Source organism: Zea mays, chromosome 6 (assembly GCF_902167145.1).
Source record: "Zea mays cultivar B73 chromosome 6, Zm-B73-REFERENCE-NAM-5.0, whole genome shotgun sequence".
Classification (NCBI taxonomy): domain Eukaryota; kingdom Viridiplantae; phylum Streptophyta; class Magnoliopsida; order Poales; family Poaceae; genus Zea; species Zea mays.
The window spans coordinates 19,545,657-19,617,745 of NC_050101.1; the positions used below are offsets into that span (position 1 = coordinate 19,545,657).

At 41.9% G+C, this 72,089-nt stretch overlaps 2 protein-coding genes, 1 long non-coding RNA gene and 1 pseudogene across 3 annotated transcripts in view; 2 read left to right on the top strand and 2 right to left on the bottom strand.

Moving 5' to 3' along the window:
- The first annotated feature begins 19,454 nt into the window (after positions 1–19,454).
- LOC109940297 (uncharacterized) lies at positions 19,455–19,667 on the top strand. The gene is made up of 2 exons (XR_002262983.1): positions 19,455–19,524; positions 19,602–19,667. It is a non-coding gene; the product is annotated as an uncharacterized lncRNA (long non-coding RNA).
- An 8,491-nt stretch (positions 19,668–28,158) lies between these two features.
- Positions 28,159–46,911, bottom strand: LOC103630883 (parkeol synthase-like; annotated as a pseudogene).
- A 19,074-nt stretch (positions 46,912–65,985) lies between these two features.
- Positions 65,986–67,124, bottom strand: LOC100281021 (thioredoxin H-type). The gene is made up of 4 exons (NM_001153940.2): positions 67,068–67,124; positions 66,752–66,843; positions 66,520–66,636; positions 65,986–66,424 (listed from the first exon to the last, which is right to left on the bottom strand). The coding sequence occupies exons 1-4, from the start codon at positions 67,087–67,089 to the stop codon at positions 66,296–66,298; spliced, it is 360 nt and encodes a 119-aa protein (NP_001147412.1). The 5' UTR covers positions 67,090–67,124; the 3' UTR covers positions 65,986–66,295.
- A 1,987-nt stretch (positions 67,125–69,111) lies between these two features.
- LOC109940315 (uncharacterized) overlaps positions 69,112–72,089 on the top strand; it is a 3,516-nt gene continuing 538 nt past the window's right edge. Inside the window, exon 1 of the mRNA XM_020539785.1 lies at positions 69,112–72,089. This exon is cut by the window's right edge and continues 538 nt beyond it. Coding sequence (XP_020395374.1) covers positions 70,304–72,089 — 1,786 coding nt within the window. The 5' untranslated portion in view covers positions 69,112–70,303.

Sequence of the window (72,089 nt, forward strand, 5' to 3'; positions counted from 1 at the left end):
CATCTCAAGTGCGTGGACAGGTGGCTCAGGATCATCTCCTCTTGCCCTCTCTGCAAGCAAGAGCTCAAGTGAACTTTATGTTCATTACACACATGACATTCTCGCTTATTCTTTGGATCAAGGTGTCAGTATCCTAGACACAACAGATATTGTCAGTATTGATTCCTTCCTTCCTATTATTAACTATCCCTCTCTGTTTTCAAATCAAGTGATGGGATATACTTCTCCATTTTTCCTTTTGGCTTTTACTACCCAGTTCCAGCTAACAAGGGAAATCAAGGGAGAATTGATCTTTATATTAGCAGGTGGATGCAATCAAAACCACGATGCAAGGTAACCTAAATGGATTTTAAATTTTATTTTGGATTGTTAAATCTTTATTTCTGACTACTATTGTTTTATGTCGTGGATGCCCTCGTGAGGTTCTACGCCGACGCCTTCAGGAGGGATTCACAGAGGCCATGGTGAGGATGGCCAGCTTGAGTCGGCTCACCAGGAGCAGCACGAGATTCGCTACAACTAAATGATAGGAGGTATTTTCTAGAAATTACAACCCCACCTCTGTCAGGCCTTCTGTTGAGTGAATTTGATTTGCACACCCTCACCCTGCACGCTCTTACCGGACTGCCGCTCCTGGCACCCACTCACACGAGATTGCTGCCCCACTCGCCATGCCACCATAGATCCAGCTAGGGCGACATCATTGTGGGCAATCCTGTGCGAGAGAATGTGAAATTGCTGTAGGATTGATAATGACCAGGGGTTTCTCCGCCCACATGCATCAGGTTTCGCTGCCATTTGCAGCGACTGTGTTCCAGTTCGACCGTTTGGGGGAAAAGGTGAGTCCTCCCATTTCCTGTAGATGCATGGGTTGATAAACATTTGGGAGAAATGTCCCCTCTTTAATTCAAAAAATAGTTGTGTATTTGTTTGATTTATCTACGACGATGTACCTTTGTACGCGTACAAACATCTATAGACAAAAACAAAATGACACTTCATGGATGTAGCAAGAGCGGGCTACGAAAAACTAGCAGATCATGCCTAAAATTCAATTAGCATTAGGGTCAGATAAAATACTACATTTTCTGGATTACAATAATGTATAGCTGCATGAAAAAAAAAACTTGATTCCAATGTGTGACAAAGTGTGAAGATGAAGGTGCACTTTCATGCTGTCATAACGTGGATTTGTTTTCCTTGCTCATGGACCGTGCCTTTGTGTGTTTGTGTCTACTGTGCGGCTACAGGCAAGGAAATAGGATCTGTCACGGAAGGTATGTACACATTACGGTAAACGTTGTTCGTAGAACATGCACTTTGTGGAGTGGTCTTTGAATGAGATGCGTTTAGAATTACCTTTTCATGCAGATCTCTTGTTCAGACCTGGTTGCTTAGTCCTTTCTTGTTTTGGGTTGCTACTACAAAAAAGCGCAATGCTTTATATGAATCGCCTCTTACTAATATCCAGGGTCAAATGGTGGTCCTTCAGTGACCAGACTAATATTTGAGCATTAATCTTATTTGTTTCACAATCATTTCTTGTTTATCAATATGAATGCTATTTTTCTGTGAGTGGACTTGTTAACTAATAAGCTCATAGATATTTGAACAAAAAATAGTGTTTTGTTCTGAAACTGTCATAAAGAGTGCATACATCATAGCTATGGTTTCAACTGTGATTTGATGTCCTATAATATTGAGTGTCCTATAGTGTGTTGTTCTGAAACAGTCACAAAGAGGGCTTGAGAAGCTGATGGAATCCTCATTCACCGCCGCTAAGGAGTTTGAGCGGGATCGGAGAGGAGACGTCAGTTCTTCCTCCTCCGCTCAATGCGGCCATTCGCCCTGTCCCCCAACCCTGAACTCCACACTGCCACTCCGTGCTCATTTTTTCTAAAGGGGAAATATTCATCTCCTTGTTGTTTTGTACCATGGATACTTTAGCATCATTCTCATACTACTAGGAATGTAGGTAAGGAGTCCACACACGAGTTTGCAAACACCATTAAGCCTATTTTGCTTGATTAGTGCCCTGCAACACTGCTTTTGTCTAAGTTACACATGTGCAAGGGAGTTCACCAACGTGTTGTGCCCCTCTGCGTCTCCTCCATGTTTGGTCTCCCTCTGCCGGAAGCACGTTCTTTCATGTCTCCTCTCACCCCGTACGATGTGGGCATGATTCAGGAGGCGGGTATTGGTGTTGGGATTAGCGGCGCAGAAGGAATGAAAGTTTGTTGCTGCTGCTCGCTACCAGTTTACATGCTATCCTGTTTTTACAAAAAAAGACTTGATTACAATTTATGACATGCTAAGTTAAATCATGCTACTTCTTGTCCGGACTTAAAAGGTACTCCATGTTATTTAATAAATGTATCATGTAAAAATTATTGGGTTTTGTCACTTCATCCACTGACAGAGTATGTTCTTTAAAAATAAGGTTAATGTGAGAAGTAGAAGTTCTAATTAGAAGTTAGAACTATTGATGTCGGCCTTGAGGGGAAGGTTGATGTCGTAATATTAGAATGGATATGCTATATGTTTCTCTACGAGGCTTTTCATTGCATTTCAATATTCTCTATCTTTTTTCAGTTCTAAATTCTTCTGTTTTTCCCTATAGCGTATGCTGTCAAGCGTCCTATTTGCAAGAGATAAATGGCTTACGCCTGGGGGGCTTATTCTTCCTTATCATGGTATGATATAATTATCACACAAAAATGTTACACTGCTTTTACAGGGTGTACCTCATCTATTTGCTTGTACAATTCATCTTACTACTGCTTTGACAAACATTGGTCTGCTCTGCTTTGGTCTGTGCTTTAGGATTCTATTTCATTGGGAGAAACAAATGCCCTTTCTTACTTTTATTTATGCTTTTCTGAATAATTAAGAAGACTAGCCTCATGTTGGAATCTTCAGCGTTATATATAATACAAAAAAGAAGAGGTTTGCAATGAAAAGTTAAAAAGGGGACTTTTCTCCAATACAAGGAATCATCTTGACAGAATATAAAACTTTTCTTCTAAACATTGCATACAATGGTTTTAGCTGATTATTGTGTATTTCAGAAGATGGTGAATTGTGTGAATACTTCCCTAGCCCTTTTTGCTACATCCAGGTCTTCAGGAGGAACCTTGCTTTTGACACCAGGAATGTTGTAAGCATTACAGTATGCAATTAGTTCCTTCTTTATTACCATATATATGAACTTAGAACCATGATACAGTCTCTAATCGCACCAGGCGATAGTTCTACCTAATGACCACGGTCATTTTAGTACAAAATTTGCAAGACCATGACAAGGATGTATCAACAGATTTCAAATGATTAATCAAATGAAGAACATACATTTGTTTTATAGGTATTCCTTTTTGCCAACTCGAAATGTAAGCGCTACTTCCACAACTACCTGAAGCCTACAAAGCTTGCCTAGACAACAATGCACAAGAAGCAACACAAGAAGGTATGTGATATTACCTAGCCAACTTTCTTAACTTCTTAAGAGTGTCATTCGTTCATTTCTCTTATAAAGATTCCATGTTTTTTTATTATAGATTAGCTACAACTTTCTTGTATTAGCAAAATACAAGTCTTATTAAACTAGGACCAGGATTCCAATAAACCAAAGCTTTGGACATTTTCTCACCATTCTAGAATCTAGATTATGATTCATATGTTAACTTTGATATTTATCTGCAGCACTGATATACAACATTAACTATATAATCTTCAGGTGTTAATGTACATTTAATGTTAGCTAATATGGTTAGTTGTCTTCTCAATCTTGTCATTGTTGCATCCTTTGTAACCTTACACTTCGTCATTATCTTTGTATTGAACTATTTGACGCATGACATCTAATAAGATGTTTGCAAAACAATTATTTTTACTATGCTCATATTGGTGCTGGAAGTCTAACTCACATGTATTTACCATTTTTCTCTATAGGATATCCATGATTAAGCTGTCAAGAAGAGGCGCTGCACCACCAAGAAGCCATACTCCAGGTCAACTGTGGGTGCTTCCTTGGAAGTTATCCAGAAGAATAGAGCTGAGAAGTCAGATGTCCGCGGTACTATTAGAGAAGTTGTGGTATGTTTGTCAAATGTTTAATAAAACCATCATTTGGTATAACCAATAAAATCAACTTTGTACTCTCAAATTATTTTGTACAGAAATGCAATAAATATTGATGCTCGATACCTCTAAACTCATCTGAACGGTCATGACCTTGCAACAAGATCAAGAAGTGCGTAAGAAGCAAACAAATGGCACAGTCCAGAAGGGTTCTAAGGGTCCCAAGTTGGGTGGTGGTGGTGGGAAGCGTTATTTTCATTATAACTGTGCTATTTTTTTGATCCAATGTTGTGATTTGACTACCTCGATGCTCGAGTTGGTTCGCGTCGCCATGTAATTAGTCGAATTAGTGGAAAATGTGCATAAGTTTACCTTTTTAATGTAGAATATAGATTCGTTTTTTGAGCTTCTAATGCTGGGCAGTTGCACCTCTGCATTCCTGCAACTGCACTTTGGATTTCTCTGTCTGCTTGCATTTGGAAAGAAGAAACAAAATCCAAATGCTTTGCATTCTATCATTTTATCGATATATTGGTTTCACCTCTGAATTCCTATAACTGCACTTTGGACTTAGAGATCATTCAGTCAGTCAGACCAGTGGTGGTTAATTGTAATCTACTGCTAGATGATAGAATTTGGACTTTTAAGCATCAGATGAATTACTGGGACAATTTTATATTGTCTCTAAAATTTTATCAAATATCTACGTGTCGTAGCAACGCACGGGTATATACCTAGTATACTAATTAATTATGGAATGGGATGTTTCATGATTATTAAAGTACACTTATATATATTTTTTTAAAGAATATTGTGCTATTGGTAGGGCTGGGTATTCGGTTCTAACCGAACCGATCGGTTCGGTTCTTCAGTCTTACTAAAATTTGGGTTCTCCAGAAATCGGAACCGATCGGTTACTTCAAAAATTCAGAACTGAGCTAATTTGGTCTCGGTTAGTTTGGTTCGGTTTAATTTAACCGAACTAACCTAGCATCCTTCTCTCTTTGCTCGCAATCCTCATCCTCAACGTCGGCATCTCAGCACAGCAGCCATGCCCTCTTGCTGGCGGCTGCAGCCCGGAGTTACTGCACGCGGTTAGTGCGGATCTTGACAATCTCCATGAGCTCGGCCCCTTGCAACAGGCACACAGCAAACGTGTTATTAGATTGTCTCGCGCTGTGCTGTGAGCCGACCGTGTCCCATCCGAACGCCGCGCAGGCACAACACGTAGCAGACACGGTGATTGTCACATCCGAAGACCGTCGTCGGCCGGGGTTGTCGAAGAAGCTCCGGACTGGACTCGATGATGACCGTCTCGCGGAGCATGTGCAAGGATGAACCTACAGCCTAGTCATCGGGTACACCGGTTAATTATCTTTACTCATTCGATCCATCAAGAAGCCTGACTGCCTGATCACATGTGCTCTTGCGTTTGGTTTTGTGCTCTCCACTCCATTGATTCCGATCACATCAGCTTCATCGACCAGGTTACCAGCGGTTCATACACACGTATGAGCCATGACAGGACAGAGATTCATGTTTATAGAAAAAGACTGTTGATAATTATCACACTCAATAAAGTATACTACGAAAGTAGGCTAGCTGCATAAAGAATCCAGTGGCAACTATTTTATAATACATATATCTGTACATTTTTAGTAAACTTGAATTAACTTAAAAAGATTTGACTTAGGATAAAGTAGACTGCTAATTTTCCTGGGTGGTTGTCATTGAAATCTTGCCACTGCGTGCCATCGGCTAGATGTCGAAGCTTCCCATCGTTTTTGTGCTCATCAGAAGCATGCCGGCTCATAAGTTTGGCATCCTAAGGGTTAGCGAACAGACACCTCAATCGATCGACGATGGGAAGGTACCACATCACCAAAGCAGGAATCTTTTTTTCTGTGCATAATAGTCTACTTGTTTTTCATTGCTCGTGGGTTTTGAACATTGTTGGGTATTCTGTTGGGCATTCTTTTGCTTCTTCCCTTTAGATACGAAAGCAGCACACCCTTACTCTCGATAGTCTTTATTCGTCTTGTACCTACTTGCACCACACTTTGGACAGCTCTCTAAGTCTTTATAATTATCACCTCGATATAGGATACAGTGATTTCTGCACGCATGGATCTTCTCGACAACCATAGTGAGCGGACTGATTAGCTTCTTTGCATAGTACGTGTTAGCAGACACTTTGTTCTCCTTTGGAAGCATGTCTGCGATAATACTCAAGAACTCATCAAAGCCAGCATCATACAAAGGCTCTTCTGCTGCCTTCATCAGGGCCTCCATACCTCTCATGAAGAACATTGATGGATCTGTATGATGATGCAATATTGCCTCTAAGAATTCTGCATCTTTCCCATCTGTAACATTTGGCAGAACATGAGTTCTGACGCCTTCATTTTCTCTAGCGAAACCATGATCAGTAATATTTGGCACTACATGTTCGCTCTGGAAAAAGGTTGTTGTGTCTCGTGTACGAACTGAAATCCGTCACCAAGTATACCTAGACCATCGGTGTCGATGTTCGCAGGGTTTCCAGTTGTATAAAGCGCAGAGCTGCCCTCTCCATGCTTTGTCCAAATCATGTAATCGTTCATAAATCCTTGGCAGACCAGATGAGAAATGATTCGTTCTGTGTCATCAAATACAACCACATTTTTGCAGTCCATACATGGACAATATATGTGCTTTGCTTTTGTTCTCTAAGCATGGTTCTTAGCGGCATCAATAAACCTATGGACCTCGGATATGTATGATGGATCTAGTCTTGATAAGTTATACATCCAGGATGACCTCTCCATCATTACGTGTAAAAAAGTTAGAAAAATGAAATTTGCTCTATTAAGTGACCTCAGTCAACAACATAGCGGTGAACAAAAAAACCTTTTTCATATTTTGTAATTAATAAAAAAATCTTAATTAAGAAACCTATCTTCCTCTCTCCATACAAACATACCATTCATGAAACATAAATACATAGTGGATAATTAAAACAAATTGAGAAATAAACGGAGATATTAAAGACAACAACCTTAGTAGCATAATTAAAAAACTAACAAAAAATCTATATTTCTCCCTCTACATAAATACACAAGAACACACCATGAAACATAAATACATAGTGGATAATTAAAACAAATTGAAAAATAAATAGAGATATTAAAGACAACAACCTTAGTAGCATAATTAAAAAAACAAACAAAAAATCTATATCTCTCTCTACATAAATACACAAGAACACACCATGGAAACAACTAACTATATCTTGGATAAACTAAATTGGGAAGTAAACATGAAAAGGGAGAGAGGAGAGACATTATACAATCATCTTAAGCAACCTCATTTGAGAAAATGGAGAGAGTAACCTAGATACTCTTCTCTCTAACACACGGTTGAAAGCTCTCTTGTGAGTTTTGGTGTTTGGATGACAACTCAATTAAAGGACTAACAAGTGTGTTGAGTGTTGAACAGGTGCTTAGTGTAAAGCTAACAGGGTTCAACACAAGTGAACAAGTGTGATGGCCCAAGGACTAGATAATGGGCATCACAAGTTAGATGGACATTGCAAAAGTGATACTCGGGTGCGTAGCTCGGAGACAACTGATCAAGCAAAGGACGGAGGCAAGAAGAGCTTCGAGGTACCAAGTGCACGGGAGAAGGTCAAGGAGACTGAGGAACCCAAGGCCAAGGGTGAAGAAGAAAGCTTGCAAAGTCAAGGGTGATCGAGTTGAGAACAGCTACGGCACATCAAGGATCACTATATAAGGACGTGACTTACAATCAATGAGGTAACAACTACAGTTATGTGGTGTAAGTCATAAGGCTCAAGATCAAGCTCTAAGAAGGAGATCAAGGTCACTAGAAGAACAAGTGTCAAAACCAGAACTGGAAGCAGCCCAAAAGAGCTAAGTTCATCTTGATCTTTAGTTTGGGTTGTTCCTATGTTTGGAAATGTTCTATGTGACCTTTGCAGGATGTTGGAGCTAAGAAATGTCAACTTGATGATTTATGAGTCCAACATCAAAGCTCAAGCATGTGAAATGCTATAGATGTAATAATTAAGAGAAGGTATGTTTCTAGACTTAGTACATTGGTTTTTGTGTACTAACATATTTGTCTAAGTGTTAGAAACAGAGAAAAGAAGAAAAGAAAAGAGATGCAAAATGCTTGGCTGTGTACAGCCAAGACTCAGCTCAGTCTGGCACACCGGACTGTCCGGTGGTGCACCGGACAGTGTCCGGTGCGCCAGGCTGACTCTGGTGAAAAGGCCACTCTCGGGAATTCGTCGGCGACGTACGGCTAAAATTCACCGGACTGTCCGGTGGGCACCGGACTGTCCGGTGAGCCAACGGTCGGCTGGGCCAACGGTCGGCCGCACAATCTGGGCGTGACGCGTGGTCGAGCCAACGGTCATATGGGGGCACCGGACTGTCCGGTGTGCACCGGACATGTCCGGTGCGCCAACGGCTCCAAGACTGCCAACGGTCGGCTTCGCCATAAAAGGAAAGAAATCGGGCACCGGACAGTGTCCGGTGTGCACCGGACTGTCCGGTGCGCCACCCGACAGAAGGCAAGATTTGCCTTCCTGGTTTGCTTCCAACGGCTCCTAGGCCCCTTGTGCCTATAAAAGGGACCCCTAGACGCCTCAAGCAATACAGAAGTGCAGCCAACAAGTGTAGACATCACTCGGATCAATTCTCATTCTCCCTCTTGTGTGTAACTCTATAGTTTGTGTAGAAGGCACAGCTGTAAGCCTTTAGAGAGAGGAGAAGTGCTACTAAGAGATACAATAAGGTCTTGAGCGTATCGTTACTCTGCCGGGGTGCTGCCAAGAAGTTTGTAAGCAGCCGCGGTTTCGTTGTAACCAACTCGATATAGTGGAAGGCTCTATCTGTCTGACTGACAGATCTGAGCAAACGGAGGACGGAGTTGAAATAGACTCCAAGCTCTGGTGTGGCTAACTCCAACGAGGACTAGGCAAGCATTTCAGGCTTGGCCGAACCTCGGGATAAATTCCTGTGACCACGTGCTCTGCTCTGTGTTGTGTGCTGATTCTCTGTCTTATTCAGTTCTCTCATTTGCACTTCACTGCTTACCTGTGGTACTAGCTTTCTCTGAAGTGCAGGATATTCTTAAGACAGGAATCTCAACTCCGCTGCAACCTACTCGAAGAGTTCTTCACTCCACTGCGATCTTGTCTTCGAGTAGAGTAAGATTTAAGTTTTAAAGTGATAAGTTTTATTCGCCTATTCACCCCCCCCCTCTAGGCGACATCCAGATCCTGTTCCCGGGCCAAAGGGAACTTTCAATTGGTATCAGAGCCAGGCCTCTCTAGTGTGGGCTTAGCCGTCCGGAGATGACGATGTCGTCACAAGAGGTAATCGTTGAACTTCTTCTAGGCGATGGTTCTAATTATAAATCCTGGTCTGTCTCTATTTATAATGCTTTCATGAATGTTGATCCTGATTTGAGACAGATCTTTAGTAGAAGTATTTTTCCCTCTGATTTTAGTAAAAATCCTTCTAATGAAGAACTAAGATGTTTATCTCTCAATCACCATGCTTGCAACATCTTAGTTGACTCTCTTTCAAGAGGTGCTTATTTTTCCATCATGAGTAGTGATACTGATTTATTTGCTGATGCTCATGATTTATGGAATAGAATTAAAGTAAAATATTTTGTGGCAAATTGTGTTGCTTCTACTCCCTATATTGCCTGTGATACTAACTCATCAAAGGGAGATGAAAAGCGTTGGACACCAAACGATGAATCCACCTTATCAACAGGTTTGTCTTCCACTCGTAATAAATGTCTTATTGCTGACAATGATGGTGGAGACGAAAGCGATGATGAGGAAGAATATGAGGATGAGGAATCCACATCATCACAAGGTACATTTTCCTGTTTTGCTTCCACTGATAATAATGACAGGGAAAATGAGACCAACGATGTGGAAGAAGAGGAGATTCGCCAGTTCTATATCCATCTCAACAAAGAGGACAAAGCAATCTTGGTTAAGTTATTGAGAAGGAACAAGGAACAAGGCGAGACGATTCTCAGGCTAGAAGAGACTCTCATCAAAACAAACAACAGCCTGGAGAAGATGACCAAAGAACATGAGGAGCTAAAATGCTCGCATGATGTCCTGGTCCAACGGTATGATTCAATGTTGATTGAGCAAAGTAGTAATGATGATGCTTTATCTTGTGTTGCTCAACTTAGAATGAAAATGCCATGCTTGAGAGGCAAGTAGAATTGCTAAGTCATGATAAATTAGCTCTCACCGAAAAATATGATTCATTATCTTATTCTCATGATAATCTCTTGGATAGACATATCATGCTTAATGTTGCTCATAAGGTTATAATTGCAAACTTAAATTCATGTGAACCTCATTCTCGCACGTGTGCACATTTGAATTGTATATCACCATGTGCTAACCCCTGTTGCTTGAAAGAAAGCCAATCATTGATTGAGCAACAAGTTTTAGGGTCACAAAAGAAATTGAGTGGGAATAAGAAGCAAAGACAACTAAGGAGAAGACGCATTGCTCAACTCTCTCAAGATATCCACGGGCGCGTGGTGAAGAAGCTTGAGAAAGGAAGAACTGCAGCAAGCGTCAAACTCCATAAGAAGGATGTTCCTAAAGCTATCAATGAAGAAATCAACATGAACAAGGAAAAAGGTAAAAATTCAATTAGTCATGTTGTTTGCACTGATCATCTCTCCATGTCATTAAAGCACAAAAAGGGAAGAGGAAAAAGGAGGTGCTTCAAGTGCAAGAAGTTAGGCCACCTCATCGCGTCTTGTCCGTACAAAGACAAGAATGAAGGGACAAGGAGTTGTTTTGGATGCAACAATAAGGACCACATGATCACTTCATGTCCGGTCATGAAGAATCAAGAATGGGCATCCTCCAAGGTGACTCTCACCAAGGAAAATGACAAACAGCAAGCGTCATGTCAGGTTGAGCGACGCTTCTGCTACAAGTGTGGTGAGCAAGGTCATCTATCCAAGGTATGTAATAAAGGTGAGGCTCCTAAACAAGTAAAGTTGTCTCAATCTCATTTGCTTAGGAGACCCAATTCATATACTTGTGCTAGATATGTAGCAAGATCACCTAGAACTAGCACAAAGACTATTTGGGTGCCAAAGGCACTTTTAGTTGATCGTTATGGACCCATCCCGAGGTGGGTACCAAATTGTGCTAACTAGACCATGCAGGTGCCATGAGATGGACTGGAGACCATGGGAGAGCTTAAGACGGTTATCTAAAAACTCTATGCTTAAGCTGTTAATTGTTTTGGTGTTTATTGACCCAAGGTTGAATAATTATGAGACACTAATCCCATGTTCATCTCAAGTAAAAAGTGGAATAAGTCCTTGATCATTATTGGTGAATCAAGCAAAGGACCTCGATTGTGCATCTGTCTCTTCAAAGGACGGTACCTGTGTTTCTTAAGTGCATTATCATTATTGCTCTTAAATTTAAGTGTCGTGCTTAGAGTAGTTATGCTTTATGATTGCCTGTGTTAAATGGATCATAATAATGTTTGCCTAATCATGACTAGTGCACTATAGGATATATCTTTTGAATCATTCATGGGTAGCTCTTTCATTTGTTATATCCACAACGATTAACCCTCTTGGTGTATATGGATAAACATGTAACTTTGTGTAAGTCATGCTATGTGCAAATATGACATTTTGTTTAGTCCATGTTCACATGATTATCCTAGTTTGGTATTGTGTGAATTTCAAATCCATGTCGTGCCCTTTTGAGCTGTGAGATGCGTAAGCAAAAGGAGCTCTGAATTGGTGATAACAAGTGCTCTCATAAAGGCAAAGGTATGGAAAATGGAACTGTGAAATTGTACTGAATATCTTGAAGTTCCTTTAATTGTGATCATAGCTATGTTCTTGTTCTTTCAATCGGTAATATCTTGGTTTAGGTGATTTATGTCTTTAAAATGTTGTTTCTTTTGGTGCATCTAAGAAACCTTCTTAATTATGGCATGCTTAGACATTACGCTTTATATGCATGATTATGTTGTTCTCCAATTGGTACATGTGGTACAATGTTGTCATGCATGTAGCATGTTTAGATTGCCATGTATGTGGTACAATAATTGGCATGCATTGCTGTATTAAGTCAATCTTTCATGTGGTACTCAATTGATATCTCTTTGTGATAAAATTAAGAGTATGCCTTGACCAAGATATGGTGTAATCCCCTCTAGTTCTGAGGAAGCTAGAATGTGCAAAGTGCAAGTTATTCAAATACTTGATGCACAAGTTTTGGGGGAGCACACATAACTTGTGTCTTTTGAGACTAATTATTTCTTGAGTGATCTTGTGAAGTCTCAAGGTGGAAAAGAGAAGATGAGCAAGAAATGGAGCAATCAGGACTTGGGTACCTCCGTAAGTCAAGCGATTGGTATCTTAAGTCGTGAGTAAATGCGTACTTTTAAGATTGCTCATGCTCTACAATATTTGGTGATATTAGATGCTTATCTTTAAATATCATGGAGCTACGATAATAAATGATCTTGAAATTGGTATCCTTCAATTAGTAGCCATGGTAGTTTGCTTTAATTGACATCATGTGATAATCATTAGAATAGAAGTTTCTTCTTGTGCCCAATACTATAACTTGTTCTAAGTTTGGTGTCTTAGCAACAAGAAAAGGTAAGGATAAAGAATCTGGCACAAGTGTGGAGAAGCTCTCAAGAGATTAAATACTTTCAAGATGGGAAGCACACTACAACATGGTAAAGGTACAAAAGGAAGTAGTAATCTTTTTGCATATTTGTATCTTGCTTAAATGTTAGTAGTGCATATGCTCAATAAGTAAGGGGGAGTATTGATCATGTGTATCTCCTCCTTAACACCCTGCTGTCCCTTGACATCATCCTATGTTCTTGCTTGAATATGGTTTTGGTGGTTGATGTCAAAGGGGGAGAATTTGTGCATTAAAGCTTATCTCAACATTAGAGGAAAGCTTATCCTAAGGGGTGATGTGTTAGTTTGAGCTTTGCTAGTGTGTTATTCATATGCTTCCTGCAGTATTATATGTGTTGCATCATATGGACTAGTGCTTCCGTCGCTATGAATTGATTGGCATCTATTGTGTTCATTCTGAAATAGATAGTCATGTGGACAATAGATGCAGAGAATTTGTGCATTAAAGCTTATCTCAACATTAGAGGAAAGCTTATCCTAAGGGGTGATGTGTTAGTTTGAGCTTTGCTAGTGTGTTATTCATATGCTTCCTGCAGTATTATATGTGTTGCATCATATGGACTAGTGCTTCCGTCGCTATGAATTGATTGGCATCTATTGTGTTCATTCTGAAATAGATAGTCATGTGGACAATGATGCATGTGGTTAATAGTGCTATGAATTAATTGGCATCTATTGTGTTCATTCTGAAATAGATAGTCATGTGGACAATGATGCATGTGGTTAATGGTGCTAAGATTGCTTTAAATTAGTATCTAAATTGGTATCTTAATGGTGAAAAGTGGTAGGTTGATATTCCTGTGATATAGCCACTCAATGATGGGTGTTTAACTCTGATTCTGTGCATTTGTAGAAATGCTTCGAATTGCCTAAGTATGTGCAAATTGGCATATAAGGCCAAAATTATGATTCTGAAGTAAGCACATATTTAGGGGGAGCAATTCTATAAACTTAGTATTCAAAATTTGTGCTTCAAATCTTATTCTTATGTAAGCTTTAATTGTGTTGCCATCAATCACCAAAAAGGGGGAGATTGAAAGCTCTCTTGTGAGTTTTGGTGTTTGGATGACAACTCAATTAAAGGACTAACAAGTGTGTTGAGTGTTGAACAGGTGCTTAGTGTAAAGCTGACAGGGTTCAACACAAGTGAACAAGTGTGATGGCCCAAGGACTAGATAATGGGCATCACAAGTTAGATGGACATTGCAAAAGTGATACTCGGGTGCGTAGCTCGGAGACAACTGATCAAGCAAAGGACGGAGGCAAGAAGAGCTTCGAGGTACCAAGTGCACGGGAGAAGGTCAAGGAGACTGAGGAACCCAAGGCCAAGGGTGAAGAAGAAAGCTTGCAAAGTCAAGGGTGATCGAGTTGAGAACAGCTACGGCACATCAAGGATCACTATATAAGGACGTGACTTACAATCAATGAGGTAACAACTACAGTTATGTGGTGTAAGTCATAAGGCTCAAGATCAAGCTCTAAGAAGGAGATCAAGGTCACTAGAAGAACAAGTGTCAAAACCAGAACTAGAAGCAGCCCAAAAGAGCTAAGTTCATCTTGATCTTTAGTTTGGGTTGTTCCTATGTTTGGAAATGTTCTATGTGACCTTTGCAGGATGTTGGAGCTAAGAAATGTCAACTTGATGATTTATGAGTCCAACATCAAAGCTCAAGCATGTGAAATGCTATAGATGTAATAATTAAGAGAAGGTATGTTTCTAGACTTAGTACATTGGTTTTTGTGTACTAACATATTTGTCTAAGTGTTAGAAACAGAGAAAAGAAGAAAAGAAAAGAGATGCAAAATGCTTGGCTGTGTACAGCCAAGACTCAGCTCAGTCTGGCACACCGGACTGTCCGGTGGTGCACCGGACAGTGTCCGGTGCGCCAGGCTGACTCTGGTGAAAAGGCCACTCTCGGGAATTCGTCGGCGACGTACGGCTAAAATTCACCGGACTGTCCGGTGAGCCAACGGTCGGCTGGGCCAACGGTCGGCCGCACAATCTGGGCGTGACGCGTGGTCGAGCCAACGGTCATATGGGGGCACCGGACTGTCCGGTGTGCACCGGACATGTCCGGTGCGCCAACGGCTCCAAGACTGCCAACGGTCGGCTTCGCCATAAAAGGAAAGAAATCGGGCACCGGACAGTGTCCGGTGTGCACCGGACTGTCCGGTGCGCCACCCGACAGAAGGCAAGATTTGCCTTCCTGGTTTGCTTCCAACGGCTCCTAGGCCCCTTGTGCCTATAAAAGGGACCCCTAGACGCCTCAAGCAATACAGAAGTGCAGCCAACAAGTGTAGACATCACTCGGATCAATTCTCATTCTCCCTCTTGTGTGTAACTCTATAGTTTGTGTAGAAGGCACAGCTGTAAGCCTTTAGAGAGAGGAGAAGTGCTGCTAAGAGATACAATAAGGTCTTGAGCGTATCGTTACTCTGCCGGGGTGCTGCCAAGAAGTTTGTAAGCAGCCGCGGTTTCGTTGTAACCAACTCGATATAGTGGAAGGCTCTATCTGTCTGACTGACAGATCTGAGCAAACGGAGGACGGAGTTGAAATAGACTCCAAGCCCTGGTGTGGCTAACTCCAACGAGGACTAGGCAAGCATTTCAGGCTTGGCCGAACCTCGGGATAAATTCCTGTGACCACGTGCTCTGCTCTGTGTTGTGTGCTGATTCTCTGTCTTATTCAGTTCTCTCATTTGCACTTCACTGCTTACCTGTGGTACTAGCTTTCTCTGAAGTGCAGGATATTCTTAAGACAGGAATCTCAACTCCGCTGCAACCTACTCGAAGAGTTCTTCACTCCACTGCGATCTTGTCTTCGAGTAGAGTAAGATTTAAGTTTTAAAGTGATAAGTTTTATTCGCCTATTCACCCCCCCTCTAGGCGACATCCAGATCCTGTTCCCGGGCCAAAGGGAACTTTCAACGGTAAAACCCTAAATCCAAAAGGTGGCTAAAATTGAGCAAGAATGGATAAAAGGTGGCAAGAGAGACATAAACTAACCTTACTTAGCAACCTCCTTCCAAAAAATGAGATCAAAACCTCTCCCCTTGTATTTTGTGAAATTTGGACCTCCAAAAATGGCCTCCAATGGAAGATGGCTGGGAGAAATAGTTCTGCTCGGGGGGAAAGAAGGGAATTTATACCAGAACCATCACTGGTGGTTGGCTTAAGCAACCACCAGTGTAAATTAGATCAACAATGACGGTTTCACTTAACACAGCTGCTAGTGAAAATTGTGTCATGGCTACAGGCGGTTGTGTTAAGTGAACTGCCTGTGGAAACACATTTACACTAGCGATTTACTTAACACAACCGCCTATAGAAAATGCGCGATTTCCACTGGCGGTTGTGTCAAGTGAACCGCCAGTGCAAATGTGTTTTCGTAGGCGTTTCCTTAAGTGGGGCCGGCCACTTTACTACCACTGGCGCGTGATAACTGAAACCACATGTACAAATTACTGCCCACCGCAGGCATAGAGCTTTTTTGTACTAGTGGCCTCCAGCGTCTCAGGGCTCGTCGACGGCGGCGGCAGCGACGTCTCCGCCCTGCTCAGCTCCCATCCTCCTCCATGGTAGGGGCTGCCAGGACGTCCTCGGTCTGCGTCGCGGCATCCGTGGCACGCTCCTCGCCCTTGTACACCACATACTCCCTTGTAGAAAAAACATGCAACATTTACACCTCTAAATAAATTTATTATAAAAGTATATTCAATGATCTACCTAATAATACTAATTATGTATTATAAATACTAATATTTTTATATATTTTTTTATCGAAAGCTAAAAGTCTTTGACTTCTCGGAAAGTGAGAATTACATCTATTTTCGAACAGAGGGAGTATGTGGTGGACAAGGGCGAGGAGCGCGCCACGGATGTCGCGACGCACACCGAGGACGTCCTGGCCTCCCCTGCCGCGGAGGAGGATGGGAGCTGAGCAGGGCAGAGATGTCGCCGCCGCCGGCGTCGACGAGCCCCAAGAAGTGGTTTAGTTATTATATGCATGTGATTAGAGTAGTCATCATTAATGTAGACATTGTGTCTAGGCCAGTGTTTAGCTGAGATGGCGTCCAACCCCACGGATAGCTATGGTAGCCCCAGGTGGTGACAGCTCTGACGGCCGACGTATTCCATCACGTTCGGCTTGGTGTTCGCAGGACCGTAGTTAGAGCTTCTTGGCCCCTTTCTCATCCCTATCTGTGGCTAGTGTTTTGATGTTACGAAGTGTTATGTGTGATTGCTTTACCTACTCATGCTTAGTTATCCTCTAGTATAACTAGAATAGAATCAAAGTAATAGAGAAGAACTTACGAACCTTAAACTCTCATGTTGTCCTCTCAATTGAGCTTGACTGCTTTATCATGAAATTATCCCCTGTGTGTGATATTATTCATAACTCTTATCATATATCACTTACCCCTACTTTAGTCTTGATGGTATACTAGTTAGTAGATACATGATGGTAAACCATCAACTTATTTAACCATTGTTTCCCTATGTATAGATACGATACTCTAGAATACTCCCGGATGAAGGCTACAACGGTTTCTGTGCGCTTGTTGATTTATCTGTGTGTGTTTAAATCTCTACAAATATTAAGAGTCATGTGTAGACTGCCCCCGCTCGCCCTGCCTCCCGCGGATCCTGCGCGTGCATGGCTAACTACCCCTCCGAGGATCTAGCCGTCCGGCATACAACCGCCGCCGCGGATCCCCTACCTCCCTATCGCTACCTCCTGCGGACCGCGCCCGCCCCGCCCCCACCGAGCCGCGATTCCCCGCCAACCTCCCGCGGGTCGCGCACGTCCGGCCTCCCGCCGCGATTCCCCGCCGCGATTGCCGCTCCCTACGCGCGCGGTTGCCGCTCGCACACCGTCATGCCGCTCCCTGCGCGCGCACGGCTAACTACCCCAGCCGACGATGCAGCCGCCCGGCAAACAACCACCGCCGAGGATCCCCTACCTCCAGCGGACGGCCACCGGCTCGCAGCACAATGCTGGTGTGAGGGCGGATGTGGTCAGGCTTGGGAGCGGAGAAGGAGCCGACTATTGGTCCGTGTCCGTGCGTGAGCTCGGCATATGGTCGGTGGCGCTCGGTGGTGTTCATAGTGCGCCACCGCCATGGGTTGCGTCGCGTCCAAGAACGCCGTCTCGGTGACGCCGGCGGCCGACTCGTCCGGCGGGCTCAGGGACCAGAGCCAGCCGCGCGCCCAGGGGTCTGTTGCCCCGTTGCCGGTGTCGTGCCTTCCCTATGCAGCTCGTCGTCCGCGGCGAGGAGGCTAGAGAAGGTCAAGGACGAAGCCGAGGAGGCAGGGAAGGCCGTCGTCGCCGTGGCGGCCGCGTCCTGGAGCTTCCGGCTGCGGAGCCTGCGGAAGAGCCTCGAGGGCGAGCAGGTGGCTGCCGGGTGGCCGCTGTGGCTCAGCGCCGTCGCAGGGGAGGCCATCCAAGGGTGGATCCCACTCAAGGCCGACTCTTTCGAGAAGCTAGATAAGGTACTGTGGAGCTTTCGGCTGAGGTTTCCTAGGCCACTCATTTCAGTTGGGTTCCGTGACTGATTCAATTCAATTCAATAGCTCGCGGGTCATTTTCCATGGCAAAATTTTGCTTGCGTGTGGAATTTAGAAGGATGATGGTTGTTGAGACTGTAATTTGGTCTAACTACTTGGTATCTTTCCGGAGCAAGAAGCCTATCTTTGGTCTGTCTCAGATATGTGATCCCAACTGCTGCTGAACACGGTTGGCTAAAGGAAGAACCAATGAAAGACCATTCAAACGATTTTTTCTCACTCTTTTTATTACACAAAGTGACAGCATTGCTGATACTTGTGCTGGAGTAGCCTGAATATGTCTTTCAGGAAAGCATTTTCAGGAAAGCAGCTCAATGAAGCTTCATTACGTATCTGTTAGAAATCCGTTACAGTTGTACCCTTCGTCGTTCTTCACGTTTTGTAATATAGACGAATCGTACTGCAAAAAGCGTAGGTTTTGGAGCAGTTGAAATGATGAACACTTTTTTTGTTTTCCATGTGTATTAGCAGCTGTCGGTGTTTAATTTATTTAAATTAGATGATAGTGGATTTGAGAGCCGGCGGTTGTCGTTCCGAAAGCAGGAAACAACAGGGCTATTAGTAGTAATCAAGCCTGTGTGTACGAGTTGATCCGTCCAATTTGTTGTGCTGAGGTGATTAAGTTCGTCTTGTTCGTTGAGGTGGAGTATTTTTATGCTAATGATGATGACTACCAGGATGTGTACTTTGTCGCTTACGGACTTTTTTGTTTCAATTATTGGTTTTTACCATGCGTATGAAAAGGAGGACAGTTTTGTATTACTATTCGATGAACTTGTTCATCTGACAAGTGCTGTAATGGCTTGTAGAAAAACAAGATGCTTATCGGTTTTTACTACGTGTCTGTTTCCGATGAAATCATAATCTTGACTGGTTGATATTTAGCTTATGTTCGATTCAACTGCTGATTGTCCTCAGCACATTGAGCATGTTATTGTTTCTTCATGTAAATTGATTTCCATACACCAAACTGTTTTGAGTAGCATACATGAGCACTTGTCGCTCAAATGTAGTAGTATGGAACTAATCGTATCTGTATTATTTACTTTTTCTTGTGAACAGGCGGTAGGTCCAGACTACCTCTAGAGCTACCAGATCCCTAAGTACTCTGACAAGGGCCGTTAGACGAGGTTAGCTTGATGCTTTGGCATGTTAGTCTGTAAAAGAATCTTCACTGCGGCTACTAATACTGTCAAACCTTATGCAGGTGGAGAGAGCACTGGAATAGATGCCAATGGAAATTCCTATGATCTGAGCACAAAGTTGCTCCATTTGGCCTGGCACCCATCTGAAAATCTAATTGCTTGTGCTACAGCCAATAGCTTGTACATGTACTATGCATAAACAAGCGAAACGAACAGAGCGACAGTTTTTTTTGTTGGTTGCTCCCCACAAGTGTAAGATGAACAAGCACAAGCTCCGCAAGTTCGAGAACCAAACACTTCCATCCAAGTATGATCTGATGTGCAAGCAAAGGATCTGAGAGACATGGAACCAAGTTCATACAGCTCGGTACTCAATAAACAGAATCAACTTCTGAACCAACACGGCTTGTGAACCATATACAGGCTTTCTCCCTTCACTGATCCAGTTCTTCTCTAAGCTGGATGGTTTTGCATTAGCTTGCAGGTCATCAATGAATGCTGAAAGTATCTGATAAACAGAAGTCCGAAGAACATCTGCCATGATATAAGCTTTCTTGTGCAGGCCACTTTTTGTGTGCTTGCAATTGCAACTCCATTACCTTTTCGTCCTGTGGAGAGATTAGTCCACCTAATGTTTTTAGGTCCCAGTGAGTACACAGGCTGTGGGTTTGTTTTCTTTCCTAAACATTATAACACATTTGTAACCTTTTCCTATAATATTATAACACATTTGTACATGAGTTATAGTGATATTTTATCTTCCCGTTGCAACGCACGGGCATCCACCTAGTATACTAACAATTACCAAATTTAAAAGGTAGCTACTCAAGCAAGAGACACAGGAGCAACCGCTGAACCTAGCCACCTGCAAGAGGCATGCATTGGTGATTCAGCCCCTGTGCGCTTGTAGATTTATCTGTGTGCGTTTAAAAATACCAACAATTACCAAATTTAAAAGGTAGCTACTCAAGCAAGAGACACAGGAGCAACCGTTGCAGCTAGCCCCCCCCCCCCCCCCTGCAAGAGGCATGCATCGGTGATTCAGCCCCCCCCCCCCCCCCCCCCCCCCCAACGCAATGAACAATTCCATTTCAAATGCCCAGTGTATTGTATTTGTGTAGCAGAATTTAGTAGTGCTATAATCAATATCTTGTTCATTTCTGCTGCCTACATGTACAGCAAATTCACTGAAATCTGCGCTTCGGAAAATGTCTACGGTCCACTGCCAACGGTCGATCTTTTCCTCAGTGTCTACGGAGATATGATGCAGTGGAAGGACATCGCCGAGTCTGTGGCATCTGCAGAGCTATCAGCTACTGAGTATTGGGTCAGTGGTGGTGATCGTCCTGTCGTCCACAAGCTGAGGTTTGCCAAACGCACCGAAGACAAAGAACACGACGAAGGAGACGGCGGCTCAGGTTGCCAAGGACTTGTGCGGCGAGATGCAAAGATGGTTCCTGGCTTTTGTGGAGGACGCACTGCATGTGGATGGCAAGTGGAAGCACAGTATCAACACACCGACGCTTGTCTCACAGTTGAACAAGATCAGCGGCTGGTTGGAGGAGGTAGAGCACGAGATTGTGGAGGAGGAATGGATGAAGAAGATCGGGGTCTAGAAGCTGTTAGCTAGATGAATAAGTTTTCACTTTGCTTTAATCGTGTCGGAGTCTTTATGTTTCAGTTGTGTGCGTGTTAGGGGCAAAGAACTGTAGGCGGTCGGTGCTGTGCTTGACGCGCTGTAGTCGCCCGTGTGCGTGAACCCGCCGCGACGCTGTGCTGCGCATGCCTGTGGTCGTGATCTGAAAATCAGGGTGATCATGGAGCGCGACGTGCGGCGGGGGAAGACCAGGCTTCAAGCCTTTGTATTCGCACATATATAAAGTGACTAAACACCCGAAAAACTGCGGCGGTTGCACAGGCAAATATCATCGTCTCCATTCCAAATTCTATGAGTGTCTGCGTTCCAGGGAGGTGTCTTACCTCGCCGTGGTGACCGCGCCCAGAAATCGTCCACGACCTCGACGCCGCTGTTCGCCGGGCCTCAGATCCAACAACTGGTATCAGAGCCGGTTGATGTTCTACGGTGGGTCGATCAATCCACCGCGAGAACCATCGAAGAAGAAGCGCGTGATTCCCCGACAATCATCACTGACGCCGGAAGAGATGGTGGACATGCGGGCAAGTTCAAGTTTGGCATCTTCTGGGATCAAGGAAAGCACTCTGGTATGGCCAATGCTTACTCGATCCAATTATGCGGAGTGGGCGATGTTGATGCAAATTAACTATGAGGCAATGGAGATTTGGGAGGTGATAGATCCGGGCACAAATCCAAAACGTGCTCAAGATCGGCAGGCCATGGGTGCGCTGTTGAGATCAGTACCTAATGAGATGTGGGGTACCCTTGGTGCTAAGAAAACTGCTAAGGAAGCCTGGGAGGCAGTCATGACCATGAGAATTGGTGCTGATCGAGTGAAGGAGGTGAATGTGCAGAAGTTGCTGAAGGAGTTTGAGAACATAGAATTCAAAGAAGGTGAAACTGTTGAAGACTTTGGCATGAGAATCACCAATCTAGTGGTAAACATCAAGTCACTGGGTGAAACAGTGGAAGACACTAGAGTGGTGAAGAAGTTTCTGCGTGTGGTCCCACCTCGCTTCAACCAAGTTGCAGTTTCTATTGAGATGTTTTGTGACATGAAGACTCTCACAGTTGAAAATTTAGTGGGGCGCCTTCGTGCTGCAGAAGATCGGTTGGAAGACAAAATGGAGCAAGTCACTGATAAGACTGGTCGTTTGTTACTTGCTGAAGATGAGTGGTTTGAGAAACACAAGCATCGTTTCCAAACTGGCTCACAGAAAGAAGAAGGAAATGCAGGCAGCAGTCAGTGGAAGGCCAAGAACCAACATCGTTTAGACAGTGGGGGTTCAGGCAGTTTCAGTAAAGGAAAACTCACCTCTCAAGGGACACCAAGAAGAAAGGGCAGGTGTCAAAACTGTGGCATATATGGACACTGGGCTCAGGACTGTAAACGTCCAAAAAGGGATAAGAAGGAGCAGAAGCAACTCGAGGCAAATGTTGCTGTTGGGACTGAAAATGCAGCACTCCTGCTAGCTGAAGTTGAACAGATAAGAAATGTGTCACCACAGTTTGTTCATCTGACAGAGAACAAGGTGGTGCCTGTGATTTGTGCTGATGATGAGTGGGTACTGGATACTGGAGCTAGTAACCACATGACAGGTACTTGATCTGCTCTATCATATCTTGATGATACTGTCAGAGGGACTGTGAGATTTGAAGATGGCTCCACTGTCAAAATCTGTGGGTTAGGTTCTATGGTTGTTCAGGGAAGGCAGGACCAACACACGATACTGACAAATGTCTATTACATCCTAAAGCTAAAAAGCAACATTATCAGTCTTGGTCAGCTAGAGGAGGTGGGCTGTGACATTAGACTGTTCAATGGTCGTCTGAAGGTGTTTGACCCTGAATACAATCTACTAGTATATGCTCCCAGGGCTGGCAATAGATTGTACACAGTCAAGTTGGGCATAACTGATCCTGTTTGCCTTCTGACAAAAATGGATGATTTGGCCTGGAAGTGGCATGCAAGATTTGGGCATTTAAATTTCAGAGCACGTCGAGATCTAGGGAAGAAAAAGATGGTTGAAGGTTTGCCTACTGTAGATCGTGTGGAACAAGTATGTGATGGATGTACCCTGGGAAAGCAGCACAGGTCACCATTCCCAAAGGTCTCATCTTATAGAGCCAAAAAGGGTTTGGAACTGTTTCATGCTGATCTGTGTGGACAAGTGAGACCACAAACAGTGGGTGGAAAATCCTATTTCCTACTTGTGGTGGATGATTTCAGTCGATACATGTGGATAGAATTGATAAAATCTAAGGATGAGGCATTGCTGTCCTTGAAGAATATCAAGAAAAGAGCTGAGACAGACCATGAGGGAAAACTGAAGGCTTTGAGAACTGATCGAGGGGGTGAGTTCAACTCAGCTTCCTTCACTGTTTTTTGTAATGATCAAGGCATCAAACACTACACAACCACCCCATATTCACCTCAGCAAAATGGTGTGGTTGAGCGTCGAAACCAGTCGATGGTGGAGATGGCTAGGTGTATGCTGAAAAGCAAAGGAATGCCACAGAAGTATTGGGGAGAAGCAGTCACAACAGCAGTGTATCTGCTAAATAGATCTCCAACAAAAAGTGTCCAAGGTAAAACACCTTACGAAGCTTGGCATGGCACAAAACCCCGAGTTGATCACCTAAGAACTTTTGGCTGTATTGCTCATGTGAAGAAGGTAGGACCTAGGATCAGCAAACTGACAGACAGATCCACAAGGATGGTAATGTTGGGATATGAACCAGGAACAAAAGGTTACTGACTAGTTGATCCAGTTTCAGAACAAGTGCATATTAGTCGAGATGTAATATTTGAAGAGGATGGTGTTTGGAATTGGAGCAGTGATGACAGCAGACTACCTACTGAAACTTCGACAGAAATGTTCAGAGTCGATTTTCAGAACACTGTAGAAAATCCTGAAATGCAACAGCCAGCCATATCAGGTGAATGTAGTGAAAATTCAGGGGGTGTAGACCTGCCACCATCACCTCCATTGCCTTCAGGGGGTGCAGATCTACCACCACCATCTCCACTATCTCCTGCAACTCCTGCTACATCACAAAGTCAGACTCAAAGGTCTAGCTCAGGTCCAGCAGGTGTTGGCAGCTCACAGTCTCAGCACACAGGAAGTTTAGGGAGTGTACCTTTAAGATACAGAACTCTAACTGATCTGATGGAGTCCACAGAAGAGGTACTTGATTTTGAGTACAGTGGTGTGTGCATGCTTGCAGCAGAAGAACCTGTGAATGTGGAGAGTGCTTTATCCAATCAAGAATGGAAAGAGGCTATGGATTCAGAACTTCAGGCTATTGAGAGAAACAATACCTGGGAATGGTCTGATCTACCAAAGGGACATAAGGCAATTGGTCTCAAGTGGGTGTTCAAAGTGAAGAAAGATGCAGAGGGGAATGTTGTGAAGCACAAAGCAAGGCTAGTAGCAAAAGGGTATGCTCAGAGAGAAGGGGTGGATTTTGATGAAGTGTTTGCACCAGTAGCCAGACTAGAAACTGTGAGAGTTCTAATAGCTCTTGCAACACATGGGAATTGGGAGTTACACCATATGGATGTGAAGTCTGATTTTCTTAATGGGAGTCTCAAGGAAGAGGTATATGTTACACAACCCCCTGGCTTCCAAAGCTCTAAGATGGCATCAAAAGTTCTGAAGCTAAACAAAGCCCTGTATGGGCTGAAACAAGCTCCCAGAGCTTGGAATGCAAAGCTGGATTCAGAACTAGTTATGTTGGGATTTACAAAATGCCAAGTGGAGCATGCAGTTTACAGGAAGGGAACAGGTGAATCTCTACTGGTCATAGGAGTCTATGTTGATGACCTAATCATATGTGGGCCATTAGTTGACAGGATTGCAGAGTTTAAGAGATAGATGCAGAAGACTTTCAATATGAGTGATTTAGGATTACTCACCTACTACTTAGGGATGGAGGTCAGACAGAGGGAGAATGAGATCACTATCTGTCAGAGGGCTTATGCAACAAAGATTGTCGAGTCACTGCAGATGAAAAATTGCAATCCAACAGACACTCCTATGGTACAAAGAATCAAGCTTACTACTGCAGAAAAGGGGACTGAGAGGGATGAAACAAAGTACAGAAGCATAATTGGCAGCTTGAGGTATCTAGTGAATACCAGACCTGACTTATGTTTTGCAGTGGGTTTGGTCTGTAGATTCATGGAAGCACCAGACAAGGAACATTGGCAAGCAGTGAAGAGGATAATCAGGTATCTTGCTGGCACACTTGATTTTGGTGTTAAGCTTAGAAAAGGAGGTAGTAGTGAGCTGTCACTACTTGGGTATACGGACAGTGACTGCTCAGTGACCTTATCAAAAGGAAAAGCACCTCTGGTATTCTATTTTTTCTAGGCATGAATCTGATAACTTGGGCATCACAGAAACAGAAAGTTGTGGCTCTCGCCTCGTGTGAAGCAGAATATGTTGCTGCTGCTCTTGGAACATCTCAAGGAGTGTGGCTAAGTATTCTTATTGCAGACATCACCAATGAACCCATTCAGAAATTCAGACTATTGGTGGACAACATGTCAGCCATCGAGCTGAGTAAAAATCCAGTTTACCATGAAAGGAGCAAACATATTGACACTCGTTTTCACTACATTCGTGACTGCATTGAGAAGGGCGTGGTTGATGTAGATCACGTGGGCACTGAGGATCAGCTGGCGGACATATTAACGAAGTCGTTGGGCAGGATCAGATTCGTCGAGCTGAGGTCAAGGCTGGGCGTGATTCAAGTCCAACAAGATTAAGGGGGTGAAATGTTAGCTAGATGAATAAGTTTTCACTTTGCTGTAATCGTGTTGGAGTCTTTACATTTCAGTTGTGTGCGTGTTAGGGGCAAAGAACTGTAGGCGGTCGGTGCTGTGCCTGACGCGCTGCAGTCGCCCGTGTGCGTGAACCAGCCGCGACGCTGTGCTGCGCATGCCTGTGGTCGTGATCCGAAAATCGGGCGATCATGGAGCGCGACGTGCGGCGGGGAAAGACCAGGCTTCAAGCCTTTGTATTCGCACATATATAAAGTGACTAAACACCCGAAAAACTGCGGCGGTTGCGCAGGCAAATATCATCGTCTCCATTCTAAATTCTGTGAGTGTCTGCGTTCTAGGGAGGTGTCGCCGCTGTTCGCCGGACCTGATCGGCGGGCCTCGGATCCAACAGAAGCAAAGGGATCGGTCACTGTTTGAGACGATTAGAAGTTGGGATTGTGCAGGCGAGAACTCGGTCTCGTCGGTCTCATCAGTGAGAGACCACCATAGACTGTTTTGCAATAAATTGTACTGGAGACGATGTGACAGATTGTTTTCTTTGAAATTTCCCAAATTTATGGAAACAAAGTTATATTTTCAAAGCACTTATCTTGTGCTGATTATTGATATTTGTGTGGGCCGAGATTGGACTATAAAGTGAATACATTCGAACCATATAAATGTCAGGCGAATGTAAAATCGAAGCACTGTACTGGGAAATAGAACGTCCATACTCTTGTCAGTTAGTCAGATCCAGTAGCTACGGCTGGAAACACAGGTACACAACATGTACTGAATCACTGATTAAGTTGTACAGTACTTGCTTGGCCCGCTTGCAGTGACTTTGAAAGGATAATGGTGGCTTGTTTGAAAAACTTCCAAGTCGATCGGAGAGGAACGTTCCAGCCATAAACCATCTCTACTATAATGGACAAATCAACAAACAAAAGAATGAAATTAGAAATATACTGCCTAGTATCTAAGATCTCACCAATAATCATTTTGTTCTATACGATCGCATACTGCAATTTGGCTGATTTTTTACAAATGCCAAGCCTTCAGTTTCCTTCCATGGCACACAAACAAAAAGGAAAAAAAAACAAACTATTGCATTACGAGTCATCAAGTGCTCAGGGAAGGGAGAGGGAACAACCTGCAGGTGGCGACGAGGAGCGCAGAGATCCAGCGAGGGCGCCGCCGTGTGGCCCGGTGCGGGGTGTCGAGTGCGGCTCCGCGCAGCCTGGCGTGGGGCGCCGCCTTGCGGCATGGAGCGCGGTGGCGAGATCAGCTCCGTGCGGCATGCAACGAGCAGCCGGGTCGTCGAGCGTGGCTCCTCGCGGCCTGGAGCGGGGCGTCTAGCATGGCTCCGCAAGGCCTGGCGAGGGCCACCGTCGACTGTCGTATGACCTAGAGCGAGGCGTCAAGCATGGCTCTACGTGGCTTGGTGAGGGGCGGCTCAAATCCTGCTATCCTGGGTCCAGCGGTGGCCACCCTCGGTGAGAAGATTCGGCAGTGTGACGGTGGGGAACCTAGCAGCGGGACATGAAGAGGCGCGGGACAGGGAGGGAGGGGAGGGGAGAGGAGAGGATGATGTAGTATGATTTTTTGCGGGAAAAAAAAACAAAGCCAGAGGGAATCGAACCGTGGCCGATGGCGCTTGCGTGGGGAGCTTGAGGCGGAGGGAGGGGAGGGACGAGGGGGTTAGGTGGGTGAGAAGCCTATCATCAAACTTCTTCCATCGACCATCGGATCTGATCTAGGTATTTTATTAGCCCTTGATTCTAATAGAGACAAATTCTCGTGTGTATTTTTCCTGGTGCACACAATGGATGGAGCTCTTAGCGAAGGAAACCAAACATTTCACACTTTCGGGTATTTGGGTGATTGAGCAAATTTGAAAGGAAGTGTGATGAATGATTCTTTCTTGGTTATGCAATAAATAGCAAAGCTTAGAGTGCACAGCAAAACCCACAGCATAGTTTAAGAAGTGTATGATGTCGAGATTGATGAAACAAATATCTCACAATGAAACAAGAAAATCTAGATGATGATGTGAGAGGTACCAGATTGGACAATGCAATGAAAAATATGCCAATTGGTGATGTGAAGCCAAGGGAGGTGGAAGAAGATGATGAAGATTCAATTAGAGTGATGGGTTTTGTTTGTAATTTGAGGGCAAAGAGTGTGATATTCAAGAGCTTGTTATTATTCTTCAAAGACAGGATCCATTCACATTATCATATTCTGTTAGCTTCTGCCGAAGCAAATTAAAGTGAATGAAACCTATATATGATCAAATGTGGTATTTATTATTACAGATCTTACAACCGAATTCAAAGCTAATAAATATAGATATTACAATCCACTTGGGGTTAAATGCATATTTTTGCAAGCAGGACAAACCCCAAAACTTTTAAATCATATTCCTATTTCTTGCCTGCAAGCAACACCTGACGGCGATACTCTGTGAGAGCCCAGATAGGAAAGATATTCCTGTAAGTGGAGTAACTAGCCATGGCAGTTTGTAGGAAAACTCCAATGATCTCCTGTTGTATACATTTTTATCAGCATAATGTTGTAAATGATAATAAATCAAAATGGGATCCTTTGCATAAAGTAACTATAAAAGAGTTTTTATATAGATAATCCTGCATATGTACACGTTATCTATACAAAAACTTGGATACCATAGATTAATCATTGTTGATTTGAAACACACATTCTATAATACATCCTAGTATATATAAAAGAGTTTTTTTTTTGTATCTGACCATATTCCATAATGCATCCTAGTATATATAAAATAGTTTTTTTATCTGACCATATTCTATAATGCATACAACACAAAAGGAAAAAGTATATATAACATATTGGCATTTATCCTAGTGTGCTTACTTCAGGTTTCAACCTATTAAACCTAGTATTCTACACACTGAACTGCACAATATTGTCTAAATGACCCCCCCCCCTCCCCCGGTGATTTTGCCATAGTGGCGTGCCACGCTAGCCTGGCCCACTTGTCAGGGGGGAATGAATGCACTCTAATTGTCCCTGCCTCAGCCCTCCCCCTCTCTCCTTAACGTAGAATGACTTCTCGGCCAGCCACATGACACCCCGCAGAGCATCTCTAGCAGCTCACCAATATTTTACCCTCAATAAAATGGTTTTGGTGATCATCAATAGTGCCTTTTCATAATAGAGGATGTGGAAAGAAAAAGATGGTAGTTGTTGTGGTCCCATCATTATTGGAGGAGATGCAATTCCCCCTTTTTTTGAGGGGAGATGAGAGGTTTTTTTGGTGATCACCAATAAAAGAGAGACCTATTGGGGATATGTTGGAGCAATGAAATTGTCTCATCTCCCCCAATCTAATAGTTTTATGGGGATGAGAGATGATATTGGGGAGCTGTTGGAGATGCTCTAATAGTGTTGCTCATTGTATCCCAGCTCCACTCATCCTTTGCGCTGTCGATGGCCTCGCACGAACAACCATGGAGTAGCACCGTGCAGAAGGCGTTATAGACCTTGAAGGTGGCATGGACCCCACGGAGGGACGTGGTGTAGAGCATCGTGAAGGATTAAGGGATGCTTGCCTTAGAGTTGTCCACGATTGGGTAGAGGGGATGCGGAAGTGGTAGTCCCTACTTTTGAGCTCATAGGACATTGTGGGCTTGGCTAGAATTCTGGGTCAAGTCATCACACAGGGACACATGATGGTGTTATTAGACATTTTTCTAATACAAAATATCTGTACAAGCATAATCTCACATCACATTTACAAGAATTATATTTGCGCGTACTAAGGCCAAAACATATTAGAATTAAGGGTAATGTGAATCTGCTGTTATTCATTCTTTATTCTAGTAATGTTACTGATGGCAAACATAATGCCATAAAATCAACAAGATTCATTTGTTTACTCATAAAAATTATGATGTGATCAAGGATCTAAAGATATACAAATATAATGGAGATTGGCTCGGACCCTCTAAGGAGGAGAAGGCCGGAACTATTTTTCCATTATCTAAAACAAATATAATGGAGATGCTTCACACTCTGATGTTCATATTTTATATACGAAATAAAAATCATGCTCATCCATTCATTATTTTTACTGCAATTATCATTCCACAACCACTATATAGCATTCTCCTGCCTATACAAACTTATCTCCTGGGGCATTTGGTTGACGAATATAGATATTAGTGGTATTTGGTATTCCTAACAAGCCTATCTATGGATTTAATTTCCATGGAACTTTGATTTAACATTGTTTTTGTATAGGTTAGTTTGTTTAGTTGCCAACCCATGGATTTGAAACTGCTAGGTATATATCACTACTAGTTCATAGTATTATTATTAAACTATTGTTTTTATGCAATTTCAAAGATGTAAATATAGGTATGTGCTCTGCTTGAGTTCTCCTGAAATTAGATTAATTTTTGACGTGTGCAAACATTCTCCATAATATATTGCGAGAGTATGCCTACATCCAATATGATTTAATACATTGAACATCATGGTTATATCAAGCTTGGCACTACGGTTCTCATTATAATCAAGAATACTTCCTCACGAGCTATAAATTTTGGTTGGGTAGATTCATTTGGGCTAGTAGTCTAGAGTAGCTTCCATTTTGAGAAGCATGCAGTAGTAATCCTCCAACTTTGTGAATTTAGTTATAAAAGTATATGCGAAAGATTATTAGGAATTTTGTAAGAATTATGTCGCCACAATCAAAGGCTTAGTGATGTGTCTTTAATGAACGATTAACACCCTATAAGAATAAATTAGTATTGTTTGAAATTTAATCAGTTTTCTCCTCTAGCATTTATAGGAAGGTAGAAGAAAGCATTAGTGCTTATCCATTGACCTTATTACCATCTTAGTTTATAGTTTAGTAATATCATCTCTTGGTGTCTTCTAATGACAGTGAATCAACCCGTCAGTGGCATCTGCTTTTACTTACTTGCTGTGGGAATTCATCACCATCTTCTAACTGTAAGTTGAGCAAAACCTTTGCTGCTCGATGCAGAGGCACTGGATCTCTTTCAGCCTATAAGAGACATCAAATAGTTTATTTTGCGAATGCCCACATCATAGTGAAAATCCAAGAAACAAAATGTTAAACAAAAAAAGCAGACCTGTCCAGCCTCAATTAGTGCCAGCAAGGCCCATGCAGTGTTCGTACCATGAGGTCGGTTACCATTAAGATTTGTGTAAACCTAATTGAATGCAAGCAAGAAGATGATTGGTCAGATCTTGCAGTTTAGGGATTTTGGTACTCTCTATGAGTACATTTTTTTTTTTTTTTTACTATGCACAAACCGATAGATTGATGTAAAACTTACCTCATTATGAGCTGACAACCAGCTCTCTCCCCAGCCACCTGAAGGAAGCTCTTTTGACAAGAGAAAATCACATGCCTTTTTGATCGCAGTACAGTTCTCAAACGTCCTACCAGCACAAACTAGTCCAGTCACCCCAAACCATGCGGCATAGGTAAAACAAACTCCCCAAGAGCCGTACCTGTTAGAACATGTATATATAGGTTCGGAACAATTACAGTTAATAAGTAGAAAGCATGTCAAATACTAACCATGAACCATCTGTTCTTTGAATATTCTGAATGAAATCAGCCCCTTTGCTGACACAATTTTCCACCTCTTCCTTGCGGTGCCCAGGGTTAAGTTTTCTGAATAGGGCTAGAGCTTGAATTGCTGATGACACATTCGACATACCTGTCAACTCAATCGCATATCATTGGAGTTTATATTGTATAGGACAAAGTGGAAGTATAAGAACTAAAAAGTCAATGTGTTATAGCATCTAGTTCCGAATGGGTTTGGACTCTACTGAGGCTGGTTCAAAATGGGTTACTTGGCCCACACGTGGAGTTGTAGTTGGTGGGTATAGTACCACTGCACCTTATAAGTTTATGAGGGTCAGCTTATAATCCTTGTCGCACTAAACGTGACACCTCCATATTAACCCTTTACATGAACCGAGAATAAAAGTTTAATAGAGGTTCTATGCGTATGCGGGCCAGTTCTACCTAAGGAGATTTTGGAGGCATAGGCTTGTTCAAACTGGGTTCCGGCCGACTGGTTGGAACTAATTTAGGCACTACTGTGGATTGTGCTTTGTCATGGCTGGGAGTGGTTCTACTGGTTTGACTATGTCTGGCCACAACTAGGACTTGTGCGAACTGATTTTGACGGGTTTCGGTTAGGTCGATCTAGACAATATATATATCAACCATTTGCAGTGTTTCATTACAATTGCCTTAATTTGTTTCTCATTTAATCTAGGATATAGAGATGTTCACTAGGTGTTGTACATCTAACAATCTATGTTTTCTATAGAACATGTAATAGTTATGGTTTACTACTGCTTTGTATTTCCGTTTATATAATAAGAATGCACACAACTTGCAACATATATATATATATATATATATATATATATATATATATATATATATATATATATATCAACGTTCATGTGCATTACCCTTTCTATCTTCAATGCTCTTATTTACGGACCAAAGCAGCATGGCAAAAGTATTTTCTACATTATTGGAACACATACAAACATAATAACCCAAGAATGGAGGATCCAAAAAAAAAATATAATCAAATTCTCACCTCGAACCATGCTGAAGATCTGGTGAGTTCAAATGCTGAAAATCCACCATTATTATTCTGTGTATGTTAATCACCATAAACATTTTAGACACAATGCTCATCAAAGAGGAGCTGCTCATAAAGAAACTGTATGAAACTTAAATGTTCTATGTGTAGAGTTTTAGAAAATTTATCTATATGCATGTGGTCATATAATAAGTTGTTGGCTTCTATCGTTTAATGTTGTGGTATGAAAAAAATGAATAACGAGAGATTCTACATACAGCTACATTTCTATAGGCACTGTAACAAAAAAAATATTAAAAATTTTCCTTGAATTTAAATATATTTCAGTTTTCTGGTGTGAGCTTGAGCCAACACTATAACTGAAACCATTTTAATCTCTTAAGTCTTTCAAAATTTTATTAAATCTAGTTTGGCCATTTAACCTTTTGAAGAAAACAACTAATTATCTACTTTTGATTCAAGATGTCAGTAGGAAAATCCATCCCTTAGAACTACTTTCTATATATAGGCAATTATATATATATATGATCTCAGTTCTCTAGCTGCACTCTGGTTTCAAGTTATTATTTTCAGATATGTCTTGCTTCTTAACATGTATATATGTTAGGACAACAAGACAATGGGAAAGGGTACGTAGAAGTAGATCAAATCACAGAACAAGTGGATAGGGACAAGGCTATTTTGTTTTCCTTATGCACTCATGTTATAGGTCGCACAAGTCCCTGGCCAACGTGTGGCGGCCGCCGCAGACTACGTAGCGACCCCTGTCGTCCCTAAAGAAGTATATAATGTCGGATGATGACACGGATATTGCTACGCCGTCACCGAGGCTCGGTAGTAGGAAGATTGCATTCGAGGCCTGCCTCGTCGCCCTCCTTGCTGAGGTGCAGGATCACGAGCTTGCTCACCGATGTCATGGTCAAGATATATAGATACTTTGTGGAGTTGGAGCTAGGCGTGTAGGCTAAACTTTTGTATACTATTATTGTGCATGTGAAAGCTAAACTTTGTTTAATTGAATGCATGAGCACAAAATATACTTGATAGACGTGGTGAAAGAAGCCAAATTAGATGATAAAACTTTTTTACCGGTTACGAGGAAGAAATTAATAATTTTCACCTTTAGTCCATTTGCAGAGCAATCTGAAACTTGCCAACCATCATCAGCTGTAGTAAATGTCCATCCACCTTTGCAAATATGGCGATACCAGTAGTTCAAATCTCCGGGGCAATTTTCAAGCAACTTCATAGTAAAAGAACTCCTTGTTTATAAGTAATACCAAATGACATTGAGATTTTACTGATAAAAACTGAGGTCTAGTACCATGGATATATATACCTGCGAATTCTTAATAAAGGAATGTGCTCGTTGTAGAGTTGATCAAAGCTCTTTGACGAGGCCGGTAGCCAAAAGGGCCTCAATCATGAAACCTGCGTCGTCCCACACCTGGCTGCCATCGTATATCTGCAGTGAACAATTAATGAGAATGTTGAAACCCCATGAAGGCCTAAGAAGTCATAACACATCTCTTTTATATATCATCTTAAATGAAAACAGTTTCTTCTACTAAGTTTTAGATCTTGTTAAGCACTATAACTTTGGAATAGGGCATCGCCATCTGAGAGTGTGTTTGAAAATTTCAAAAATTTGAATATTAAAATATGAGAACTTAAAATGAACATGTGAGACTCTAAACAACTTCAAATCAAGAACTTATCAACTACAAACCTACTGTAGATCCTGTTGAACATTCATGGTCGTTTAGAAATTCTAGATTTTGTATTTCAAGAGAACTTAAAACATATATTTAGGACTCTAATCAACTTCAAATAAAAAAACATATCTACTACATTTAACTTTGGCGTAGACCATGTCAATACTCAAGGTCTTTACAAAAATTTTGAATTTGAAATTCCAAAAATCTAAGAACTGAAAACAAATATTTGGGGCTATACATAATTTCAAATGAAAACTTGCCAACTACAAAGTTGTAGATCGTATCGAGATCTATAATTTTAATATAAAGTTTGTCTTCATCTAATTTTATATGAAAAATTTATGATTGTTTTAGATAATAATTTCTAGAGGCGAGACTCGTAACTGTACGGCCTCTTAATCTATTTCTAGAGGTGGGTTCTTAGATTATCCGTCTTTTTTATAGTCATTTTCAGAGGCAGACATCTTAGAAAGTCCACCTCTATCATTTGATTAATAGAGCGGGCGCCCGCTCCTAATGATTAACAAAGATGGGCGTTTGACTGAGACCCACCGGACCATTTACCGGAATGGCTTCTAAAACTGCCCGTTACTGTTAATTAGATTGCCTGTCTTCTAAAATGCTTTTTTTTTTTGTAGTGCGGAGCTAGTTTGTGTTACATGAGACTTATTGGGAAACTACATGTGGCTGGGTAGAAGAAATTTCATACTGATAGATGGGCATCTGTCTTTAAGTAGAGTCCTTCCATGTTATCTTTTCTCCGTAGCTTTACCTTTTCTAAACATTAGTACATTCAAGTAGTTTTCCTTGGTTAAGTTGTAGAGAGGAATTGATAGCATTTCAACTACAATAATAGTATAAAAGATTAGAAACATTCAGTACTAGTTAGGTTCGATGAAAATCCTAATTTATCTTGCAAAAACCATTATCCAAAAACACCATTAAAGTGTACGTGATGATATGTTTGTTGACACAGTAGCCGCTTGAATGGAATGTGAGGGAAGTAGCAAGGAATGGGGCATAAGATCAATGTTTATACTTAATTTTAAAATGACAAATCATTAGTTACCTGCGTCTTCATGCCATCTTTGGCAATCCACAAGTAATCAGGTACTCGTGCAATATGGCATTTGAATGCTTCTGAGTCAGGATCTTCAATCCAGCAAGCAAGCATACTTAATGCCTGTGTACAGTTCACTCAGTCATTATCTATTTCAGTGATTGATGACGATTAGGAAACAAATACAGTCATTATTAAGACATATACGTTCAATAGAAGTTAGTACCTAACTACTGGCCTATGACGTAAAGAATAGAATCAACACACACACACACACGTGAAACACGCAGCGGACCCTCCCACCCGGCTCGGCTCCTACCGGCCGACGAGGCCCATCTCTAAAGTTTAGTTTTCTTGCAGTTTGAATATAACACAACATAACCATTTTGGATAGTTTGATTATAGGGACTGGTTTCAATGAAGTACCTATATAATACCTGACTGCATCATATATAGATTGCTACAATGAAGTGCCTATATAAGACCTAACTGCGTCATAGACTTGTGGTCTTTGCTCACATCCTTTAGGGCTCCTTTGGATTGAAGAATTATTTCCTGAATCCTACGTTTTTCCTGTGTTTTTGAACTAATTCCTATAAAATTTCTATATTGTTCCTGTGAAATTCCTGCGTTCCAAAGAAGCCCTTAAGTTTCTGCATGTTCTTGTTTATGTGCCTTTACTGTTCCTAAATTAGCTTAGGCTAGTTGATAAGTTTTGCTCTAGGGTGCAAAACTCTGTGGGTTTGGGTACGTAGAGAACATTAGGAAAACTAAGTACACAATTTCTAGCTAGTTTATTGTTTTTTCTAGTGTAAAGTTAAGTAGAGCCATATGTTTAAGTTGTAATGGCCCAATTCAGCCCTCGTGCTTTTGGGTCCGACGCTCACTTCCCTTTAGAAGCTAGTACCCTGGTTTTAAAGTTAATGGACCGGTAAAAAGTCAATGGACCGATAATTGATTTTTTTTTCCAAAACAAATGGATTGTTATGTCTTACTTCTGTAAACTTTTTTAACAAGGTCAATAAGTTGCTGCACAAATCTAGCATAATGAAATTTCAAAACAGGAACTATACTTCCAATAACCATTCTACTCAGTTTACCTTGGATACAGCACCAAGGTTGATGTAGTGAGTGCTCTCGTCTTCATAGTGAATGTGCCTCATGATAAAGGCCAGAGCTTTGTTCCTCAGTTTTCTCCAAGGCCAATGGAACATAATCGGTTCAAACTTGTGGAGAATGGTCCATGAGATACCCAGAACCAATGAATGCGGATTATACATATCTTCCTAAAGTATGAGCATATAAGAAATCATGTAAACATTAGAGAATCTATGTTCAAAAAACCACATCTTGGTAATAAAGCAAGATAAATATGACATCTTATATGTGCTTTCTCAGGTTTTCCAAATAACCTCTTAGATCACCCAATTGTTTTGCAATTAATTATAATGTCATGTATGAAAAGGAAAGACGTAACTGTGCCATCGTGGTTTAGGTATTTCATTAAGAGGTACATGCACTTTTTTTGCTAGGCTTATTTATCCTTAAAATACAAGAAGCCCTTACATTGATGAAGGGATTATCAAATTAGGTTTTTATGGTAGTGTATACATTTAAGGATAGTTCATTTTTATTAAATTTGTCAATTATTTTTTATGGATTATATTATTCAGAGAACTATCGTCCTTTCCACAGGATATTTCCCTGGATTGGTATTTAATTAATATTTCCAATTCCATTTTGGATATAATGGCTCTTTATTAGGACCACTTTTTCATCCATTCTGGGAATACCAATTATCTGATTTTAACAGTTTGTGGAAAAATTATATACAATTCCAGTAAATATGCATCATGCAGAAAATTTGCTATCTGGTTTATATACTAAAATTTGAATAAGACGAACGGTTAAACAAGATGTCTAATAAAAGTAAAAAAAAATAACATTTTTAATGGGACGGAGGGATTAGATGTTTACATCAACTGTTGTTTAATAGTATAGTAAATTACTTTAAAATAGTATAGTACACTAATACTAACTTGGTTCTGATCATTTTCCCATACCAACCTTAGCACATTCAGTACGAGCTTTGTTCCAGTCAATCTCATCATAGGCGTCTGTGTACAGCTCTTTCCTTAATTCCATTACTAGTGGTGTTATTGGGCCAACGAACCTCCTACCATAAATGTAAGACATGGGCAAATACACCATTCGGCAATAGCAAGACATTCGACCTGCAATAGTGGTGAATCATTATTGCATTAGAAAAGAATGGCCTAGTAAGGGCTTATTTAGTTCTCACCGTAAAATTTTTACACTCATCATGTTAGATGTTTGTACATATGCATGGAGTATTAAATATAGATGAAAAATAACTAATTATACAAATTTCGTGTAATTTGCGAGACACATCTTTTAAGTCTAATTAGTTCATGATTTGACAATGTTGTGCTACAATGAACATTTGCTAATGTCTGATTAATTAGACTTAATAAATTCTTCTCGCGGTTTACAGGTGAGCTATGTAGTTAGTTTCTTTATTACTATCCCAAAAATCCTTCCCATATCCCATGGAACATCTGACGTGACACACAAAGTTTTTATAGCCCGGATCTAAACACCCCTTAGAAAGAATTCGTAGCTTTTATCGACTTTAGTGTCTTTTTGTAAAATGACATGATTGTCCTGTGCTAAATGAATTTAGATCGTCAAATAAATTAGAACTTTATGATGGTACGATTATTGATTGGAGATGGATTTATTGGCTGGTACAATGAAGATAATATAAGGGTTAAACTCACAAAGCAACATTGTAACGGTAGAATATCACAAAAATAGAAATCTAGGCACAAATTTCATAAAACTTGTACAAGTTCAAACAGTAAAATTTTATGATGGAGTTAAAACTTGTACGATTATTGATTGGAGATGGATCTATTGGATCAATTAATGGTGTTGCGGCACGAGTCTTTTCCTCTATTTACTAGTTCTTCGTACATGGTCACATGGATATCTATATCTTTTTCTCATACACGCAGGAAAACTTTATATCATTATGTTAAGAAGTATCACTTCAAATAGATATATACTTTTATTTTTGAAAATAAAATAACTAGCAACCCTAGATGCACTTTGGTTGATCCATCTCCTAGTAACTAGCCAGTTAGAATAGTTCCCTCTTTGTCATCAACCGAAATCTCTCTATCTTTTCTCCTTATTTATCTGAGCAATGCTATATACATATAGGAGTTAAAGTTCTCGTACGGTACGTAAGACATGTCCCTACCAAAATGGTGGGTTTCTCCTAATATTTTTAATTAGTAGTAGAACAGTACCACGAGTTATAACACATGGGAATCTCACTAGGAGACATTTAACGGGAAAATTTATACTAAATTTTGAATAGAAAAGCACTAAGAGAAACCCACCTCACAGGAGAAGTCTAAAATTCTGGTTGTGGTGCTCCACATGATTCTACTATATAGATAGATGAACCCAAACAAACACTACATACAAACATACATGAATAATACAATGCAATTATAGAAACAAAATAGAACCTGGGTGAAACGGCAGGTAATATGGAAGTAGCCAAAATTCTGGTGGTACCGGGTTAACTCCGGACCAATCGTATACTCCAAGTACCTGAGATATTTTAAACAAGAGATCTTAGTTAAGGAAACTTCTACTAATAAAACCAGTTCGAATAAGGTTGACACATAAATCGCATAATTCCATAAACAAAGGAGTGATGTCCCCTACTGTGAGCCAAAACTTTTCCCCATGCTGCCGTAAATGTGGCTCCTCCATGATCCAGTATCCACTTTCGGCTTTTCTCCATGGCTCCATCTCCGCCATTTGGGCTCTCCCCAAGCAACCTCAAAGCAACATAGTTCAAGGCTGAGCTAAGCATGGTGCTGTGGCCCTCAATGTGCAATCCCCACCCTCCATCTTCATTCTACATTATATTCAGGGAGAGTAATGAAGTTTGCTCTCTCCCAGCACGCAACTTTCAAGTTTATCAATAAAATAGCCTTACCTGATGATTGTAGATGTACCGAAGTATCTCCTTCTGATGTTCCGATGATAAAACAGTGTTCAGAACTCCACTCACATATAATGTTGTAATCTGGGCACATAGGTAAGGAGTCAAAACATAATGAGTAACTTTAATTCTTACTACCACTGCTATGTAAAAGCTCTTTAGAGGCGGTTGGACCAGCCACCTATGCTCTTCCGTTTCAGGTGGTTTTCGAGCCGCCTCAAAAAATAGGATTTATAGAGACGGCTGGGAACAAGAACCGTCTCTAGAAATCGATTTGTGAAGCCGACTGCATTTTGAGCCGCCTCTACAAATCGTTGTCCAGAAATCACAAATTTAGATTGAAAAAATAGCAAAAAGAATTTTAACCCCGAAAGACTCCACCAAGCAGCCGCATGTCGTTCCCTGGCCACTCCACCTATACAACACTTGTGTCCATTTAGGATATTCGTTCTCCTCATTTTATCTTTATCTGGTTTTGAAATGAGTATTTGAGATCCTAAACGAATTCAAAGAAAATGATGTCTACTATAAAATTTTATAACTTTTTGAGATCTACAACTTTGGTTTTGGCTGTTCCTCCGTCCGAGGTCATTTGAAACTTTTGAATTTCAAACGTGAGACATTCAAACGGAGATTTTTCATGTATAGATGATTTCAAATGAAAAAGTTATCAACTACAGACTTGCATAATTTTTCAAGATCTAAAACTTTTGCTTTGGTCGTTTTTCCATTCGAGGTCATTTGAAAATTTTAAATTTATAATGTGAGAAATTCAAACGAAGATTTTCTTTGCATAGATGATTTCAAATGAAAAGTTGTCAACTACAAAGTTATATAACTTTTCAAGATTTATAACTTTTGTTTTGGTTATTTCTCATTTGAAAATTTGAATTTCAAATATGAGAAATTCAAACGTGATTTTTGCATGCATAGATGATTTCAAATCAAAACGTTGTCAACTTCAAAATTGCATAAATTTTGAGATCTATAACTTTCGTTTTGTTCGTTTCTTTATCCGAGGTCATTTGAAAAATTCAAATTTTGTTATGTAGCTCCTATTTTTAGAGGCGGGCGGAAATAGAGTCATCTCTAAAAATCAATTTCTAGGTGCAGCTAGAAATAGAGCCGCATCTAAAAATAGAGGCATTTGTAGATGTGGCCGGAACAACCGCCGCCTCTCTACAAATGCATTTCTAGAGGTAGCTCATTTTGGAGGCTGCTGTAGAGGCCGCTCCGTAAATTGACCCGCCTTAAAGAAAAAGGCTCCCGTGTTTGAAAATCGATTTTATAGTAGTGTACTACGTAGCAAGCTAGAAGCCAAAAAAAATCATATTAATGAAAGAAACAAGGTCGCATGCCTGTGTACTCTCTCTATCCCTGAATATCTGTCGTTTTCGTTTCCCTAAAAACAATTTTTACTAAATATATATTAAAAGATAGTAATATTCGTGGTACATAATTAATATTACCGGAAAGATCAGTTTTTTAATAAATTTATTTGGGATATAAATGTTGCACGTATTTTATATAAATCGAATCAAACTTATAGCACGCACATCAACAACGACAGTTAAATAAGGCATGCATACATACAAAGTAGTCACTTAGTGGCATGCAACGAAACAAGTTGGAGCAGGTACCAAGCCTAGCTGGCAAAAGGAAGAGAAGTCCCACATAATCCGCAGGCCAGTGTCCATCATGTGCCTGCAAATTACATATACACGGTTTACAGCCCGTTTCACAGAGGTCCAGACGGCTTCCTCCGTAACGTCGTCATTCTCTTGAAGCTTCACTGCCGGAAGGTCGCCCAGATGATTATGAGGGTTTTCTTTAGCGTAGTGCACAAAAGACAACACAATTAGTTAAGCAAGTTGCGGTCTACAACAATCTCATTACAGAGTAATCTGAAAGATAGAGCTCGGCCCGTTTGTACTGATTTAATGTTGAACAGATGTGTCATCTTATATATTATTTAAAACTGAGCCGATCTGGGTCGTATCTCAAAGAACCACGGTGCCCTTTCTAGCGTTTGCTTTCAAGGATTACAATGTAGTTACAGTTACATCGGGTGTTTAGATACTATATAGGAGTATTAAATATAGATTAATTATAAAATTAAAAGTCGGAGGCTATTTAAGGAGACGAATCTATTAGGCATAAATCCCTACTACTCTATATGTTGATAGCGAGGGCGTCCACCGGCTTCACCGTGGCTCCGCCCTCGCCCTCGCCCTCCCCCGCGCCAATCTCGCTCCCGGCATCCTCGCCTCCGCCTCGCTCTTCGTGAATGGAAGGCGACATTCAGGGATCCTCCGTGTCCGCCTCCGCGGCTCCACCATCCTCAAGCTCGCTACGCTCAAACTCGATGGAAAGCGCAATTCCAAGCCCTCGCCACCTCGCCGGAAATCCAGGGCTGCCATGCCCCCATCCTCGCCCCGCCCCGTCATAGGCGTCTCTTCCCCGCCCGCAAGATGCCCGTCGTAGTCCCCATCCCACTCCCTTCCTACGAGAGACAAACGGAGGAAAGGCACGCGCGGAATTCCCTACTCCCTCTCCGCTGTTTGTGGCATCGTCGTGCTCCTCAGCGTCGTCGCCTTCTCCTACTCCCTCGCCGCGGAATTCTGCAAGGTCAAGGTACGGTGCCCTCTCCTGCTCCGTGCTCCTCATCTCGCGATTCGGCGAGGAACCCGCATTCCCGGATCTGAGGGGTTCGTTCGTGTCGGTGTAGCTGTTGCAAGGTCCGCTGGACGACAGCATCTGCTCGCTCCCCAGGAGCTCCGCATAGCTGCTGCAAGGTCTAGGGGAAGCTGGACCGAGCGATAGGATCTGGGAGTAGCAAGGCACTGATTATTGAATAGAGGTTGCCGTCTAGCTTTATGCCAATTTCACTTCTGTCGTGACTGATAGTCTAACAAGCAGTTTGGTCCATTATTGATATGGATTTATCTAGCTCCTCTCAGGCACTGAATTATTTGTTAAGACAATTTTATGCCAATTTCACTTCTCACCAGCACATTTTTTTCCTTGTGTGAGATTCCAGTAATAGTGGTGGTATGGTAGATGTCCAAAAGCTCCTCATTTTTATTCTCTGTCCATGTGCAAGAAATGGAGACTAGGTGCCAGCTAATCATAACAGGTTGGTGTTCCATGTATGTTAGTGCGACAAGGTTGAGGCCACATTTGTTAGTAGAAGATCCAATGCATTTGAAGATGGTGAAAAGGGCCACATACAATAGTGCCAAATTGGGGAATGGACGGTGGGCAACCAAAGTTCGAGTATGAGACTGAAGCTTGAACTAAACCTTTTCTCCATCTAGGAAGTGAAAATCTCAGACATGTCCAAAATAGCACATAGTTTCATCTTGTTTTGTGCTCTTAACAACAAATCTGGAAATTGTTTTCGCTCCTGTAGCATTTCAGAAGTCACTTATGTGTGCCTTCAGACAAAACAGGAACATACCCTTGTGGCAGTTCAAAACCAAATAATACACTGAAAGTGAACACCCAGGGGCCATGTGAAATAAAGTGTTGTGTGCAAAAACTATGTAGGCACAAGGAATAAATGATTGATACTCTCAGTCTGGTTATTAGGCTATTGGTTTGGGAACCATAAGCAGCACTGAGTTGCAGTTTAGTGCCAATGAGGTTGAACAATAGAGTCTACAAAGAATTGGTAAAGATCTTGTCTCTGTCAGACAGGATTGTTTTACAACATTATTCAAAAAGGGTTCAACTACTTGAGGGGAGCAGAAAATGAATGTTTCAGTGGAAGAAAGTATATATATTTATAAACCCTTGCATCCCATCTCCGATTAGATGAGTTCTGGGATTTAGTGCGAGCAAATACAAAAAAAAAGAGAATTTGGGACGCTTTGAAGAATAGCAGAAGGGAAATAAGTGAGAAGACTTGGGGAGAAAGAGGATTTCGTTTTCCTTGGATAGTAACCCTGTAACACATGATATACAAATAAGATGTTCATTCAACAAGTTATAAATTTACAAAAAATTATAGTTCAGGCACATGTACCTTGAACACCTTGAAATTCAAAACACCTATAATTTGGATTTTGCCATCTTAGAAATATATACTTCTCAGTTTTTGTCATTTCATTATGCATGGCATGTGTCTGAACTAAGTGAAGACAGAAGAACAACAAAGAGAGAATCCAATCTAAATCTGATATCCTTCAACAACTCTATTGACAGGCACGGAATCACGGAGAACATCATTAACTGCTGATGGATAAAGAACAAATTCATTTTCCAGTTATGCATACAATAACAAAATGATGGGAAGAAACATATTGATTAATCTAGCTCCTGTCAGGCACTGAACTATTTGTTAAGACAGTTTTATGCCAATTTCACTTCTTCTCACCAGCACTTACCAATGCATGTAGCTATGTTATGCTAACTTTGAATTGAAATGTAGCATTGCAGTGTTCTCACCCTTGATGTACATTGTTTTGATTAATTGCAGTGTTCTCACCCTTTATGTAGTGATGTGTGATTCCTAGCACATTGCAGGTGCCCTCCACTAACGTGCCTTGCTGATATATTGTAGGTTCTGTGAATTGAAGCGTAGTTTTAGACATTGGTCCAACCTATCTAACTTCTTGTGAATTGAAGTGTGAGGTGCATCGAGCTGACGAGGGAGATAGCTATGCAGGCGCCCCTGTCGTGCCACATAAGCAGCTGTTGCACCCACCGACCAATCATCTTGTGTGAATTTTGCAGTCTACGGTGGAGTTATAGTTTTGTTCTCCCTTTGTTTCTATGCAAAATAATCAAGTGGCGAGAAGACAAATATCGAATCAACGATGAGTTATTTATGTACAACCGTAGGGGCTAAATTGACGTGAATGAAAACTATCGTATTGTAATCTGAATGTGGCAGGTCAACCATTGATCACCTTTGGCCTTGCTGGTCAGTGTTTTCTGTCTTCGGCTTGACTAGCCTTTCTCACTAATATTTAGTGCACATTGCAACCACACACCACTTGCGATGTTTTGTTTTAAGGTTTTACAAAGGTAGTTTTTAGTTCTCGGTTTAGTATTTGTTGCACTAGCTAAGTACATTTAGCAAATATATCACTCTTGGGACTCTAAAAATAGACCATTCTTGGCTTTCTGAGTTCACAGTTCGATGCAAGTATGAACTAGGAGAACTATATCAGATTTTATTTTTGATTGCTCTTGCTCCCTTTTCTTGTTGCTGTAGGTTTTGGGTGGATTTGTAGGTTGGTCATGTGAATTGCATCAAGCAGGGACGATATTGAAGTTGTGGCTGTGGATGACCCTTTTGTTGATGCTAAGTACATGGTAAGGAAGTTAATTCAATTTGGTTGGTTAAAATATTTGAAATTTCAGATTCTGGACGTTTCATTTAATAGCAATGACATGAAATACATACTAGGTTTGCGCCTATAAAGGTTTTTTCTATCAGCAATATTAACTAACTATCACTGGCATCGCATGATGTCAGTTTATTTTTCCAAAACAGTGAAACAGATACCGGGTTTGTGCTTGCTTTATTACCTACATACATGCAATAAATATAATTACCAATATATTATTTTATGGTTCACATTCTATATTGTATAGGATGGAAATTACAGAAGAAATATAAATTGAATAACAAAAGGTTACATGAGGTGGCCAAGTAAACATCATTGGTTATTTACCTGGGAGGAGTTCCTTATGACGAGTCAAGTTTTCATGGTTGAGTGTGGCTGGTTTTTGAATCTCACAGGTGAAATATGTAGTCGAAGTAGTAAGTATGTTCAACATAAAGAATTAAAATCCATTAATCTGTATTTGTATTGATTAGCATGTGATTCCTCCACGAATGGGTTTTAGCAATGGTGTAGTTCATGAAGACATTCATGGGAATGGTGACATCAAAAGATGATATCGTTGGGTTTGAGGGTGCCTCGCCCAAGTAAATGCCCCTAATTTGGGCTGAGGTTGGTGCTTGATCCTTCCTTTGCAGACCTACAATAGCAAATGCCCGTGCAAGGCTGAATTTTTTTGTCAACTTAGTTTTAGATAAATATATGGTTGTATTTGTTTTCAGTTTTCATCTCATCTAGGCAAGATAAAAACATGGATCTTAGGAGTGCATAGTTATTGGTGCATGGGTGCAAGGTTGTATTTGTTTTCAGTTTTCATCTGATATAGGCAGGATAAACATGGGACTTAGGAGCGCATATTCATTTGTGCGTGAGTACAAACTGCAAGAGCATGTCACAACATTTTTATCTTAATGTAGTAAAAATCATATAGAACTCATCCACTGAATTTTACATATTTCCATTACTTTTCTCTTTGGTTTCATTTGCCTTCAATCTATGTCAACTTGACTTCTGATGAAAGGAAGAATGACTATGCTATAGTATAAGCTTTCCATCTCAGCTTGGAAGGATAATACAATTAAAAAACTGAAAATATGGGTTCGAATAGTCGCTTACTCAATGGTGACACTCGCAGCAAAACAGGTGGTTTGAGTGTGGCACTGGCTGGAAGTGATGGACGCATATAGTTGGTAGTGCATATCTTTGCCTTGTTATATTGTAGTTAGTAGTGTGTATTTGTATGGTTTCATTGTCAGGATTCTATGCAACATTCCTTCTGGTGTCCATCTGTTTTAGCATAGTGCAAGAGTCCTCTCATCCATGGATTGGTATTGTTCCCCACATCATCGTATGCCATTTGTTCATTGTTGCATTGCAATTCTTTTTTGGGGTTCACACAAAGCATATTCGTTCATTTTCATATAATCGTTGTGCACCAATATTTTATCAAACATTTTGCGTGCCGTTGCAACGCACGGGCACCTAACTAGTAGCCTATGATTTGACAATGTGTGCTACAGTAAACATGTGCTAAATAATGGATTAATTAGACTTAATAGATTTGTCTCGCAAAGTACTCTAGCTCCGGCGATGTAATTAGTTTTATAATTACTCTATATCTAATACTCCTAGATAGTATCAAACATTCTACGTAACACGGACTACGAAGTAGTAGTCCGCAAACACTCCAGGGTAGAATATATCAGTAAGAGTTGACGAGTTTCAATAACGAAACGTACGTTTCTGTCTTCCAAAACAAGGCGATCGGTGGGAGAGGTATGTCCATGCATGGTCCCAGACATTAACTCGTCTACTACGTATACCTTTTTTATATGAGGTCATAAAAAAAACTCACCACGTACGCTACATGCATGGTGCTATCATATATATGTTCTGTTTTTCTTTTACTGAGATTACGTAATAATTAAAACACATGCATGGGACACACCTGGATCCGCATGAGGAGGTCACCAGAATGCTTGCGTTCGAAGCGGTGCTCGGCGAAGTCCCGTCGTTTCTATTTCTATTCTATTCTATTCTATTTTCTATATATTAAAGCAGGCCCCGACGATGCAAATCTAGCTACGCCACGTCGGTCATTTTTCACAGTCCGTTTGATTGCATACCTGTGCCATATCCTACCGTCCACGTGTCCCTTCTTATTCAACCAGCCTTCTCCGACGCAGACTCCTCATCTTCCCTTTTTTAATCGTACACACACGCGATTTCTCTGGAAAGTCTCCGAGCTGCACACGCCAAAACAAAAGGTGGTCGGAGGTAGGGCTGGGCAGTCGGTTAATCCAAATTTTTCGGTTCGGTTTTTTTTAAAGTTCGGTTTCTAGAAAATGACAATCGAAATTCCGTTTAGAAAAAGAAAAACTGATTATTCGGTTAACCTATAACTTCGGTTCGGTTTTTGGTTTAACCGAAAAAACCGATTTGCCCGATTCAGCGCTCAGCGGCACACATGGTCGTGAAGCCACTCCAGGCTCCGGCTCCCCTGCTCGAACCGGCACCTCCATCAATTAATTAGCAGCAGGAGGAGGAGCGCAGAGAGTGAGAGAGCGCGACGGCCGGGCCGATGCGATGCACGCAGGCGAGGGTAGAAAGTGAAACTGGAACTGAAAAGAAAGCAAGTGCGTGCATGGGCTCAAGTGAAGATGTGTTTTTTTAACAGGGACACATGACACCATGACTCAACACCGGAAACTTTGCGTGAGCCCATGAGCCTATGGTGCAACAGCCAACAGCTTTGGCGTGAGCCCATGAGCTATTGGGTTCTGAGCAGCAGCCAGCAGATTGTCGCGAGCCCATGAGCCGACAGCTTTTGTTGTATGGTGTAGCAGCTATTAGGTTTAAAGTTCGGTTTTTTCGGTTTAAACCGAAGACCGAATTAAATTTCGGTTTCTGAAGAATGGTAACCGAAGAATATTACGGTTTGATCGGTTCCGGTTTTTTTTGTTTCGGTTCCGATTTTTCCAGTTTCGGAGTTTTAATAAACACAGAGACCACGGGGGGTCCTCCTGAGATGACATTTGCCTTATCACTCTCTCTAAGGGCCACTGCCCTGTCTCACCAATCATACAATATGAAATCTAATCGCCGGGAGCTTTAACTATGTGGGCTCATAACCGCGAGCCTCGGCTATTCGAATAGATTTACTCTGCGCAGAGGCGTACACTGTACCCATACGTTCGGCCAGCCCATACCTCTGCATCAGGCGGTACTGGCCTACGAGAACCATACCCATGCACCAACATCTATTCTTAGACTACATTATCATCTAATCCTAGACAACATTCCCTAGTTTCATCCACGTCTACACTGGGGCCTAAGTAGGGGTCATTATTCACCATCCGCTACGCGGATCCATTTTCCCGGGAACGATGCATCAATAAAATATAATTTTAAAAAATATCTATATTCTCTCAGAGGTTGAAAACTTGTGCTTGAATTTTACTAAGTAACTAGGTGATTCCCCGCGCGTTGCTGCGAGATTTGAGAGAGCTTTTCGGTAGACTTTCATGTGTTGCACTGGAGCTTTTATGCTAATAATGTTAAGCCACTACGGTGACTGTTTGCATCTGCATATATTGGTGGAGATGAAAAGAAGATCAAGTGGACAGCTGATATTAATCGTTGGTTTGGTGGAAGATGATGTATGCTGATGTGGCGCATTGAATGCAGATGATGTGGCATGCTGAGCGTTTTGAGAGAAATCTGTTAGGGTTCAGTGGCAGACAAGTGAACAGAGGGAATGACAGTTGTCAACTTTATTGCAGATAGGATCTCTTATATACAATGGATGCAGTGTCTCCCAAGGGGTGTGTCCTTTGGGAGAAAACTGTCAGATAGGGGTTGATCACTTTGTACACAATATTTTGTAACACTCCCCCTTGATCAATCCAAGTCCATTTGATCATCTGCAATTTGTCTTTCATTATACCATCTCCTCAAAAACCCTGTGGGAAAAATAAGGAGTACACAATGTCTTTTGGATTATGAGTAAAACTCATATTGAACTCCAAAAGAAAATATGCTTGTAATCATCATGCATAAAAACCCCCGTGGGGAAAATTAATGATGAAGCATATAGCTTAGTTGATATTACCTCGTTAAAAACTTTGGATGAGAAAACCTCAATAAGGCAAAACTCATACAAAGAAAAGAGTGTAATATGATGGACAAAACAGGTCAAATATCACGGAGAATTTCTCCCCCTGATTCTTTGTCACACCCGGCTTTAAGGAACAAAGCCAGGTGCATCTCATACATGCGCCAAGAAGACAACATATATAATAACAGAGTGCATAGAGATAAATGTCACAATAATCAGAGTAATTTTTACATAGCGGAAGTCTTATTACAAAATAACAGATAAAGATAAAACGAACTAAGGATCGTCGGCGCCAATGTCAACTGAGAAACGCCACCTAGATTAGATCATACTCCTCGCCTTGTGGCTCCTCCTGAACCACCTGCTCTTCTCCTGTGGGGGGGTGTGAGACAGCAAGAGTGAGCTCACACATGATCATCGCTCAACAAGTTGTGGGGAATAATGTGACATGAACTCACCAAAGGTGGGAGTTCATGAAGTGTAAGGCTAATCAATGATAGGGGTTAAAGCTGAGCGTTGCTTTTAAGTAGTTGGTCAAAATTTTATTAGCAATTACTAAGTGTAAGTAAATACCAAACCATAAGTAAAGTAATAGAACAAAATTAATAATAAACCCATGCAATGCATATGACAAATTGAATTTAAGTTCCATAAATTAAACATCAGAGAGTCCTGAGCTGCTCATGACCGTGAGCTCGGCTAGTATACCAGATTTACACTCTGCAGAGGTTGTACCCTTTACCCACAAGTCATGTTACCCATCTGCCAAGGGGTCATGAATCCCATACACCTCTACCTAGGAAGCGCGGCAGGGCAACACTACGAGGCCTTTACAAAGTTCCACTAGCTTCCGAAAACCCGCTACAGTTTATAGGAAGATCCAGTACAGGGTTCCTGGCTGACCGCCATCGCAGCAAAATCAACCAGGGACCTCCCTGCACTGACCTCTCCCCTACTGCCCTTGCCCCTTTCGGGTAAGGTAGTCTTCCACTAGCTTTCCTAATTAATCAGCCAAGGGCGTCCATAAACCCTTGTGGTGGCACGTGTTTCTCAAGTTAAGCTCTATGTTCCAATTAACATTAATGATATCAACATGAATATAAACAGAATAACAACAAGAATTGGAACATAGAGGTAATAAATGATTATCCCAAAACCATATAAAGCAATAGCAAACTACCCAAGTGATTCAGGGGTAAACAAGGTAATGAGATAAACAATCTAGGGTGACCTATTGGGTCCCATCAAAATTAACCTATGCATGAGTATGTGATATTAAAGAACATTATTGGGTAAAAAGTGGTCAAGGGCACAACTTGCCTTCAATGAGCTCCTGCTCAGCTACTTCAATATGCTGCTCACCCGTATCCTCAGCAACGGGTTCTTCTACTCGCCACAATACAAACAAGCACAGTGCATATAGAGAAATTAACATTACACCAAACATATAAACAAATTACACAGAGGTATTCTACATATTAAAATAAAAACTTAGGAACTGGAATCATAATTTTCTAAGTTATAGATTTTAAGTTATGCATTTTCAAAGGTTTTATGTGCTTTAAATAGGATTAAGTGATAAATAAATTTCCTTACTGTTTTCATGATAAAACAGATACACTAAGTGCTAGAGAATAAAATTACAAAATTTTAGGAACTGGAATGGATGAATTTGGACTAAAAATGGATTTTATATGATTTATTCAAGTTCTAGGATTTATTTTTGTATTAAAAATCCAATTTCCTAATCATTTAATCAATTTAAAACTGTGCTGGACTGGGCCTCAAATCTAGAGAAACCCAGGGGGCTCGGGGCAAGTTGCCCGAGACACAGCGCACAGTGACTACTGGACGACGGGTTTATTTCTGTGAAACCGAGGGACTCTTTACTAAATTTACACGGCGAAGGGGTAACTTCTAATCTGGTCCGTTCGATCAAACGCGGATGGCTCGGATTAGATCCACTCATCACCCGAACCGGTACGCATCTACAGTCGTTCAATCGGCGATCAACGGCTCGCGCTCAACATAACCGAGACCAACGCACAACCCTCGGATCTTAAATCTACGGTCGAAGCTCGTTTGAACGAAAGGGTATCTTCGATCTAATCGGGACCGTCAAAAAGCGATCGGACGGCCCGAGGATCGCCCCCAACCCAACAGAGCCGCGCGGCGGCGCTACCCTTCCGCGGCGGCGCCATCACCGGCGAGGTGACCGACCCGCGCGTCCGGGTTCTAAACTTCGATCCTAACTGCGCAAAATAATGCTGGGACCATGGTGATTAAATGGGCAGGCGACTTACCCACGGCGATGATCGGAGGGAAGCTGCCCACGAAGGTGTGCGGATCCGCGGCGGAGCTTGTACTCCGGTGAGGAATTCAACCACAACCGGTCGATGATTCCTCCCACAAACGCCACGGACGGCCCCGCACTAGCTCGGTGTAGACCCCCGACCCCTCCAACAGCTTCAAACGGCGGTGAATGGACGGGAGAGCACGGCGGCGCCGCACGCTCCGTCACCCGGTGATATGGTGGCTCTGGAAATCAAGGCGATTGCGAACCTAGAGAAGCTATGGAACGGGGGAAGGCAAGGGCGGCTGGTGCTTTATCTCCCGGCACGGTCAATCGGATCGTGCGCGCAATTCTAGCGCCAGCGTCGCGTCGCCGTTCACGCGCTCCGCCATGCGCGGCGGGTTAGTTGAAGACGAGCTCTTACATTCCGGGCCCACGCGTCAACGAGACAGGCGAGAGCGAATGCGAGTGCAGTAAGTCTGACCGATGGCCCCGCCGTGTCAGCGCCAGGTGAAGCGCGAGCGCGCGATGAGTGGGGCACTGGCGTCGCAGACCCACTCGTCGGCGCACGGCATGAGGGGGAAAGTTGGGCCGCGCGGTGAGGGTTTCCTAGGTGGGCCGAAATGGAGTCTGCCGGCCCAGGTAAGGCTTTATCCTTTTCCCTTTTTATTTTCTGTTTTCTTTTCTTTTACTTTTGAATCTAAGTTTTGAATTTCAAATTTGTGATGAACTTGTACTCAAATTTTTTCTGAGTATATGATTTGGATAAAGCATTGTGGAACAAATTTATCCCTTTATAAGTTTTATTTCTTTGTATTACATAGCATTTTTCTTTCTTTCTTTCAAAATTTTAGCATTTCTTTTAGGATTTAATTTCTCATTTGGATATTTAATATTTTTTTCTTGTCACAAAATGCACACAAAAATAAAATATCCAGCATGATGCAACAATTTAGTAGCATATCTTTTTATTAATTGTTTTTGGACATGGTGTTCACATATGATGATGCATAAAGTTCAAACTCACATAAAGAGAGAAATTGTTTTCTCTATTGGTATTTTATCTAGCTATTACAAAGTGGGTGTTACAAATCCTACCCCCCTTAAGAATAATATCGTCCTCGAGATTTAAGAAGAACTAGGGAAAAGGTGGGGAAAATCTATACGAAGCTCTTCTTCTCTTTCCCAAGTTGCTTCATCTTCACCGTGGTGACTCCATTGGACTTTGCACATCTTTATCACCTTATTTCTTGTAACTCGAGTCAATGTATCCAAAATCTTGATCGGGTACTCCGTGTAAGTCAAATCACCTTGAACACTGAGCTCTTCCATGGGTAACTGTTCCTCGGGAGCACGGAGACACTTCTTCAGTTGAGACACGTGGAACACATTATGCACATCCGATAGAGTAGCAGGTAACTCGAGTTGGTATGCCATCTCCCCAACTCTCCTAAAGATCAAGAATGGTCCAATATAGCGAGGGGACAACTTGCCCTTGACTTTAAATCTCCTCATTCCACGAAGTGGTGACACTTTGAGGTACACATAATCTCCTTCTTCAAATTCCAGTGGTCTCCTTCTATTATCAGCATAGCTCTTTTGCCTGGTTTGAGCCACTCTCAAATTCTCTCGAATTATACGAACTTGTTCTTCTGCTTCTTGAATCAGTTCAGGACCAAAGAACTGTCTTTCTCCAGTCTGATCCCAATATAGAGGAGTCCTGCACTTCCTCCCATATAAAGCTTCAAAAGGTGACATCTTCAGACTGGCCTGGTAACTATTATTGTACGAGAACTCAGCATAAGGCAGACTTTTATCCCAACTTCCTCCATGCTGAAGGGCACATGCTCTCAACATATCTTCCAATACTTGATTAGTCCTTTCAGTCTGTCCATCCGTCTGAGGGTGATAAGCTGTACTAAAATTCAACTTTGTACTCATATTCTCATGAAAGCTTCTCCAAAATCTTGAGGTAAACTGCGAACCTCGATCAGACACGATCTTCTTTGGTACTCCATGCAAACACACAATCCGAGCCATATATAACTCTGCTAGCTGAGAACCTTTATAAGTAGTCTTCACAGGAATAAAGTGAGCTACTTTAGTCAATCTATCCACAATCACCCATATAGCATCATATCCTTTCTGGGTGCGAGGCAATCCAGTAATGAAATCCATACCAATCTCTTCCCATTTCCACTCGGGTATCTTCAGTGGATGCAATAATCCAGCTGGCCTCTGGTGTTCAGCCTTAACTCTTTGACATACATCGCACATAGCCACATGTGCAGCTACATCTCTTTTCAATCCATACCACCAATATTTCCGTTTCAAATCCTGATACATCTTGGTACTACCAGGATGGATAGAATAATCCGAGTCATGGGCCTCCTTTAAAATAGTCTCTCGAAGGCTTTTAATATCAGGAACACACATCCTGTCCTCGAACCATACAGTGCCCTGCTCATCTTCCGTGAATTCCGGAATTCGACCTTCAGTAATCAGATCCCTAATCTCTTTTATCTTAGCATCATCAATTTGTCCTTTGCGGATCTCTTGCTCCAAAGTAGGTTCCACATCAATAGTAACTCCTTCAGTATGAGCAACTATCCCCAGGTTAAGTCTCCTGAAATCCTCAACAATCTCATCGGGTAGCTGGGCAACAATGGCTGAATGAACATGCTCCTTCCGACTCAAGGCATCTGCAACCAAGTTCGCCTTGCCTGGGTGATAGTGAATCTCCAAGTCATAATCCTTAATGAGCTCCAACCAACGGCGTTGCCTAAGGTTGAGATCCTTCTGAGTGAATATATACTTCAAACTCTTATGATCCGTGTATACTTGGCACTTAATTCCCATAATGTAGTGTCTCCAAATCTTCAGTGCATGCACAACGGCTGCAAGTTCCAAGTCATGAGTAGGGTAGTTTAATTCATGTTTCCGCAACTGACGATATGCATAGGCGATCACATGTCCTTCTTGCATGAGCACACATCCAAGTCCTTGGCCACATGCATCACAATAAATGTCAAATCCCTTCTGCAGATCTGGCATAATCAATACTGGCGGCGACATCAATCTCTCCTTCAATTGATCAAAGCTTTCTTGGCACTTCTCATCCCACTTGAATTCTCTTCCTTTTTCCAAAAGCGATGTCATAGGCTTAGCAATTTTAGAGAACCCTTCAATAAATCTCCGATAATATCCTGCGAGTCCCAAGAAACTCCGAATCTCAGTAACTATAGTGGGTATGCTCCACGCCACTATCTCCTTGACTTTAGCAGGATCCACTAATATCCCTCCATTAGAAATGATATGTCCAAGGAATGGCACCTCGTCAATCCAAAACTCGCATTTACTGTACTTGGCATAGAGTTGATTATCTCGTAGCTTTTGTAGCACCAATCTCAGATGTTCCTCATGATCACTATCACTCTTGAAATAAAATATATCATCGATGAAACCACGACGAATCTGTCCAGATTATGAACACCTTGTTCTTTAAATCCATAAAATAGACTGGTGCATTAGTTAGTCCAAATGGCACAACAGTGAACTCAAATAAACCATATCGGATCGAGAATTCCGTCTTGGGCGTATCCGATGGCCTAATCTTCATTTGGTGATAACCTGATCGGAGATCAATCTTCGAGAATACTCTTGCACCTCTCATCTGATCAAATAAATCTTCAATGTGGGGTAATGGATACTAGTTCTTCGTAGTGACACCATTAAGGGACTTTTAATCCACGCACATCTGTTGCGATCCTTCTTTCTTCTGTATAAATAGAACCGGCGCTCCACAAGGTGAAGAATTCGAACGAATGTACCCAGCCTCTTGTAATTCCATTAATTGCTTCTTAATTTCCTTTAGTTCTTCTATGGACATCCTGTATGGCCGTTTGAAAGTAGGGCAGTCCTAAGTAAGGGATCAATGACAAACTCAACTTCCTATATGGTGGCATCCCTGGTGACTCCTCTGGAAAGACATCCGGAAAATCTCTAACCACACGGATGTTGACACCAACAAACTTCCCGTCTACTAATAATGCCGCTAGTCTGGTGGTGGTAGTTACTGCAATTCCAACTTCAAATCTTTCTCCTTTAGAACTGGTGAGTTCTATGGTTCCCTTAGCACAGTGCATATACTACCTTTGCCTTTCTTAACCATGACATACCAAGGATCACGTCTATAGTGTTCTCTTCTAACACTATAGAGGTAGCCTATCTGGGTTAGGAACATAGGGTAAGAAAGGAAGAATTGTAGACAAGGCGAGTAATTACGAGGAATGTTATTGCGAGGGATTTATCAGCTAAGTAGATTAGTGTGTCACCTACTAACGCTAATACATTACCCTATGGTGGTACATGCTAAGATGCCTGTCTATACTATTTCAATCAATCAAAGAAGCAAATCAGGCATTGATCATCAGAACAATCAACCAACATTTTTAATAGAGAAAATAATTTTAATTTCGTCTTAGGTTCCCTATCTCTGAAAAAGTTCATAGTTGTAGGATTCCAAGGTGTGAAATCCATCTTGTCTTAAAGTAGAAAAGATAAGAATGGTCAGAGTGGAACCATAGAAGGTGAGACAGGATCAAGATAAGTATAGAAAGAATCAGAGTATAGAATGAATCAGAATGAGATAAGTAGGTAAGGGTTGTCCATTTCTATCTAGGTTTCGTCCTACAGTCAACATTTCCTCTGATACCACTTCTGTCACACCCGGCTTTAAGGAACAAAGCCAGGTGCATCTCATACATGCGCCAAGAAGACAACATATATAATAACAGAGTGCATAGAGATAAATGTCACAATAATCAGAGTAATTTTTACATAGCGGAAGTCTTATTACAAAATAACAGATAAAGATAAAACGAACTAAGGATCGTCGGCGCCAATGTCAACTGAGAAACGCCACCTAGATTAGATCATACTCCTCGCCTTGTGGCTCCTCCTGAACCACCTGCTCTTCTCCTGTGGGGGGGTGTGAGACAGCAAGAGTGAGCTCACACATGATCATCGCTCAACAAGTTGTGGGGAATAATGTGACATGAACTCACCAAAGGTGGGAGTTCATGAAGTGTAAGGCTAATCAATGATAGGGGTTAAAGCTGAGCGTTGCTTTTAAGTAGTTGGTCAAAATTTTATTAGCAATTACTAAGTGTAAGTAAATACCAAACCATAAGTAAAGTAATAGAACAAAATTAATAATAAACCCATGCAATGCATATGACAAATTGAATTTAAGTTCCATAAATTAAACATCAGAGAGTCCTGAGCTGCTCATGACCGTGAGCTCGGCTAGTATACCAGATTTACACTCTGCAGAGGTTGTACCCTTTACCCACAAGTCATGTTACCCATCTGCCAAGGGGTCATGAATCCCATACACCTCTACCTAGGAAGCGCGGCAGGGCAACACTACGAGGCCTTTACAAAGTTCCACTAGCTTCCGAAAACCCGCTACAGTTTATAGGAAGATCCAGTACAGGGTTCCTGGCTGACCGCCATCGCAGCAAAATCAACCAGGGACCTCCCTGCACTGACCTCTCCCCTACTGCCCTTGCCCCTTTCGGGTAAGGTAGTCTTCCACTAGCTTTCCTAATTAATCAGCCAAGGGCGTCCATAAACCCTTGTGGTGGCACGTGTTTCTCAAGTTAAGCTCTATGTTCCAATTAACATTAATGATATCAACATGAATATAAACAGAATAACAACAAGAATTGGAACATAGAGGTAATAAATGATTATCCCAAAACCATATAAAGCAATAGCAAACTACCCAAGTGATTCAGGGGTAAACAAGGTAATGAGATAAACAATCTAGGGTGACCTATTGGGTCCCATCAAAATTAACCTATGCATGAGTATGTGATATTAAAGAACATTATTGGGTAAAAAGTGGTCAAGGGCACAACTTGCCTTCAATGAGCTCCTGCTCAGCTACTTCAATATGCTGCTCACCCGTATCCTCAGCAACGGGTTCTTCTACTCGCCACAATACAAACAAGCACAGTGCATATAGAGAAATTAACATTACACCAAACATATAAACAAATTACACAGAGGTATTCTACATATTAAAATAAAAACTTAGGAACTGGAATCATAATTTTCTGAGTTATAGATTTTAAGTTATGCATTTTCAAAGGTTTTATGTGCTTTAAATAGGATTAAGTGATAAATAAATTTCCTTACTGTTTTCATGATAAAACAGATACACTAAGTGCTAGAGAATAAAATTACAAAATTTTAGGAACTGGAATGGATGAATTTGGACTAAAAATGGATTTTATATGATTTATTCAAGTTCTAGGATTTATTTTTGTATTAAAAATCCAATTTCCTAATCATTTAATCAATTTAAAACTGTGCTGGACTGGGCCTCAAATCTAGAGAAACCCAGGGGGCTCGGGGCAAGTTGCCCGAGACACAGCGCACAGTGACTACTGGACGACGGGTTTATTTCTGTGAAACCGAGGGACTCTTTACTAAATTTACACGGCGAAGGGGTAACTTCTAATCTGGTCCGTTCGATCAAACGCGGATGGCTCGGATTAGATCCACTCATCACCCGAACCGGTACGCATCTACAGCCGTTCGATCGGCGATCAACGGCTCGCGCTCAACATAACCGAGACCAACGCACAACCCTCGGATCTTAAATCTACGGTCGAAGCTCGTTTGAACGAAAGGGTATCTTCGATCTAATCGGGACCGTCAAAAAGCGATCGGACGGCCCGAGGATCGCCCCCAACCCAACAGAGCCGCGCGGCGGCGCTACCCTTCCGCGGCGGCGCCATCACCGGCGAGGTGACCGACCCGCGCGTCCGGGTTCTAAACTTCGATCCTAACTGCGCAAAATAATGCTGGGACCATGGTGATTAAATGGGCAGGCGACTTACCCACGGCGATGATCGGAGGGAAGCTGCCCACGAAGGTGTGCGGATCCGCGGCGGAGCTTGTACTCCGGTGAGGAATTCAACCACAACCGGTCGATGATTCCTCCCACAAACGCCACGGACGGCCCCGCACTAGCTCGGTGTAGACCCCCGACCCCTCCAACAGCTTCAAACGACGGTGAATGGACGGGAGAGCACGGCGGCGCCGCACGCTCCGTCACCCGGTGATATGGTGGCTCTGGAAATCAAGGCGATTGCGAACCTAGAGAAGCTATGGAACGGGGGAAGGCAAGGGCGGCTGGTGCTTTATCTCCCGGCACGGTCAATCGGATCGTGCGCGCAATTCTAGCGCCAGCGTCGCGTCGCCGTTCACGCGCTCCGCCATGCGCGGCGGGTTAGTTGAAGACGAGCTCTTACATTCCGGGCCCACGCGTCAACGAGACAGGCGAGAGCGAACGCGAGTGCAGTAAGTCTGACCGATGGCCCCGCCGTGTCAGCGCCAGGTGAAGCGCGAGCGCGCGATGAGTGGGGCACTGGCGTCGCGGACCCACTCGTCGGCGCACGGCATGAGGGGGAAAGTTGGGCCGCGCGGTGAGGGTTTCCTAGGTGGGCCGAAATGGAGTCTGCCGGCCCAGGTAAGGCTTTATCCTTTTCCCTTTTTATTTTCTGTTTTCTTTTCTTTTACTTTTGAATCTAAGTTTTGAATTTCAAATTTGTGATGAACTTGTACTCAAATTTTTTCTGAGTATATGATTTGGATAAAGCATTGTGGAACAAATTTATCCCTTTATAAGTTTTATTTCTTTGTATTACATAGCATTTTTCTTTCTTTCTTTCAAAATTTTAGCATTTCTTTTAGGATTTAATTTCTCATTTGGATATTTAATATTTTTTTCTTGTCACAAAATGCACACAAAAATAAAATATCCAGCATGATGCAACAATTTAGTAGCATATCTTTTTATTAATTGTTTTTGGACATGGTGTTCACATATGATGATGCATAAAGTTCAAACTCACATAAAGAGAGAAATTGTTTTCTCTATTGGTATTTTATCTAGCTATTACAAAGTGGGTGTTACATTCTTGCAATCACTTAAGTCTTCTCATACCAACCACTTTAACATATTTCTGAAACGTGGAGCATGGTAGAGATTTTGTGAATAGATCAACAAGATTATCACAAGACTTTGTTTGCAAGATGTTAATATTTCTATTTTCCTATTTCCATCTGAACAACACAAGCTTAATTATCCTTATAGATAATTGTCGGTGATTCAATCGAATCATGGTACGTTGTTCTCCAATGGACCTCTAGTCCAAAGAACAATAATATGTCTATAGCTATCATCTCAAAAACCCCAGTGGGGAAAATAAATGATGAGACATATAACTCAGGCTAATATTTCTCCAAGATAATCTTGCCAGAAAATCTGAGAAATCAACATATCAGCTGAGTCTCCTTAAAAACCCAGTGGGAGAAATAAGGAGAGTAGTCATACTCTATTGTTGATTCATTTGAACTCTAGGGAGATAAACTCATCACCTAGTTCAAATACAACAATAACTATGCCATAATGTATCATCCTCTAAAACCTCTACGGGAAAAATAGATGATACGACATAGGCCTTGTGTTGATGTTGCCTCGTTAAAAACTTTTAATGAGAAACCCAAACAGGGAAAAACTCATGCAAAGAAAAGAGTACAACATGATGTATAAACAAGTTCTTTCGATCAAGAGGGAAACTCCCCCTGATCTTTACAAAACACTAAGTCATCCCATACATACTCACAAACACATCTAAAATGTGGAGTAAGTAGAGACTTAGTTCGTAACTTGTTTTTCATATAAACAACACGAAGTAATATTATCTCCATAGATAATAAGGCCAATGATATAAAATCATGACCACCACATACCTTCAGTATGTAGTATATCATTCTGTACAATCCCACGAAGTGTGCTACAGAATGATTAGTGTAAGTGACCACTAATCTCTGTTGATAGACATTTATCAAACAGTAGGTCCAACTTACCAAAAGTATGCCATTGATCTTGTACCTGGGGATCTTCTATAGATATCCAAGATCAGTATATCCAAACATAAGGAGAGCATGAGTACATCTGGAGATCATAACTCGATCTCATGTGCTGTTAGCTAGCAAATCTTTGCAAAGTAATATCCGGCCAGATGCTCTTGCAAGATACAATAGCACATCTCATGATCAGAAAGAATCAAATAACAATGATTCTCTCATATTGAATTTCTTCAATATATGTTGGATATAGACAACTTTGTATCTAAGATACTCAAGATAGTTTACATTGAATTGAAAACCTCTTTCAATTCATATCATCTATCTCGAACTCCGTCGATAAGTAATGTATGTTTAAAATATGCTGCACATATTTACACTGAACATACCATTCTTTGTGTATCCTTTCAGAAGGAAGGATTCACTAGGTCGAATGTACCATATTTGACCAGGATGCTCTAAGTCACAAAGACTTTCCAAGCATTGCAAATTTGTGATTGGTGATTATGTATTTGGAATCCTTCAAGACTCCACATATACCATAATCTAGTGACCACATATGCATATGTTGTCACTACATCTATCAACTGCACAGATAGATGATTTACTGCCCTTTGTATTGTATCGGAATTTTACTACTCACGGTAGTAGAGAATTTATAGCATTAAAATAATGCTTGGGTTTGCGTATAAACCCAGTTGCTACTAGCCATGCTTTCTCACCACCTCATTGTTTTCAAGTCCATGAAAACAAACATGTATCCACAGTAAGATACCTTGAAGTGGAAATAATTCAACACTTCTTTCCGGTGAGCAAGGCTATCTCTGCAACATTGTATCACTCAATAAGATCCAGTTTGAGCATACTCGTGCTCTGCTATGGCCATAGTCTTTTGGATCACTTGGAGTGCATATACAATTGCTGAGATGTATGTGTCGACACTTGTAGCTTTTAAATAACACAATTCTCCAGTTGACATAAAGTCATTTTTATGTACCCTTATGATTCCTCGTGAAATCCCAAAACGAGAATCAAGGGCTTCCGATAACCTAGCCTCATCAGTGCGCACTGAGCTAGGTTGTGAATGTCTTCCATTCACAGGATAATCAATATCCTTTAGGTGTCCACCAACACTAGGTTGGTTACCAATGAATAGATGGTATGCATTTACTATTTCAGAAGGCCTAGCCTTCAGCTGCTTGCAAGCATCTTAATCCCAATTTGTGACCATACTTCTCCCCCTCTTATTTACAACTACGTTGCAATAGGGACTTAAGTGGTTTTCCATGTAACCACTCTTTCTGGCACTTTCACATAGGATTAATTTGAGTGACACCTTTTAGTAAATGCACATGGCAGTCAATTTGCAACTTCTTGCAAATCAATTGAACCCAAAGGTTCAGTTTTAGTACGTGATCCTGAGCCTGAATGCTTACTGCATTCATTATAATTTCCTGGCATTCTTTTTGGTACTCGAAATCTCCCCCTAATGCCTGGAAAAGCTCATGATTCAAGCAAGCGTACGAGCCGTAAATAGATTCTCATGAAGAGATTCTAAAACTTAATGATCGACGGAGAATGAATTCTCACATAGATCCCCAGCTTTCTGTGTGCCCATACATGTACGCTGCGGTGGTGAGATTGGGAAAAACATACCCAATGTACGCATGGGAAATCTTTCACGGATTCCCACGTACTAAAAACCATAGGGGAACTTGTACATGTAGTACATGCAGTTAATCACAAGTCAGGAGCGTGCAAACCTTCCTAACTCCAACCATAACCAGTTGGAAATGACAATTCATTACTGATGGTCATTAATGATCTGAAATTTTCGAATCTATCACAGATTCATCATATCCTTTATGGATATCATTCTGAATACCAAGACAAACAATCATTATTGTAAGCAGATTTGGCAAATTCAGTAGTGTGGAGGCTAATGTGCTCAAGCTTGAGACATTATTGCTTAATGGTCATGTGTTGTCCGAAGGACACACTTGAGGTCATCATATAGATGCACCAAAGAACCATATAAAGCCTTCAATGTCCATACAATCTCTGTAATGGACCACACTCGTTCCTTTGAAACAATTCAAAGAACTTAACCAATTCAGATCAGATTTTAAGATAAGAGGGACTTAAAATCTCATTCCCAATGATACTCATCAAGTATCCATCTTATGGGAAAAACATGACCAATAGAATTGTTCATAACTTTTCATTTTATCCCAATAAAGGAATTACCAATTCAGTCTTACCCAGCATGGTAAGTATCATCACATGAAAAGTTATTACATATGCAACACTTTGTATGGGAGGATGTATGTAGAATACAGTCCATAAGAAATGTTTCTGAGAAACATATGCAATATCCATCACTATCACCTTGTGTTTCCACATGATAGTAATTTTATGGATATCTCTATAATATGGTAAGGTAAAACTAGGATAGATCAACACATCCTTGATACTTCCATTACCAAAGGGGACTTGATATTAACATATCATGATATCGCGCGAAGCGATTGTCAAAATATTATTTCCTCTTTCCAAAGGAATATGAGAATATTTTGTTTCCCCACTTATAGAGTTTGTGGCTCAATTCTCCACATTGCATGTTTCTTCCTCAATTGGAAGAATCCCTGTACAAGTTTGCACAACTCAAATCAATGAGTCTTCAACTCCCTTGAAGAGTTCGTTCAACTCTAATTGATGAGTTTGTTCAACTCAAATCACATGAGTGATCAACTCCAATCGATGAGTTTGTTTAACTCAAATTCATATGAGTTTTTACACTCAAATCACATGAGTGTGTTCAACTCACATCACATGAGTTGAACCTATCACAACATTAATTATGAGATTATACCAAATCTCATGCATCATTTATATAGTACTCATTAGCAAATCATCTAACAAAGTGGTCTTCTCTTAGAAAAAGAAGTGTTGTTACATGATTAGTCCAAATCATGATTTACACAACTAACCACTGTTATCATGTCAGATGGAAGATTGAAGTACACTTCATATCTTAGCTTTCATGAGTAGTATGCATCTATTGGGATTCCATATACATGATTAGATGCTTAGGCATACAACACTATATCACATATAGTGTAATGACAAAAGAGTTTGTCATACTCATTTCTCTTCCCTTTTTAATGTGCTTATATATTTGCTTTCAAGCAAAATATATGAATACAAAGTGTTAGTCTACAACATAATGTAGACACATACTCATAAGTCCACAAGACTTATGATTTTCTTTGCTATTCATTTTGCGCTTGCACATCAAGCCACAAAAGCACATAAGTTCTTTTCATAAGAACCATAAGAGAAAGAGAGCATCTCATTTCCTCCAAATTGAAGAGGTGAATTCCCATATCATGCAAAAATGATCTTGATATCTAATGAACATTGAGGATAATTAAGCCCAGTAGGCGAGTTCATCAAACTCTATTAAATAATTATCCTCCAAATGGATTAACCATTTTCTGATGTTGTAATATGCCGCAAAATATATCATATCTTTATATGCTGGAGAACTCTAGGTATCACATAAAGTGTACCAAAGATTTTTGAAAATTGGTGTACACAACGTAGATAATCTCCATGTAATGAAACAATGGAGTAGATCTCCCAGTAGTGGGCAAAACTTTTGCTGCCTGAAAGCATGGTCTCTGGGCTGATATATTCAAGGAACATACCGCAGCCAATGCTTAGGACTCCACTACCCTGTGCTTGACCAAAATTTCAAAAATAAAATGGAAATCACCATAAAGGTGAATAACCAACATCACATCTCCAACATATCTACTTGGGAGAACACATAGGTAATCATCATAACCATATGATGTAGACCTCTTACTGATGGGCAAATAACATTTTGCTGTCTAAAAGCTTGGTCTCAGGGCAAATAAATTCTAAGAACTTATTGCAGCCAAAGCCTAGATCTCCATCATGTATTGAAATATCCCAAGTTCAAGATATGTGTCATATTTTGCAAGAATTCATCATTTAATTAAGTAGAACTTAATTAAAAGAATTCTTGTAGCAGTCACCATGACTGCAGCGTCCAACCTGGCTCCATGGCCCGCGACGCCTACATGGTCCGTGATCTTTTTGGGTAGCACGTATAGATAATCATCTCGAAAGATGTAGACCTCATAGTGATAGGCATTTCAAATGCGGCCTAAAGCACGGTCTCTGGGCTACTAAACTCTATAAAGAATTTAGCGCAGCCAGTGCTTAGTACTCCATCACCCTATGCTTTTCCCAAAAAAAATTGCAGCCTTATTTTGCATGAGGACCAATAAGTGTTGACTTAATTATGTGCTATGTTTTTTTTATGCAAAATAAAAGCACATAGAGGTATATGAATTATAAACGAGTCTGCAATTTTCATTTTAAAAACAGACAAGTATGTACAATACATAGTAAAATTTACAGTCTAAATATCGAATTTAGACATACTAACTGAATTGATATATAAAACATAGTCTTATACTTAAAATTCAGAATTTAAAATAGTAAAATAGACCAGTTTAGGCCCTGGAAAGCAGCACAGGCGGCCTGCCAGGCGGACCAGGCAGCGGCCTGGTGGCCTGCACGCCGGCCCAGCCTGGCTGGCCTGCCCAGACGGCCCACCAGGGGCCCAAAGCGCCTATACCAGTTTGGAGCGGCTAGGGTTTCCAACCCTAACCGCCCCCGTAGCCGCCGCTCCCAGCTGGTGTTCATGGCCGCCGCTAGGAGGTGATGGCCATGCTCCTGGCCGCGCCACCCCGCCTCCAGGAGGGCCGCGCCGCCCTTGCCGTGGCGGTAGCCTGGCCATCAGGAGGCAGGAGCCCGCGCTCCATGGCCCGCGGCCGCCGAGGGCCGTCCATCACGCGCCGGTGCGCGCCCGCCGTGGGGGACTTGCCGCGCGAGTTGCCGGCCGTCTCTGCCCGCACTGGAGCCGGGTCGGGTCGCACCGTGGCCGACCACCGGCGGGCGTCGAGGAAACCGCGCCGGGGGCCTCCAACCAGCCGCGCCGGGGTGTCCTTGCCGGGACCCGGCCGAGCCCGCTTTGGGGCTTTGCGCCGCGCGCGCCGATGGTGCCTGGCCGCCCCTGCCGGAGCCGAGGCCAAGGCCGGCCGCGCTCGGCCGTGCGCGCTGAGGGGGTGGCCCGCTCGCCCTTGCGGGAGCCGAACGGTCATGCGCGGCGCGCCCTGCACCGTTGGCTAGCCGCGCCTACGCGCCGACCGCGCAGGGGCCGAGCGCCGCGCAGGTGCCGAGCACACGCAGGGGCCGAGCGGCCTCGCTTCCCCGCCGCCCTGGCCAGTCCGCGCCCTTGCCAGGGCCGCGCACCGCGCCAGGGAGCGCCCTTGGCCGTTGCGGCGTCCGCGCCCACGGACGGCCGTGGCCGATCGTCCTCGCGCCGTTACAGCCGCGCACGCGCTAGAGCGTGCCGTCGTGGTCGATCGTCGCCGGACAATGTCATTGGCAACACAAGGTTGTACACTAAACAACGAACGCAAATTAGAACGATAGTTTCCATACGTATGCGAATCCGGTTGGATCACATCCTGTCAATTTTGCATACGAATGCTTCTCCTTTGCTTTGTGCATTCTGCCGCTCCGTGGTGGTAGAGAAAAACATACTAGTTTTAGTGCAGGAGCAGCGGTGCGAGGATCTATGATTCCATATGGCCTCTTCCGTCTTGATTTCTCGCCGATGAAAAACCGAAGTCGGCGTCCAACAGTGCTTGTGCCATGGCCTTTTCTCGCTCCGCTCGGTGGAGAGCAAAGGTGCTGATAACGTGTTAGGGTTCAGTGGCAGACAAGTGAACAGAGGGAATGACAGTTGTCAACTTTATTGCAAATAGGATCTCTTATATACAATGGATGCAGTGTCTCCCAAGGGGTGTGTCCTTTGGGAGAAAACTGTCAGATAGGGGTTGATCACTTTGTACACAATATTTTGTAACAAAATCCAACCATGGCTTGCATGCATGTGTAGTAGTTGTATATGATATAATTAATACACCTTTTCTTGAATTTCAATCTTTGTAAATCGAAAATGCATTAATTAGCCATTTGTATTTTTAAGACTTATTTCCAGCTTATTAATTTATTAGAATAATTTGATGAAGTTAGAATGTGAGCGCTATAGCTGCCTAGATTATCCGATATCTGATAATGCCATGTTGAGCTCCTCGACCTTGGCACCGACGACCCTGCGCTGCTCCTCGCCCTCCTTGATCAGGAGGAACGTCGGCAGAGCCTTCACTCTGAACTTCTCTACGACATCCTGCGCCAATAATCAATAATAACCATCAGGACCGCGCCGAAATGAGATCCATCGTTGGGTTAATCTATCAGTGGGCCCACCCCGCAGTCACATACTTTAAACTTATCAAAGTCCAGCTGGCAGAATACGGCCTCATCCTTTTTAGCGATGGCCAGATCCCAGTACGTGGCCTTGCTTGGCTGGTTCCAGTCCGCCCAGAACATCAGCACCACCTTTCAAAGAGAGGAGATCAGAGAAAGAGGGAGGGAGATTAATTTAGTACAAATTACAGCTTCATAAATGTATTCCATGAAATGCAGAGAGACTTAAAAATGCATGGCTACGTACCGGATGCTCTTGGGTCAGAGCGGTTACTAACTCTTGAATATTATTAATGATGTAATAAACCCTGTACCACCCTGGCTGGGGCACTCCAAACACTACACCGCAGCACAAAAATTACCGCGTGAGACATCAGACAGAAAGAAATTGAGTACACCGCCGCCGTTAAATATTAATCCATGTCGGCAAGAGCTAGCGTCACCGCCCCAAACAACCTCGCTAGCTCCTTCCCCAATCTTGCCAGCATGCCTCCAGAAATAGCCAACATATGCCAAGGCATAAAAAAGTAGGACGAAGCAACACAAATAGTAGTACGTGTTACCTTTTGTGGTCAACGACGACATGCATGCTGCCTTGCTTTCACTGCGTGAGCTCGTGTGGGGGAAGGGCAGGCTGTGATGGCAATATATAATTGTAGCTGAGGCCGCCTGCTGGTGGATCGATAATAGTCGTGCCTGAAACGTTTGGATGGGAAGGAATAGATGCTCGCCACTTTTTTGCAGCTAGGTGAATGCAACCAGGGTTTCAAGCATATGCATTCTGGAGCACACAAATTTTCACCCTTTTTCAGGCTGGGACGACACAAGTGCGAATGGGCACGTTTCTTTCTAGTTCCATGTTTGTCCTTCGATCTTTTGGTTGATTTTGTATTAGATCGTCTCTATTGTTGATAGCAAGGTAATAAATAGCGGATTTATGTCTCGGTAGCGGATCACGGATAACGGGTGCTATAGCTGGAATTAAGCCCCAATAGCTAGTGGAATAGCTAAAATTCCGGAACCCATATAAATATTACCATCAAGTCTACACGAAAACTTTTAAATTTTTTGGTCGATCATTGCATTTCATGGTACGTACAAGCTCACAAAGAGGCACACAAATAAATATATATATATATATATATAATGACGTTACATTTCTTATTTGATGATATGAGTGCAAATTCGAATTTGACATGATCGGAGAGTTAGAGAATATTAGGCGGCATCGTGAAAAGAGGCTGAACGGAGCTATATAGCTGCTACAGGGACGTATGCCACCTTTCCTTCAAGAAAAAGGATTCACTATATATGGGGACGTATATATGTCACTAGCTTCCCTTCAAGAAATAAGGTTCCCTACGGGGACGTTTTGTCACCTTTCCTTCAAGAAAGAGGATTCCAGCTCCATTTACGCTTCCTCTTACGCCACAAGAAAAAAAATATTCCTTACCAAACCTTACAGTCATTTTTGGATTACTTTTGCTTTTGTCATTTCCTAGATTCTCATTTACTTGGGCCAGGAAATATTTGGAATCATTTTTTATGTATAAACTTAGGAGAGTTGTTCGTAGTATAAATATTATATGTATCTATGATATCCTTTTGATAATAGAATACAATCCCTTTGTTTCACTACTACACAAAACGTTTGTAGGAGAGCGGGTGATTAAATAGCATTTTCAGAGGCAGGTACATCACCTCGCTCCTAGCTTTCACAGCTACAAATAGCTGTTTCAACGAGCGAGTAAAAGCCCCGCTCCCCTAGCAAGGATTACAAAACCGACGGTTTTCGGCGGTAAACCGCTCGGTAAACCGAAACCGCCAGGGGGCGGTAACGGTTTTCCAGCGGTTTTTTTTTTTGAATTCAGTCCAAATTTAAAAAATTTGAAAAAATTTATAAAAAAATATATGATAAAAAACTACATGCTTTTCTGAGTAATTTGGTATAAAAGATATTTAAATTCAAATCAGTTTAGCCAACAAAAAAAATAGAAACATATATGGACCCGTTATGGACCCGTTAACCCGTTAACAAAAAAAATCTAAAAACTCATCTCCTCCGCGTCCTCCCCAGCTCCCTCACTTTCCCCATTCACTTACGCTCTCAGCCACACACCGACGCCGCCGCACACGCAAAAATCGCCGCCGCTGCGGCTTTTACCGGCGGCTAAGCGCGGTTAACCGCCGGCCAGGAGCGGTTTACCAGCGGTTTACCGCCCGCTTCGCCGCTACCCCCCATCGTCGCCGCAGATCCCCTCGCCGACGGGTTTCGTCGCAAAACCGGCGGTAAACCGCCCACGGGGAGAGGTAAATCGTGTTTTACCACCGGTAAACCGGTTGTGGTACCAAGATTTAGATATTTAGTGCCTAGATTTGGATTTTAAATGTTTAGGTTTTCAGATTTCATTCATATTTGCGTTAATAACTTAGTTAATAACATAGTTATTGTTAGATTCCGTTCATGGATTTTTTAGTTATAGTATATGTAACTCTGCTTTAGATATTTAGTGCCTAGCTCTGTTTTAGTTATAGTATATGTAACTCATAATATTATTTACTACTAATGTAAATATGATTTGGTATTGTTATTATAGATGTGTTGGCTTATGGTTTATGTATTAATTATGGTTTAGTTATTGTTTCAAGTTATATGATATTTTTGCCACATCTGTAGGAGACATGTCGGATGAAGATAGAGATAGAGAAAGAGATAGAGATAGAGTCTGGTTGCACGGAGAGAAGGTTGGCGCAGGTTTCAAATGCAAGTATTGTAGAGAAACAAAGAGCGGAGGGGGTGGTACCCGATTGAAGGAGCATCTCGCGCATAGAGGGAAGAATGTCAAAAAATGTCCCTCTGTTCCTCCAGACATAAAGGCATACTTCCAGCTTGACATAGATAAGACAAAGGAAAAAAAGAGTTCTAGGTTCAGGCAGCAGCTGAGGGCAGATGAGGCAGCACGAACCCATTTTGGGGACGATGAGTATGAGGATGAACTTAAAGCGGCTCTGCATCAGTCACGTGTGGAGCACGAATTTAGTCAGAGGGCTGGTGCAAGGTATGATAGGGGTGGTGGATCCTCCAGCCAGAGGGTACCTGAACGTGTTAGAGACTACAATCTTGCTCAAGCCTCTGGACTAAGGCAACAGAGGATAGATACTGGTCCCTGGACAAGTAAGGGAAGGAGCTCGAAAGAGATTCTTGGTAGGGCTTGGGCAAAGGCTTGTCATGCCATTGGCATCCCGGGTCGAAAGGTCGATAACCCATATTTTAGGGCCGCAATTATGGAGTCCCAAAAACAAGGTAACAAATAACACAATATATTTTGTTGTATTGGATCTATGTTGTTGACATAATCTTGTTGCCTTAAATGCAGGTGTGGGGGTCAAATTACCAACTGGTCGAGAGATTGATGGCAAGTATCTTGATGAAAATGTTAAGGAGTTTCAGAAGGAGATTGACAAATGGAAGATTGAGTGGAATGAGTTTGGTGCGACTCTAATGTGTGATTCATGGACTGGTCCTACACAAAAGAGCATCATTAACTTTTTGGTGTATTGCAATGGGATGATGTATTTTTTAAAGACTGTTGATGCAACTGGAGAGGTCCAGGACCATAAATTCATAATGCAGGTACGTATGTTGTACATACTCATAGTTGCTTCACCCTTTTTTTACTGGCCACTCATACATATGTTGATGTAGCAGGAGATCAAAAATGTCTTGAAGATTATTGAACCAGAGAATGTTGTCCAAATTGTAACAGATAATGGTTCCAACTTTAAGAAGGCTTGTAAGATGCTGAGCAGAGAAGCCATAGAGTACAAGCATATAGTATGGCAGCCATGTTTAGCACATACCATTAATCTGATGCTAAAGGACATTGGGAAGTGGGCACATCATGAAGCGATGATTCAAAGCGCACAAAGGATCTGTAGTTGGATGTACAACTCATCAAGTTTACACAGTATGATGAAGAAAGCCATCGGAGGTGAGTTAGTGAAATGGAATGCTACCAGATTTGGCACTAACTACATGTTCTTGGAAAGTTTCATGAGAAGGAAGGATAAGTTCATGGTATGGTTTATGTCACCAGAATTCAGGCACTCACGTTACTTCCTAACTGAAATGGGAAGATATGCTTTCGACAACATCACCAATGTTGAATGGTGGGAGAACATGCAATATGTTTTAGATGAAGTTGAACCTCTGTACGTGTTCCTAAGATTTGCTGATCAGGAGAAAAGTCCAACACTTGGTGAGGTGCTCATGCAATACACAAACACCAAACACACATATCAAAGTAAGTTTGAAAATGACAGCGCCCGCTACAAAATGATCATGGATGTGATTGATGCTAGAATGAACACTGTCATGACAGACACATATGTGCAACCAGCTTGTGCCTTGCATCCATATGTGAACTATGTCATGGGGACGACGAGCAATCTCATGACAGATCTTCGTAAGGGTGTTGAAAGGATGTTTGATTCAAATACTGCTGCAATGGCACTCCAAGAGTATGACTTCTTCAAGAGGAAGATTGGAGACTTCTCGAGTGATCTTGCAAGGAGAATGGCCGTTGACCGCGGGACTTCTCCTTCAAGTTGGTGGTCCATGTTTGGATCAGATACGCCAACACTTCAACGTGTTGCTAAGCGGCTGCTATCACAGTGTGTCTCGTCGAGTGGGTGTGAGCGCAACTGGAGTACTTTCGCATTCATCCACACAAAGCTCCGCAACAAACTCGGCTACTTGAAATTGCATGAGCTTGTGTTTGTTAACTACAACCTTCGTCTTCGCATCCAACGAGCAACTGGTACACCAGAGCCTAGTGAGTTTGATCCTGCCTTGGCCTTCATGGATCTATCATTACATAGGCATAATGAAGCCATTAGAGATTGGATGGAAAGAGGAAGATCCAATGCACCTCCAACATTGGATGAAGACTCACCTATCAGTGACACTCCTCTTCCTAGCATGCTTTTTACATCGCTTGTACGTGAACAAGGAGGCACAGAGGAAGTGCAAGAATGGGCCGATGAAACAATTGGTGACACCCACCTTGGTAAGCGGAAGACAAGACTTGGTCCATCAGATAGGAAAGGAAAAAGGGTCAAAATCACCGATCAAATCGAAGAGGAAGACGAGGATGAAGACAGTGATGATAACACAACCGACCCTAGTGCTGGTGATGATGGCAGCCATGGTGATGCTGGATTATATGGTGGAGGGAGTGGTGCAGGAGGGAGTGGTATGGGAGGGAGTGGTGCAGGAGATTGGAGGTCCACTGGAGGAAGTCGGTTCACCCATTCCACACAAGATTCTTACCATGATGCACCTCATTCACAGCGGGAGACAATAAGTGGTCGACGTCGTTCGGTTTCATTTCCTGTCCAAGATGGAATCCGTAGCTCAAGTAGCTCTGGTTCTTCTAACTATCCGACTGGACAAGACCCAGGCTATAACCCTTATGCATGGCAATGGCAACCGAGTCAAGGAACCTATGGACCCCCTCCACCATCAGGCGAAGCACCACCATCGATCATGTATGGGTATGGAAACTATGGACCTCCACCACCAC

What these genes read in the sequence shown, in the direction of transcription:
- LOC100281021 (NM_001153940.2), bottom strand. Translation starts at nt 67,089, where the DNA reads ATGTCGTCGTTGACCACAAAAG. An exon ending in CTCTGACCCAAGAGCATCCG is followed by an intron (nt 66,637 to 66,751) that starts GTACGTAGCCAT and finishes TCTCTTTGAAAG; the next exon opens with GTGGTGCTGATGTTCTGGGC. An exon ending in TGGACTTTGATAAGTTTAAA is followed by an intron (nt 66,425 to 66,519) that starts GTATGTGACTGC and finishes TTATTGGCGCAG; the next exon opens with GATGTCGTAGAGAAGTTCAG.